At 40.7% G+C, this 68,131-nt stretch overlaps 9 protein-coding genes across 15 annotated transcripts; 3 read left to right on the forward strand and 6 right to left on the reverse strand.

Annotated features, from left to right (window-relative positions):
- The first annotated feature begins 641 nt into the window (after window positions 1–641).
- On the forward strand, window positions 642–2,281 carry LOC115805705 (high choriolytic enzyme 1). 2 transcript variants are annotated; one of them, XM_030766371.1, is made up of 7 exons: window positions 642–762; window positions 841–922; window positions 1,009–1,149; window positions 1,264–1,381; window positions 1,534–1,712; window positions 1,849–1,930; window positions 2,050–2,281. In XM_030766371.1, the coding sequence occupies exons 1-7, from the start codon at window positions 694–696 to the stop codon at window positions 2,183–2,185; spliced, it is 807 nt and encodes a 268-aa protein (XP_030622231.1). In that variant the 5' UTR covers window positions 642–693; the 3' UTR covers window positions 2,186–2,281. The 2 variants fall into 2 exon arrangements, with proteins under 2 accessions (XP_030622231.1, XP_030622232.1); XM_030766372.1 differs by having other exon boundaries at window positions 694–756; window positions 2,050–2,185.
- A 1,608-nt stretch (window positions 2,282–3,889) lies between these two features.
- Window positions 3,890–6,786, reverse strand: kcnk4a (potassium channel, subfamily K, member 4a). The gene is made up of 7 exons (XM_030765484.1): window positions 6,598–6,786; window positions 6,165–6,282; window positions 5,712–5,872; window positions 5,286–5,472; window positions 5,020–5,156; window positions 4,449–4,726; window positions 3,890–4,412 (listed from the first exon to the last, which is right to left on the reverse strand). Exons 1-7 carry the CDS (start codon window positions 6,784–6,786, stop codon window positions 3,890–3,892), a joined length of 1,593 nt encoding a protein of 530 aa, XP_030621344.1.
- Window positions 6,787–11,119: 4,333 nt separating this feature from the next.
- LOC115805260 (centromere protein F-like) lies at window positions 11,120–15,180 on the reverse strand. Its single transcript, XM_030765796.1, has 6 exons — window positions 14,282–15,180; window positions 13,840–14,048; window positions 13,471–13,600; window positions 12,077–13,025; window positions 11,514–11,668; window positions 11,120–11,207 (listed from the first exon to the last, which is right to left on the reverse strand). Exons 1-5 carry the CDS (start codon window positions 15,077–15,079, stop codon window positions 11,538–11,540), a joined length of 2,217 nt encoding a protein of 738 aa, XP_030621656.1. The 5' UTR covers window positions 15,080–15,180; the 3' UTR covers window positions 11,120–11,207; window positions 11,514–11,537.
- On the reverse strand, window positions 15,090–26,568 carry LOC115805000 (centromere protein F). Its single transcript, XM_030765486.1, has 13 exons — window positions 26,502–26,568; window positions 25,147–25,386; window positions 24,037–24,233; window positions 23,444–23,544; window positions 23,095–23,159; window positions 22,712–22,979; window positions 21,102–21,292; window positions 20,493–20,618; window positions 20,233–20,361; window positions 17,974–18,096; window positions 17,233–17,368; window positions 15,138–16,896; window positions 15,090–15,096 (listed from the first exon to the last, which is right to left on the reverse strand). Exons 2-13 carry the CDS (start codon window positions 25,306–25,308, stop codon window positions 15,090–15,092), a joined length of 3,264 nt encoding a protein of 1,087 aa, XP_030621346.1. The 5' UTR covers window positions 25,309–25,386; window positions 26,502–26,568.
- A 2,356-nt stretch (window positions 26,569–28,924) lies between these two features.
- LOC115806167 (protein RD3) lies at window positions 28,925–29,881 on the forward strand. The gene is made up of 2 exons (XM_030766918.1): window positions 28,925–29,241; window positions 29,518–29,881. Exons 1-2 carry the CDS (start codon window positions 28,937–28,939, stop codon window positions 29,879–29,881), a joined length of 669 nt encoding a protein of 222 aa, XP_030622778.1. The 5' UTR covers window positions 28,925–28,936.
- Window positions 29,882–32,040: 2,159 nt separating this feature from the next.
- stx5a (syntaxin 5A) lies at window positions 32,041–36,265 on the reverse strand. Of its 2 annotated transcripts, none has more exons than XM_030766160.1 (11): window positions 36,183–36,265; window positions 35,008–35,256; window positions 34,533–34,603; window positions 34,358–34,413; window positions 34,148–34,218; window positions 33,720–33,836; window positions 33,398–33,454; window positions 33,104–33,188; window positions 32,856–32,962; window positions 32,562–32,683; window positions 32,041–32,266 (listed from the first exon to the last, which is right to left on the reverse strand). In XM_030766160.1, the coding sequence occupies exons 2-11, from the start codon at window positions 35,074–35,076 to the stop codon at window positions 32,107–32,109; spliced, it is 915 nt and encodes a 304-aa protein (XP_030622020.1). In that variant the 5' UTR covers window positions 35,077–35,256; window positions 36,183–36,265; the 3' UTR covers window positions 32,041–32,106. The 2 variants fall into 2 exon arrangements, with proteins under 2 accessions (XP_030622020.1, XP_030622021.1); XM_030766161.1 differs by having other exon boundaries at window positions 35,008–35,131; window positions 36,183–36,261.
- Window positions 36,266–40,681: 4,416 nt separating this feature from the next.
- On the reverse strand, window positions 40,682–50,366 carry vegfba (vascular endothelial growth factor Ba). Of its 2 annotated transcripts, XM_030764832.1 has the most exons (9): window positions 49,323–50,366; window positions 46,990–47,032; window positions 46,572–46,768; window positions 46,025–46,098; window positions 45,233–45,265; window positions 44,285–44,368; window positions 43,633–43,731; window positions 42,719–42,925; window positions 40,682–42,084 (listed from the first exon to the last, which is right to left on the reverse strand). In XM_030764832.1, exons 1-9 carry the CDS (start codon window positions 49,404–49,406, stop codon window positions 42,063–42,065), a joined length of 843 nt encoding a protein of 280 aa, XP_030620692.1. In that variant the 5' UTR covers window positions 49,407–50,366; the 3' UTR covers window positions 40,682–42,062. The 2 variants fall into 2 exon arrangements, with proteins under 2 accessions (XP_030620692.1, XP_030620694.1); XM_030764834.1 differs by lacking the exon at window positions 43,633–43,731.
- A 1,418-nt stretch (window positions 50,367–51,784) lies between these two features.
- dnajc4 (DnaJ (Hsp40) homolog, subfamily C, member 4) lies at window positions 51,785–57,533 on the reverse strand. 2 transcript variants are annotated; one of them, XM_030765690.1, is made up of 8 exons: window positions 57,504–57,533; window positions 56,685–56,779; window positions 56,339–56,506; window positions 56,029–56,119; window positions 54,786–54,964; window positions 54,174–54,335; window positions 53,385–53,471; window positions 51,785–52,723 (listed from the first exon to the last, which is right to left on the reverse strand). In XM_030765690.1, exons 3-8 carry the CDS (start codon window positions 56,428–56,430, stop codon window positions 52,627–52,629), a joined length of 708 nt encoding a protein of 235 aa, XP_030621550.1. In that variant the 5' UTR covers window positions 56,431–56,506; window positions 56,685–56,779; window positions 57,504–57,533; the 3' UTR covers window positions 51,785–52,626. The 2 variants fall into 2 exon arrangements, with proteins under 2 accessions (XP_030621550.1, XP_030621551.1); XM_030765691.1 differs by having other exon boundaries at window positions 56,339–56,462; window positions 57,504–57,527.
- Window positions 57,534–59,067: 1,534 nt separating this feature from the next.
- Window positions 59,068–65,002, forward strand: slc25a51b (solute carrier family 25 member 51b). Of its 3 annotated transcripts, none has more exons than XM_030766066.1 (2): window positions 59,068–59,196; window positions 61,433–65,002. In XM_030766066.1, exon 2 carries the CDS (start codon window positions 61,505–61,507, stop codon window positions 62,429–62,431), a length of 927 nt encoding a protein of 308 aa, XP_030621926.1. In that variant the 5' UTR covers window positions 59,068–59,196; window positions 61,433–61,504; the 3' UTR covers window positions 62,432–65,002. The 3 variants fall into 3 exon arrangements, with proteins under 3 accessions (XP_030621926.1, XP_030621927.1, XP_030621929.1); XM_030766067.1 differs by having other exon boundaries at window positions 59,068–59,143; XM_030766069.1 differs by lacking the exon at window positions 59,068–59,196 and adding an exon at window positions 60,588–60,616.
- Window positions 65,003–68,131: the final 3,129 nt, after the last annotated feature.

Genomic DNA, 68,131 nt, shown 5'->3' on the forward strand with positions numbered 1-68,131 from the left:
AATAAAATTCAGATCCTACAATACATTCAGGTAAAAAGAATTCAAATGTTAAAAGTTTCTCTTTTCAGGTTCTATTTTTAAAAATGTCCTAAGTTAAAATCACAGCAATTCAAAGCAACAATGGAAACTCTGGATATCCAGGGCATTTAAGAGATTATTTATATTTATAAATAATTAAATTGATAAGAAATTGAATATAGTTTATGTGTGGGGCACCAATATTAAGGGTCTGTAGGTCCTTTGCCAAATACCCAAAATTTGTAAAATTGTTTCAGTGGCTTGTAGATTTCACACCTGCATTTGGGATTACTTACAATCAATCATTTTAAAGTAACTTGATGGTAAATATTCTCTAAAGAAAACTTTAAATTATGCTAATTTTCTTTGGATAGCTGATGTAACCTTACCAATGTAATAGTTTTGAAATGGATTGCAAGGTGAGGACTTCTTCCATTTCTGAGGATAAAGCAAGTACAAATATACCCAACATTCATTTAATGTATGACATTTGGGCAGGATTGCCTGATCCTGTCTTTTAACAGATTACTTTGGGCTAAAACTAAAGGCACCCACCCTTAATCCCCTCTGTGAAAAAACCTGTGTAGAGTAGTATAAAAGCTTAAAAACAAAAGCTCTCAGACATCAAGCTACAGAGAAGGAGTCATTTCAAGCATCTCCACAGAGTGAAACAGCATGAATCTCAGAGCTTCCCTGTCTCTTCTAGTGCTGCTGCTAGGCCTCTCTCAGGCCATTCCTGTCATGGTAAGAGTTCTACTCAACATCCCAAAGTTATTTTTTAATATCGAGATAACAGACAGTTTTAACTTTTAACTTACCCAGGAAAATGAGATAGAAGACAATTTTCTTCCAGAAGAAGAAGAAACTGTGGACATGACAGCAAGGATCCTGGACTCAAACAAAAGTAAGTTTAAGTTCAAAATACTTCTAACTCTTACACTCTTACACTCAGTACATTCTTAAGGGATAAAAATTATTTTGTCTTAAAAGGATACAGTGAAGTGTTGGTGGAGGGTGATCTGGTTGTACCAAAAACCAGGACTGCTGTGAACTGTTGGAACAACCACTGCTTGTGGAAGAAATCTTCTAATGGACTGGTGGAGGTGCCTTACACATTGAGTAGTGACTTCTGTAAGTGACAAAAATGAAGTATTTTCTCTGAAATTCTAGCAAAAACGATCACTTCAATTTTAATGTGCAATGAAACTTTTTATTAAATCAATGCTTTGTTCTTTTGCCTCACAGCCTATTATGAGAAAATGAAATTAGAATATGCCTTAGCTACGTTCCACAGAAAAACCTGCGTTCGCTTTGTTCCCCGTTCATCTCAGAATGACTACGTCAGCATTGAGAACAGAAATGGGTGAGCACACCCTCATCATAACATTGACATTGTCATTTAGCCTTTTTACTTTACCATGTATGACATTCTGGCTTTTGTGTCAGTATGTAAATTGAGTTTAAAATGCATTATTTTTTAATTTAACTCAAGCACTCTCTCATGTCTCCTCTCAGGTGCTTCTCATCTCTAGGCAGATCAGGAGGGAAACAGGTGGTATCTCTTAACAAGTATGGCTGTCTTCACAATGGCATCATTCAGCATGAGCTCAGCCACGCTCTGGGTTTCTACCATGAGCAAACCAGGAGCGACCGTGACCAGTATGTCAGGATCAACTGGGAATACATCTCACCTTGTGAGTGCAAGAATCATAGAATGATTAGTGATTTAAAACGCAACCACAACATTTTTCATATTAGATGACTCTGATGTTAGTTTGAAATATGGAACTGAAAGATCATGTTTTAAAATGTTGTCCTTTCCTTTCACAGCCGTGGCTTACAACTTCTATGTACAAAACACCAATAATCTAGATACACCATATGACTACTCCTCTGTAATGCATTATGGAAGGTAAGAAAAGGGTTTGATTTGACCTCAACTACCATATCATTCACCAAAGGTTTTCAGTCTATGATAGCAAGATTGGATTTTGTGTGTTCTGATGTTCTATTTAAAATCTTTTCTCCCAGAACTGCCTTTTCCAATCAGTATGGGAAGGAAACTATCACTCCTATTCCGGATGAATCTGTGCAAATCGGGCAATCACAAGGTCTGTCAGACATTGACATCCTGAGGATTAACAAACTGTATGACTGCAACATGTGAAGTGCTTTTAATGTACAACTTCTGTTAGTCACCAGAGATTAAATATGGTTTACTTGTCAATGAATTTCAATAAAACATTGAGTTATGATAATGTTATTTATGACTTTTGTCATTTGATGATGTACAATGTGTGGTGTTTCTGCATCTACTGGTTTTGATCCAAACCCTTTTGCTTTTTACACAGTTTTACACAAAAAACTTTGGAGGCCTCATTTTTCTTTGGTTCACACTAAATTGAAGGAAATGAAAGGTTTTCTTCATTCTTCTCTTAAATGGTCTGAAAAAGGCTTGCATTTTGGTGAGACCAGAGTTCCCTCTCTAGTTTGGACAACTTGTACAGACAGAGGAAGAGAAAAAAAAAAAGTCATTGATTGAAAAAAAAGACTGAGTCCAGGCATAGACAGCTTAGATCCCAGGGCTGTTAGGTGGGGCAGGGCAGCACTGCACCCGAGGTAGAAATTAGGGGAGCTGTGCTGGGACTGTGGCCAGGTTCCCCAGTAAACTGTGACCATGTGTTTGTCCTCTTCCCTCTAAATACCGCTTTCTCTCTGTGCAACCGGCACTTATCCCCACAGTCATGCTTTTCAGAGCATTACGCATGCCATTCCTGGATATGTCTCACACAGCCGGAGCGTTCCGCCCCCCCCCCCCTACACACACACACACACACTCACAAAGGGCATTTAAAATCTCATCTCAAACCCAGCTGCACACAATTGCTTCAATTTGTTTGGGCTTTTCCGTAAACAAGCATTTTGGTAGCTATATTGGTGCTTGTATACAATGCGAATACACTGTTTGAAAATGCATATATTCTAGGAAAGTGAGTGCTATCTGAAAACACAAATGAATGTGTTTTAGTTACCGAGTTACTCTGATCAAGGACTCAGGAGTAAATACATTCAGTATATTTTTACCTATCTGATTGTTATGATATTTTAAGTGTTAAATAAACAGTGCCTACGCTAATCAGACTATTTAGAGAGAAGCATAATTTTGCCAAAAAATGGCTGAACTGACCCAAATTAGCTGGAAGGTAATGATGAACTTCACTTAATGTCCACAGGAGGGCATCATTTTGCCTTACAGACAACTCTCAAAGCCTTAGAAATGAGTTAACTGAATATTCTATAGTACTATATTATATAGTACTAAGGTGTTTAAAAAACATTGTCAGTGAAAAAAATCTTAAGATAAGGTCATAAAAAGAGGAGCATACAAAAGGTTCAAGTCATTCTGTATATCCAAGATCAGATAAAAATGATTTCTTTTCTGTGAGGTCAGTGTCAAACCATTTAATAGTGAAGGTTAAATAAGTGGAAGAGACTTACAAAAACCCAACAAGCAAGGGAAAAAAAACACTTGGCCTATAATCATACAGAAAAACCTTTTGAAGGTTAAAACAGTGGAAGCCTGCAATTCTTTTTTTTTAATTTAAAGAAATGGATTGGGTTCCCATTTCTTTCTTTGGTTAAATGGCTCTCATGTTAAAGCACCAACTGTATGACTTGTCCAGGATGCTGCTTCATAGGTCCATGGATATTGTCTCTTTTTTCTCAGATACATTTTTATCTTACTTGAGATTATATCATAATGTCTGTTTCTTCTTTGACAAAACATGTGTTTGATGGTCATCTGGATGGTAAATGCTAAGCATGAGAAATGCTTACAGTTTCCCTGATGTTCCTTGATGTTTTTTTAGATTCAGGGTGGTGTTAAAGGAGGAGGAGGGGTTGGAGGGTATGATGGGGGTTGAAGGTCACCACTTTGTACCCTCTCAAGTCCTCCGTGGATGCTGTACGGAAGCCGTCTCCCCGGGCTTTTCTTCTTGTGTTTTCGAGGATGGTTTACTCCAGCCCCGGCTTGTTTTGCCCAGTCATTTAATGTGTCCGATGATTCATCGATGTACGCAAGGTTCTCGCCAAAAAAGTCCAAGAGAGTGGGACGTGGAGGTGTAGTAGCGACTGAGACGTCCCTCTCACTCTCGTGCTTGCACTCGGCGCCATCCAAACTTGAGCAAGACTCACCTGAGATGTGAGAATTAGACTCTGATTCGGACCACGATTCTGATGGTGTTTCAGACTCGGAAGCTGCTTCCGAAGCAGCCTTAACCTCAGGTCTAGCCTCAGGTCCAGATACCATTCTCAGATCAGACTTTGAGATAGGTCTTGAACTGCCTCTGGAACTCAATCTAGATCCACGCCTTACATCTAATATAACATCTAGTCTGGACATGGACCTGGCATCTAGTCTTGGCAGGGACCTGGTCACTGGTCGTGCCTCAAACCCTGCCTCTGGCCAGCCAACAACCAGGTGACCATTTTCCCTGATTCTCTCCACCTCTGTAGAGACCCTGCGTGCGGATCCATCCAGGACCACCCTGTGATGGTGATGGCAGGCTTTTCGATGACGCTTCCTTTTACGGCGACGCTGGAGCTGAAAGGGGTCATTCAAGTCCAGAGGAACCGGGATGCGGAAGTCCATGGACATGTTCTGGATGTTCTGAGTCCAGTCAGTTGCATGAGCTCTGAGCTCCTCCATCTTAGAGAGAAAGAGAGAGAGAGAGAGAGGAGATGGTGCAGTATAAGAGTTAAAGTGATGGAGATAAATGTTTCTTTTGTGTGTTCTTTCCAGAGATGGAGGTGCCAATAATAACGATGACATCTAAGCAGATAATACATATAGAGATACAAATTCTTATATTCACCAAATGCTTATATTCACCAAACTTCATTTCCCTTAATAACATTATGACTTTTTTCCAGAGATCTCTTCTCAGAGCAGAGATTATGACCTAATCCAGAGATCTCCTCCCTGCTCTCTCTCACACTTACCTCTGCGCGAGTCTTCTTAGAGAGAACTCTGAGCCAGTTTCCTATCATAGTGAGAATAGAGGCAAAGTAGGCCAGGCCAAACACAATCCACAGCCACACCAATGGCTTGTACATGGGAACGCCATCCCTTCGGTCATCTGCAAGAGAGAAATGGGTAAAAGTAGTGAAAGATAGAAAGAAAAATCAAAGGGAGTCAAGAAACATCTCTGATAGTATTGTGTTATTAGTTCTGTTGGGTGCAACAATAAATGTAAATTTTTGGGCACCTGTAACATAGTCCCCAAAGCCTACAGTTGTGAGAGTGATAACCACAAAGTATCCTGCCTCTAACAGACTCCAATTCTCCACTTCCTGAAATACCAAGGTTGGCACGGCAATGAAGATTAGACAGCCGATCAGGATGGAGAAGACTGCAGATAAAATTCGGACACTGGTGGGACTCACTCTTCTCTGCTGTTGTTCAGAACAATCAAGACATTTGTAAATTAGAGTGTTAAAATTGCCAAAAATCAAATTGCCAATTACATTAACATGTGCTATCAACCTGGTCTTCTTAGTTAAATTAAAATTCTATCATCTTGTGATTTTTATGTGTGGTCAACAGGAGGTGATAGGATACAAATTTTGTGAGTTATGGGCAAGTGCTAAAAATTCAACACACAAGAAACAAATCATACTTGTGAGATACTGACCAGGAACAGGGTTTCAATCTTCCCCACAGCCCTCCTGAGCATGGTACCCAGATGGTCTCCTACTCCGGCTAGCAAGATCCCAAACATCGGGATGCCCACAAGAGCATAGAAAATACAGAACAGCTGTCCTCCTTCTGACTTTGGAGAGAGATGACCAAAACCTAGAGGAAGGTCAGATTTGACCAAGCTTATAATAAATATATTTTTTGTTTACTATTAAACATATAATAGCTCAAGTCCTCAGTCTAAAATAGTACCAATGGGAATGGTAAGGGCAATTTTAAATGCATGTAACACATGGTTTCCAAAACAGAGGACATCATGTATAGGCATTCCAACAGAAAGCGTAACCATCTGTCAGTTTAAAAATTGTGAGTTGATCATACATCCACACAAGGACTCATTGTCATAGAGTATAAGTGAAGAGGAGAAAAGTCGGTGATTTGGACACACCAATGGTAGTGATTATAGTCCCACAGAAGAAGAAGGCACTGGAGAGATCCCATCTGCTGGTGAAGTTAGGGAAGTAGCTGTTTGTATCTACACCTGCCTCGATGGCGTTAACGACATCCTAAGGAGCAGAGAGGAACCAGACAGAGGAGATGAAAGTGGATGTCAACTCTCTTCATTTTTCTGTTTGTGTTTGTATGTGTCACTCTTCATAGCAGTAACAGTGGTTAAATTTTGCTCAGAAATTATCTTTGTGTTTGACTTCTGAGTTTGATCTGTCTTACATATCTGCTTCTATGTCACTGTAATCACTGATACTTTCACATAATTTCATTCTTCATACATGTTCTACAATTTATATCAATACATAGTAATATCCATTCTAGCCAGTCTCTCTGACTGCATCTGTTTACGGAAATATACAGTGTGCATTTACCTGGATGAAATCCTTAAGGTGGTTAGTGGTGACACAGTTATGGTTCTCCAAAAAGGTGTTTTGAGCATCAATCAGTTTCTTGTAGGCTTTTTCCTCTTTGGGGATCTCAAGTGTGCGGAAGACCAGAGCCCCCATCACCAGGTAGAGCAGGACAACTGTCAGAATGGTCAGCAGTGTAGAGCACCGCATGATGACGCGTCTCTGGTCCTTCAGCTTCAGTTAAACAAGTCTGCGTACTTCCAAGGTGCTAGGGGAAGCGACAAAATTACAATTTAAAGTTAATACACAAACAGCAGGCATCTGCAGAAACGAACTGTAGAATATGTGCCAAGCAAGAAAAGAAGGCAGGGCAAGAACCAAACCTGAAGGTCACCTTGAAGACTTTATTATGATGTCCAAATAAAAGTCCTCTCATTTTCCTCCATCACACAGGCTTTGGACTCTCTCTCTCTCCCTCTCTCCACTTTCCCTGCTCGGCTTCGTTTATGAGAGAAGACGATAGTCTGTAGAACATAATGCCCCCCCCCCCCCCCCCGCAGCCAAAAAAAAAGAAAAAGAGAAAAAAACAAAACAAAACAAACAGGCTTTGATGAACTCTGAGATCAGAGGAACTATTGGCTTTAGAAGAACTGACTTAGTCCAGACATAAGATAAAATGTTATATGCACAGCAGTTCAGAAAACAACAAATGACGGCACAGAAACAGAGTCCCTGGTAGTCTACTGTGTAAACATGAAATGGCCATCGTGTTCCAAGCCACAACGACAGAGCTTTGATGGAAACCAGAGGTTTCTGCATGACTGCCAACATTCTCACGTAACAAAGTGCATGGAATGTGTATGTACTATAAAATCACCTTTAATGAAGCATGACATGATCATCTATGCGTTCAAAAACACTGTGGAATACCTTTACGATAGCAATTTGTAGACATTATGCAGTAATCAAGTCAGTTAATGTCATTTTATAGTAATGCCTGTAAACTGGGAGTGAAAGAAAGAAAAAAACAAAACAAAACAAACATACTTCTCAAGGGTGAAGAGGTTATCAGAATCTATTAAGCTGTAGAGCACTAAGAGAACATAACATCAAAAAAGAACAACATTCAAGTGAATCATACCACAAGATTTGAACATTTTTTGTAGGATTAGAATGCTGTTCACTGATCACATGAAGGAAAGAGAAGCACTGCCTCTTTTAAAACAGTACAACACACAAACAAATCAAGGATCTTAACAGAAGTAATAGAGAGATAACCGGTAATAGCAAAACAGTTCTGATCAGTGCAGCGAATACATTTAAACGGTCAATAGCTGTGCATATGCTCTCTTACCTAGTGGTAAAAGACGCAGTAAAAATCCTTGCTGCTTGTCTGAGTGGGGTTCCCTTTTACTAGTAAATGTTCATGAGTGAGGACATGTGCTTGAAGGGTGTTTCCCCATTCCCAAGCCTCTATATCAACCTGCCAAAAGCACAGAGAGCAGAATCGGAGAGGTAGATCACAGGATGGATGGATGGAGAGAGAGCACAGATCCCAGAAAGGAGGGGAAAAGCAGAGAGAGCAAGAGAAAGCTTGTGAGCGAGAGAGAGAGAGAGGGAGTGAGACAGAGAGAGAGAGCAAGAGAAAGAGAGAATGCATGATAAAAGGGCAATGATTCAGGAAGAGCAAGACATAAACCAGGCTGCTGTCCTCTTCATTCTTTATTTTCTTCTTGTGAAAATTCTCTCTCGTTTTTCTTTTTCTAAACCCACTTAATCCTCACTTCGTCCTTCCAATCTCCTCTTTGCAATGGGTTGATTTTTACACTTGTTTAAAATATAGTAAGCCCTCTGGAAGATTCATCAAGACCAAGTCCTTATTTGGCACATTCTGACTTCCCAAACCTGTCACTGTTTTCTCTGTTTCTATGGACTCAATAAACAGTAGTTCTGTCATGAAGACATATTAGAAAGCGCTTGTGATCTTTCCTTTCTTTGAACTGCTGAACTATCTACAAAACATTTTTTTCCTGGAATATTTATTACTGGTTTATATCCATTGCTTTTTTTTTTTTTTGGCTTTTGTATTACTCAGTTATCTTGACTGTAGCAGGTACATAAGGATGCAAGCTGAGGGACGAATAGTGCATTTCATTCATGGATGATGAAGTACCATGTGTGGGAGTGGGCCTGTATGAATCTTAACATTATCAGCATATTCTGCCTGTATTAACATCAAGAGTCAGATGCCAAAAATCCATAAACACATACATTAAAAAAAAAGAGTCAAATGCCTCTCCTTCCACTTAGAAAAGGGTTTAAACTAGCACAAATTAGTGGAGCGTGTTACACTAGATGAGTGAAGCTAAGAAGAAAAACACATTGGCAGGCTCTGAGTGTTTTGATCGGTTGTTAAGCAAGCTAAGGCAAATGTATTTCAATGTAGACTTTTTTCCTTTTTAATAAAAAATGAAACTTTTTTAATATATGTATTTTATGCCATTTTGTATATCATTTGTGCTTATGACTTGAAGTGCTAAAATTATTCTTTGGTCAAAGCATTCCAATGTGTAATTTTATTTTTCCATCAGCATATTTTTATGGGAAGTCTCTGCAAATGTACACATCGCTATTCTGACCAGGTCTACTTTGAAAAAGAGATAATCTCAATCAGATCAATTTGTTCATTTTAAAATCTGCTTAATTTGTATATTCAGGTAAAATTAAGCCATGTTACAACATGGAACATTAAAAATATTTCAGCGTGCCCCGGATTTTGTATCCACGAAGCTATAGTTTGTGCCGAGCCATATAGCCACTTTTTTTTCTGGAGTCTCGGTGCTTTGATAATGCTGACCAGACGGTCACACTGATGAACAAAACAGACTCAAATGCTTAACAGACGCTGTTTCAAAAAACAAGTCTGTGTTATGTTATAAAGGTGTAGTAATATTTCACAGTACGTAATACAATTACTGCCACCACTACTAAATACTGCGACTGCTTACAGCTTAGGAATGCCTTGTGGATGAGTCTCTCGCTCTGCATGAAACACTGAGCATGTTTTAGTACAAGGGCATACAGGACACATGACTCAACTTCATCGATTCATATTCTCACTACTTTGAGATACCGAGACAACAAAAACAAAGCAGTAAAGAGTAACATTTTAATTTAATCTACACACTCTCAGAGAAAATCAAACCGACACAAATACATACACATAAAACCAGACACGGTGGACAAGGGAAAATATTCACATCTGACAAATGTGTTGACTCAAAAGACAAGGCAGCTTGGCAACAAAAATGACAGACTGGTCAAACAATTACATAAAAATGATAAGGTCAAATTACAAACAATTTAGAGTTTATGTGCCGAGGTATTTTATTTAGCTCTCCCCTTCAGTACACGCGGAATAACAGATTAAAATTTTATACACAGACTATATGTCCTTAGGCATCATTCGCCGTGTAACAGTAATTTCTTAACAGAATAAAAAGTGTGTGAGGTGGTTGTCTTTATTTTCCATAGAGAAGGGCTGACTTGTACATATATGTTGTATGTCATTCACTCTGCTCGCCTGTGATTGGCTGTAAACCATGCGGAGACACGTTTGTTTGGAGTTCTTATAAACTGCACAGAAACTTTGCAGTCACCAATATGACAGCTATAGCTTAACCTCTCTGAAAGATCGACTTCAAATATCTCCTTAAAGAAACCGAATCAAAGATAAAAGATTTCATGTCAAGCTTCAATAGTTTGTGAGCTCTCCAGGGAAAAAACAAAACAAAACAAAAACAAACTCTTAAATAAATCGTACAATGCCCTAAGAGAAGTAACTCAAATTGGCTTTATGGAGTTTCCCTGCCTTTTTGAGGTTGCAAAAAATGAAAACCACAGGCAAATTTAAGAAATCGGACTGATGGAATATATTAATCTAATCAAAAAAATAAAGAGCTATTCAAAACGTTCTAAACTGTACATAACACTAGAGCAGAATCCTACATTCACATCTTGACAGTGTCCTGAATGTCTGAATGTCCTGAATGACAGACAGAGAAAGAAGAGATGGATGGGTAGAATAAGGAAAGAACAAGTGTGTGAGCAAGAGAGAGAGAGAGAGAGAGAGAGAGTGAAAGAGAAAGAAAGACAGACAGACTCAACAGCAACTAACCATACAAGGAGTGGAAAAAGTTTCAGGTTGATTGTAGTGAGTAATACAAACACACTCTCTCTCTCACACACACACCCACACCCACACACACACACACACACCCCGATGGCAGTGCAAAAAAGAAATCTAAGAAGAAAATTTATGAATAAGGCAATGCACACAAGGCTTTTTTTTCAAGTTTTTAGAATAGAAGCATAAACCTAGAGCATAAAGCAAAAGAAAAATTCAAAATGTAAACTCATTTTCATTAAGCATAAAATAAGAACAGGTTTAGAGTCATTTCTACATCTGACAGTTCAAGTCTCACAACCCTTTAAAAAGAAGGGACATGCTCTAAGAAAAGCTAGCAGGCACAATAGAGTCTGTCCTGGCAAAGTGATGATGGTGCTGATAGTCACGGTTCAGCCAAACAGGCACCCCACAATTGGGTTCCCCATAGATCTTCAGGCAGAAACTGATAACAGAAACGAACAGTTAAGAACAATTACTGAGCAGGATTTACATGACACCAGGTAGAAAAACAGCTTTACTTCACAAGTCTCCATGAAAACACCAGAATCAGAGTTGTACAAGTGTGATGTGTGCTTGGGAGGTTATTTCAACTGCGTGTGTACGCTGAGAGTTGTAGAGTGCTCTTGTCTGGTATGTAGTAGTTTACTGTATGCATTAAGTATGTGTGGGGCTAAGTGTATTTATCTCCTGAGTGGTTTTCCAACGAGTATTTCTGGAGTGTGTGAGAAAGGGCTGAGTGCACCATTACCTGTAGCAGCACTTGAGGTGTGTGTTAGGGGTCTTGCTCTTTCTCCTCCTCCTCCTCTTTTTGTTCTCGGAGAGGGAGGGGTACTGCTTCGGTACCCAGAAGCCCTCTTCTGAGGACATATGGGCAAGCAGGACCGCTGGGAATATCTGCAAACCCTGGAATGAGAGGGAAGCATTTCATGAGACCAGTCTCTGCCAGTAGAGCTCCGCACACAAACATACCATAATTTACAGACTAAGGAGGACCGGTCAGGTTTGGGATACATACAAGAACTAACTTACAGTATATAAAGGTACAGTGTCCGAAACATAAACAAAGGGGAGCGGGCTGCACAAACATACATGAAGTTTCCATGTCAGTTAGACTGATCATGCCGCTCAGTCTGGGAACTCAGTGTTAAACTAAGGTGATTTACAACATTTACAACTTACACTCCACAGTGTCAGATGTCTGTACTCGTGAGCTACTGTAAGAAATGCCACGTGACTAAAATGGGAGTATAAGATAAACAGATGAAACAAGGACAGAAACAAAGGAGCATCATAAACATTCCCGGTCCTCACCTTTCATGACAACCTCAGGCAGTCCGTAAGGCTCGTACTCTGTGTCGTCGTAGGCTGCGGACATGCGCGTGCGACTGCGTCGGATTCGCTCGGCGAGGTGAACGGGGTCGGCGGGAATGGGGAACGATCCGGAAAACAAGAGCTTCTCGGCGTCCGTTACCAGCGCAGGAGACAGGGGCGGAGAGTCTGCAGCCTCTTCCTCGCCGTCCTCCTCTTCCTCCTCCTGTCGTGGCTTCTCTGGATCCTCTGCTTCTGTCTGAGTGCTGACATGGAGGAGCGTTTGACCTTCTCTAGGGATGTGAGAGCTTCCACGGTTTTCTCCCTCCCACTCCTCTGTCTGTGTACCCAGACTTCTCATCTCTCTCAAGTCCTTGCCCTCCAGACATCTTCCTCCAGGAGATTCCAAGACCTCTGCACTCTGGACTGGAGCCCAGTTCCGGTCGCCCTCAGCTGGCACGAAACTCTCTCCTTTGTTAACCTTGGCAGTGTCATTTTGGAGAGGAGTAGTTTTTTCCCCATCATCTCTGTCTTGGGCCAAGTCAGCTGTTCCCTTCCATTCCGGTTCCTGACCGGAAAGGTCCGACTTTTGGGGATCATCAGTCTCTGACAAGACATTATTTTGATTGGCATCGATTACTTTGGCCTTGCGTTCGGTTGCCCCTGACACATTCTGTGAAGTATCCTGCTGGTTATTTTGTCTGCTGTCAGCGTTTGCTTTGGTCTCAGGTTCAGGAATGACCAAAGCGGTCTGCAGTTCATCTTTGTCAGCCTGCTCTGTTGATTTGGTCTTAAGTTGTGAGTCTCTAAAACTGTTTTCACTGTTACCTCCAGCTACATCTGTGTCCAGGACTCCAGGTTGGGCGTCATTGTTATTGTTAACTGTCATGGTGTCTATCTTAGGGGAAATATTGACTTTGGTTGTCTTGCAGCTATCCTGTGCCACCACCTCCTGAAATGGAAAGGCTGGATTACATACTGCAAACCAACAAAGTATTTAAATGAACTCTGGTTAATCTAGGAAATTATTAAACTCACTATTTACACTCTATTCTCCATCCAAATGAGTTAGGGGAACCCACTTATGGATTTGCCATTAAACACTGGGAAATATGACCCTCAAATTGTTTCTGCTCTCATCCATTTTTGTATTACTTTGGTTTCTTCTAGTTTTCAAGAACAGACCAACGTGAATGTTAACACTTTCACTGAAACGGAATTTGAAATGAAGCACATAAAAAATGGGGAGGAGGGGTGGTGCACTGAAAATTACTTGAAGTTTGAACATTTAAATGATGACATTTCAAAGCTGTCCCTGCAGACTACTGAAGGTCTGTTTTTTTTTGTTTTTTTTTTAAGTTATAGAAATCCCCATGTTTAAGGAGATGCTAAATTACCTGAGTAGACCCTGATGATTTATTGGAGTGGCCACAGGCGCCACAGAGCTTCTGCTGGTCATCTGGGACAGGCTGCGTAGAGGACAGGTGGTTTGGCTCAGTGGGGCCAGACTGATGTATGACCATGGTCCTGGACAGCGAGAGAGTAATGGTAAGGGCAGGACCGCAAACTTACCGCTAAACACCATGTAAACACCATCATCTACGTATCAATGTTTAGGTTCTCTTCACGAGTCGTTTTTGACGAAAAGTGTAACAAGTCATTTTAAGTGTCTCTTCAAGACATTTGCTTAATACAGAAAGGGCATCACTTGAACTGTAATCGTGTATTAATTCACAACAAATGCCAGTCAGTGCCTTGAGCTCTACCTTGTGTCTCGGTTCTGTGCCAAAATCCTGTTAGAGCTGCAGGAGAGGAGTAGCTGATCCTCTCTCACTAGCACTATGGTACCACTGTCACCATGGTGATCCACAGTTTCCCCCGGAGACAGATCTGTTTGCCTCCAGAACTCCAGCTCTTCAACCTGTCTCTTGTTCTCCTCAGCGAGACTCTGGATCTGAGCCTGCATTGACTGGACCTGAGAGAGACACAGTGCAGTAATGCGCATCAATCAGACACTTCGGTCCTGCTGCAAAGCAGACACACACCAAAGTACTTAGGAAGAATGTTCTGGGCCTAACAACATAATCGCATACAAATTTAACCTAACAGGTCAAACAAGGGCATGTTCACATAATTAGCATAATGACCGACTGGTTTTGACCAGTTAGATTCAGTGAATTTGTTTTTTGAAGATCTCAGCGTACGAACCTGCTCCTGGAGACAGTGAATCTGTGCACTGGAGAAACTCTCATGTTGGACTTCTGGAGTTGATTTATCAGGGTCGCTCTCTGGAGCTGTTTGTAACTCCTCTCGTCCTAGAGTGGCGCCGTCACGGTTATCATCAGGTTTTATACTTGATGGATCCTCATATTCAGGTGTTAAATGAGAGGAAACGCTGTTCTCTGTAGGTACTGGCTCTTGAACTGGGTGAGATTCTGTCTCCATGGCCTTCAGTTTTGATTTCAACAGTTCGTTTTCCTGTCTGACTGACTGCAGTTCCTCTTCACACATCTCATTCAGCTTCAAAGTCAGCTTCTCATTTTCAGTTCTCAACACTATGAGCTCATTCTGGGCTTCCAGCAGCTCCTCCGTTACCCTCTTCAAGGCAATGGCGTCAGGAGAAATCAAGTTTTCTGGTGGAACGTGCTGAAATTCCTTGACGTCAGGTTGCTCCACATGCTTGTCGGTATTTGCATCCGAGGAGGTCCCTGATATCTGCTCAGCGGTGTTGTCTGTCACTTTACCAGTGCTTTGCTGAATGGTTACACATGACCGAACCAGGTCCTTTGCTGTAGTGTTTTCAACAGGCAGCGCGTCACGTGTTCCTAAAGCCTCCGAGGAGGTAACTGATTTATGTTCGTTGCTAACACATGAGTCTGGGTCTGAGTTTTGTACTGTATCATCATTAGTGTTTTTATGTTCATCTTGGCCTTTAGAGGAGGTCGAGGAGAGCATTAGTTGGTCAGTATGTTGCAATCCATCTGTCACAGTCCGTGCTGTCTGCATCTGAAACTTTTCACATACTTGGACAGAAGAGTTTGCCTCGACAATATCACAACTTGACCTTTCTGAGACATCTACAGACTGTTCTGGGTTCACTGAAGCTGTTACATTCAACTCCTTTTGCCATAATTGCTTCTCAGCTTTAAGACTGGCAATTTCTTCTCGACAGAGGTCCAATTCTTTATTTTGTTTTAGCAAGGCACTCTCTCTTTCTTGAAGCTCTGTCAGCAGGTTCTGAATATGCTTGGTCTGGCTCTCGAAGGCTTGAGTCAGCTGCTTGGTCTGACTCGTAACCTGCTTTTGTAATGCTTCCAGTTTTTTCTGGGTATTTCTGGCCGCCTCAGCCTCCCCTTCTTTCTCCATCCTTACACGCTCCAACTCCTTGAGCAAAAATGCAGTCTTATCCAAATCTGAGAGTGTTTTTATATTTGGCGGACTTCCCTCTTTGTCTTCTACAGAGCTCACGCTGTGCGTAATTTTTCCGGCATATTCTGTAAAATCCGTAATCAGGTCTGATGTCATTACCTCCTGGGAAACTATGGCGTTCTGTTGATTGACAGATTCACAGAAGGCCATGTGAGCGTCAGGTGATGGAATGATGCCTTCAGAGATGACTGTCGCGTTGTTTTTGGTGTCCAGATCTCCAAGCTGTAGGTATGTCAGAGGAGCATTGTCTTTTAAGTCTTTTTCCTTTGAATGACTAGACTCCCGTAGCTTGTCCAGCTCCGCTTGGAGCTCTTGTATTTTTGCTCTCAAATCTAGTTCTGCCTTCAGCTCCTCTTTTTGAGGTTGTTTCCTTTCTAAATCCCTCTCCTTCTCTCTCTCCTCTCGTACCTGAGCGAGCTCTGACTGAAGCGCTTCCAGATCCCTCTTTAACTGACCACTTTCCTCCTCCATTTCAAGCTGTTTTCTTTCCATGTCAGCTAAGGCCTGTTCAAGCCTGCTTCTCTCCTTTTCCTCATTTTCATCATCTCTTTCCTTTATCCTCTCTTTCTCTTCCTTTAATGTTTGGAGTTCTTTCTCCAGCAAAGCTAGTGTCTGTCTGAGTTTTCCACCCTCCTTCCTTTCCTCCTCTAGCTGGGCCTCCAGTTTTCCTGCAGCTTCACGGAGCTCCTGGGCTTTGGTCCGGTGCTGCTCTGCCTGGTTTGAGTGTTTTCTGCTCAGTTGTTTCAGTTTGGTCCTGGCTTCTGCTTCTGCTCTCCTCTGGGTCTCCAGGTCATCCAGTCGCCGCTGAAGCTCTTGCTTAACATCCTGGAGTTCATCCCGGAGAGCAGTATTCTCTCTTTTTAAGTTATCTGGCGAAGAGGAGTTATTTTTTTGCCCTGAACCAGGATGAGAGGATATATTTTTACTTGAATCCTGATCACCACCCGTTCGCGAACCGCAGATATAATCCCCATCAGGCTTATGTGCTGTGTCACTAGTGGAGTCAGACATGTAGGACTCTGTGTCTGTATCCTCTATACCAGTGTCTTGCTCAGTTAGGGACGTTTCCATGTCAGTTTCACTTTGTCTTCCAGGTTCACATTGGCTCTTCTTGTTTCCTCTGATCTTTTGGTCTTTTGAGTCCTCAGACCCAAACTCAGCGATGTGTTCTGAGTCAATACCTTCTCCGGGCTCTCGGTTGGACGGGTACTTCATTCTCTCCTGTCCCTCTTCTCTCGCTCGCTCCGTTTTATGAAGTTTTTTCCTCTGGGTGCAGGGGCGGTGAGGTGGAGAGCGCTCCTGGATGATCGTTACGGCGGGACAGAAACTCTCGGCAGCAGCGGTTGCGTGAAGAGGAGCTGCTGCAGCTGCTGCAGCAGAGGCTGCAAGCTTGTCTGAAAGACAGTGAAAACGAGTGTCAACAAAATAAAGAGAAAAATATATGAATTCATTCTCATAAAATCATTTAAATATTAAATAGGACTGATCGCTAAATCTTGACTTAAACGTCATGTTGTTTATCTGCCTTTTTTATCCAGCATTTCCCCTTTCGTTTGTATAACAAAAGACTTTATTTTAGACAGCAGAGGGCAGTAATGTCATGCAAAGCAGACACTGAGGACAGTGAATATGTTGAAGCTTAATGTACAAGTGGCAGTTACACTGTAGCGTCATGTGGCAGATGCATGAAGAGCACATGGCAAGCAAAGACTCTTTATTGGGTCCCTCACCCTGGAGTTCTTTAATGAGTCTCAAAGCTTCCGCCAGCTCCTCCGTCAGCCTCTTCACCTCTTCTTCTAGGTTTTTCTCTTTCTTTTTCAGCTGTTCCAGACGCACACTCAGCCCCTCATTCTCCCGCTGCGCCTCCTACAGGTAAACAATTGGAAAAGCAACAAAACATGTTGGCTCGGAAGGCGATCAAGGATTTGTAAATAATTAAAAAGTCTACTATACATGTGCTGCAGTGGGCATAAATACTTAACAAGCATGTCTGGTACACAGAGTAGCAAAAGGCTGAGAACAGCAAGAACATCTACTCAAATGCAGAATCAAGGAAAAGGAATTAAACAAGAGGGAGGTTAAAAACCTCAGTGTCTGAATGCAGAAGGTGAGGCAGGTCCTTCTGATGTTACACACTTGAACTCACAAACAAAGGCATGAAAGTGAGTGAGCTTTGCATTGTGATCTGTCTGCAGGAATCAGCTCAACACAATGACATGCTGCTCTGCAACTTCGCCCTCACTGTGCATTGTTACAATGTGCATCCTGACACAAACCACAAAACAGAGTTTTGTACTTCTAATCCAAGCACTCTCTCTCTCAGTCTGTGAGAAAGGCGTTTGTAACACTGTGAAGGAGAGTGCCAGTTTATAACAGCAGTCAATGAGAGATAATAGCAGCGTATCTGTGGATTCGGGTTTTTTTTTTTTGCTGAGTCATCAAGGGCTGTTGGACAGGGTGGAGTGTCTTACTGTGAGTTTGGCCTGGGTCTGAGCCTCTCTCTTCCGTGTCTCTGACAGATCAGTCTCAACACCTTTCAGTTTTCCCTTCGCCGTCTCCAGGTCTCTCTCTACAGCCTGCTTCTGTAGGGACAGCTGCGGAGAGAGGGAGGAGACGGCGACGTGAATGAGATTCAGACTGAGGAAAAGAGTGACGTGAAAAGAGACTGGGGGAAGAGTGATGTGAAAAGAGACTGGGGGAAGAGTGAGAGACGGAGGGAAGGAAAGGGCTGGAGAGAAGGGGGTTCAAAAAAAATGACAAGCTGTCGGAGGGGAAAAGATCGAAAAGAAAGATATCAGAAGAGATGATAGAATTACAGAAAGAGGGTGAGATAAAAAGCTGAGCTCTGAGGAGGTAAAAACAGCCCAAAGGAAAAAAAAAAAGAGAGAGGGAAGAAGGGAGATAGGGGTGTGAAGAGTTGGAGGAGGAAAGACGCTTATGTCGGTGGGTGTCTCTACCAATAGATATTTGAAAAAACAAAAAGAAAACAAAAAACACCTGGAGAAATGTGGTTATGAGCGATATGAACCTCATGCAATAAATTCATCAGTGTTCCCGCTTAAATAATGGCAAGGTCTTCCATGCAGACAGTTAATAGACGACTCCAAACTTAAGGCAGGTTGAGATATGAATGAGCCTGATCCAATGATGCAAGTCATCAGGTATGAAACACACAGCACAGAAACACTCAGTCACCTTCAAACGCTCCACAAAGAGACACAACCATCCAATCGAACAGTCTTAACACCTCATGCTTTGTTAAAGAAAACAAAACAAAATGTATCAACAGTGAAAAAAGAGAAAGAAAAAACCTGGCTGGGCCAGTGAACATTCCTTAGTAGAAAACACAAGTGATGCCCTTGAGTGTCCTGACACTGAGGAACATGCAGAAACAATACTGTTTCCACGTCAGCAATTCAATATACTACTTTTAGGTCATTCCCTCAATACTGTAATACCGACTGCCACGACTGAAATGACTTTTTTTGATCCTGCAGTACTTTCCTAGTTTGTATTGTTTGTACTGACTGATGTATATAACAATAATGAAAAATAAAGCCCTTTTTCAGTATTGCAAGTGTGGTGCCAATTCAGCAGCAGTGAATATGCTGTGCGTACTGTGGAGTCGGACAGGGAGAGATTAAACAGGTAAAATGAGATTAGACGTTCCTGTATACCCGGACAGCTGAAGGGCAGACTTTGTTTAACTGCACGCTGGAATATTTCCTGATATCAAATACGGAGATGTGGTACTGATAATAACTTCGCAGGCTCCTGATACAGTGAACACAGTGAGTAGAACACATAAAATGTCTCTTGCTGACTACCACCACTTCAGATTTTCTCATCATTTTTCTCCCTCCCCTGAACACTGACACTGAGATAACAAAGCTCATCTGTCTTTTCCCATGACAGTAACTTCCCTGTTATACACACCAAACCGTATAACACACGGCACACCACACACACACACATGCTCGTTACGTCTCTGCCCTACCTTAGATCTAACACCTGGCCTCTGTGACTACCCTGCTGCTGGTGAATGCTGACAAGCAGAGAACTACAGATGAAACTGAGTTTCAAATTACTACAGAGAGGAGGGGCGGGGGAGGCAGGGAGAGAGAGAGAGAGAGAGAGAGAGGGGGAGAGAGAGAGAGGGAGAGGGAGGGGGAGGGGGACAGAGAGAAAGAGAGAGAGAGAGAGAGAATGAGAGAGAGAGAGACAGAGAGAGATTTGAAAAACAAACACAGAGATTACCACACACTGACCTTCTCAACTCAGATGTTCTCTGTGAGAAACCAAATGGAAGAGGAAAAAGAGAAAAAGAGGGGAAAGAGAAAAGTGTGAGAAAGCAAGGGATGGACGAAAGCCACACACAGAGAGAGAGGGGGAAAAGTGACATTAGTGCATTGACCTGTGGAGTACAGACTGTAACTCTCTTTTGAGAGACAGATGGAGAAAACAGGGAAACAGAAAGAGAGACAGAATAAGCAAGGGGAGACACCGAATGAAAAATACAGGCAAAATTTTTTTCCCAAATAAAGCGTTCAAATTATGGCTAGTACAGTACTTTCTTATCTAAACAGTGGTCAAGAAGGATGTTTATATGCGTGTCACTATTTTTTATTTATGTGTAAATAAAGTGTATTTGCCAAGAATTTCATGGTGAGCTCTGTCAAGTCGGTTGTGCAGAGATCTTGTGTTAAAAGCAGGGCTCTGTGTGTGTTTACCTTGTCGTATTGACTCTGCAGTGTATTGTGTTGTGCTCTAGCTTGCTGGATCTCCTGGTTGAGTTTATTGCTTTCCTGCTGGTGTTGTCTCTCCGAAGCTTGCCTCTCTTTCTGTAGCTCCAGCAGCTCCTGTAATACAAAAGCACAGATCAGATACAACGCAATTACATTATAATAATTACGAATTATCACATGTTCAAATGCCCACTTTCTCTCTCTCTCTCTCCCTCAGACACACACACACACACACAAACACTTACTTTATTGTGTTCTCTCTCCATCTCTTTCCTCCGTTGTTCGGCATTGCAGCGGCTGGTCTCAGCGTTCTGCCTCTGACATTTCAGCTCTTCCTGGAGCTGCTTGACACGCTGCTCTGCTGCCTCAGCCTGAAAAGCCCACAGATATAACTCACATGTCCATGTCATATCTCATAATTCATATGTCTATGTCACACAGGCAGTGTGGAATATTTGCTTTTTTATCTCTGCATTCATATATGCCTTCATTTATCAGTGTATATCTACTGAAGACAGAGCACGTACAAATAGAGAACAGTGTAAGCAGAGTTATCCAACATATATGATATCCAACAGCTTAAGAAACAGGGTAGAGGGTGTTATGTGCCTATGTATGTACACAGTATTTTTCCATACACTTTGTCTGTGCCTATATTGCTCATTGCCTACCTCACAGCCAATGCTTATGTGTATGTTCATCCAGTGTGTGTGTGTGTGTTTGTGCACACTCAACCTGTCCATTACCTGGACACTGCGTGGATGCGTGTCTATGTATGCGTGAGTCTAGACCACTTTGCCCCACACTTGGGTAGTTTGGGTTTGAGTGGGGTGTGTGTGTGTGTGTATGCTCACCCGGTCGCCCTCCTGTGCGATACGCGTTTGTGCTCGGCTCAGTTCGTCTCTGGAGCGGGTCAGACTCTGCTCTTTGGTGTTGACCTCTCGTTTGACCTCGGCCAGACGGGCCTCGCACTCCTTACAGCGCTGTTTCTCTGCCCGCAGCTCCCCCTCCAGAGACTCCGCCCACTTACGCAGCTCCTGCACAGCTGACATACACAGGCCAAATTTGAATGACGTTTTTAATGAAGCACTCCATGGACTAAACGATCAGGCGGATTTGGGACAATTGTGCTCAGAGAATTCCTGTGCCAGAGACTGGTATATTTGCCCCCTCTTATGTCTCAGAGTAAGTCCTTTGGTTAATTATCGACATAATTCTTACAGGTTATCCTGCTAAAAATATAGTATAATGCAGTAAATTGTTGTGTGTCTAATTTGCAAGATCGCTCATCTTCCACCTAAAATCCTTTTCAGACAAACGACAGGGACCAGAGGGCAATGACAAAGGCACATTACCTCAGCAATAAACCAACAGGCATCACAATGGAGCTTATTCATGAGTCAACCAGTACTAAACAAACAGCTCTCTTTATTTCCCTCACCCTCTAACACATACCACTGTCTACTTACACACACACAGCCACTCACCCTCTAACACATACCACTGTCTACATACACACACACACACACACACACACACACACACACACACACACAGCCACTCAGAAACACATCCGGCAGATGGACAGACTCTGTTGCATCACAACGAGGTTACACAGTGGCAGTGAATTAAATATGTTATTCATATAAAACAGCTCTAGAACAAGATATTAAGTAGGCAGAATTCTACCAAGGGTTTGGAGTGCTTGAGTGGACGGCACTGTAGCCAGTGGGTTTATAATCAGTTGGTCAGGCTTTCTCTGAGCTTCATACTGACAAGGACAGGAAGCTCTCACACCGTTAGTGCCAACTATAAAACCAGTGCTGGGAAACCAAGCCCTGATAAACACTGCAGTGTGGAAACAAAGCAATGACAGCTGTTATTCGAAGACATCATCTGCAGCAGCTGTCCAAAAAAATAAAAACGTACACATACTTTATGTGTCAAATATGTCATATGCTGTGTCCGGTTAGACAAACCCATTACAAACACAGGAAAACAAAATGTCACGCATAGAACACGTTCACGCTAACCTGCATGTGTACAGAAAACCAACATTTTCACGTTTATCTTTGGCCCGAAGACTGACTTGGTAAATAAAACTTTAAAAAAAACAAACTAGATTTTTATTCTTTCTTATGCTTATAAGAAAACAGGTTTGTAACAAGTCATATATGTACAGCTCTGATTCAGTTGTTACTACAGGTTATTTAAAAAAAAAAAAAAAAAGTAAATAAGGAAATCAACCTGCTTTGCCTGTAAGAAAACCTCCTGCCACAACCAATTTGCAAGTAAGTCTCACTGCATGCACAGTGACAGCCATGGTAACCCGAGGGAAAACAGACTTTGGACTAAAGGAGAAGTGTTATCATGGTGTTGTTTACCGGACACTATGGGGATAGGCTATTTAGCACTGTGAGGAATACTTGGAATTTTTATTATGACTCCCGGACCAGACACTTACTATCTCTCTCTTTTCTCAGTGCCTCTTCCATCCCATAATCCCCAGAGTCGCTGCCCCTGACGATGACATTGCAAGAGGGGCCTGAGGACGTTACTCTTCCTTTGGGAGCAGACACTGAGTTGTCCCGTTCCCACGGAAACACACCAGAAGGGGTCTCTGATTGGCGTACATGGCGAGTTAGAGGCGGGGTTTTGTGCGGTTGCTGTGGAAGCGGGGAAGAGGTGCTGCCCACTGAGGACTTGGGACTGAGGTCTCCGAACTGAAGCTGCTGCTAAGAGCAAACAAAACAACACACATTAAATAGATTCTAACATCTGAATCTCATATTTGACAGTCTGTGTCATGAACTTTGAAAGTGTGAACTGATACTGATTTAGACTCACTCTGACACTATGAGCTTTCATGTCGCCATCTCCTCTTAAGCCAGGCCTTTCATCTGGTCTGGAGCCTGCAGAGTTCAAACACGGGGAGAAAAAACTGTGATACACATCACAGAGGGCTCTTTGGTATTGATCAAATATTGACGACTTCCGCACTTGTTTTTTCAGCGGAGAGTCAATACTCAGATCACGAGTGGTAAAATATTTTAGATACAAGATGGTAAAATAGGTCCACTCATCAAAAACAACCAATATGTAAACGAATAGAGTTATGACAGATAAATGTAACAATAGAGAGTAGGACTAAAGAAACAGAAAGACAAGGAGGCAGATAGAAGCAGTGGAATGATACCATTGTCCCAGGGTGAGGTCATGTTCCAGCAGGGAGTGGAAAACAACACGGAGTCCCCTGAGCCATTTCCCTTCTGTAACTTCTCTAGCTCTGCTTCAAGACTGTCGGTTCAGAGAGAGGAGAAAGGACAGAGCGAGAGAGAAGTGAGGGAGAGAGACATAGAGAGAGAGAGGTGAGGGAGAGAGGAGACATGGAATGGGAAAACAGAGATAGAGAATATGGGGGTGTCCAGATCAAGTCAGCATCAACCTATTTTGTTCTCTACAGTTTCAATCTAAACCATTTGATATTCAATATACACTGTTACATATGTTTTTTGATTCAGTCATGGTCAATATTATTACAGTGGAAAGGGAGCCCTTTACAGAATCATGCCACTCTCCTGATATGTGACGCGACCCTTCTGATGATGATAAAATATGCTTTAAAACACTTAGGTGGTCGAGTTTGAGTGAGAACTGTTTTGGATCAGTATATGACTTCCAATACGAGGGCCAGTGTTTGTGTGTGTTAATGTGTGTGTATCAGCATGGGTACCCGTTCTCACCGTTTGACCTCCTGAGTCAGGCGGTGCATGTCAGTTAGTGACTCACCGTTTGATCTCTTGTGTGAGGGTTTGGGTGAGGGTCCGTGCAGAATCGAGCTGTCCCTCCAGTCCACACACCTGGGCCTGCTTCATCTGAAGTTCCTGAGTCAGACGCTCCCTCGCTCTCACCTCCCCCTGTGCCTGCTCCTGCACCGCCACCAGCTCCCTCTGCACTGCCACCAGGTCCACACGCAGCTCCTCATTCTACAGAAGACAAACAAACGAACTCACTGTTCTTTCAGTCTACATGAAAATGGTTTCACAAACAATAAATCGTCAGGTCATGTTTACTCAGCAAGTTGAACATGACTTTCAGGTCTTCAAAGTGAGACGGAAGTTGCGTGAACGGCTTAATGTGGGAGGGCTCAAGCACATTATCATGCAAACTGGAATGTTTCCGCTTGATTGCAAAGAGATGGGATACAATTCAAAGAAATTCATTTAACTGGGAAAAGCAGTCCACTACAACTGAAAACGATTTTGTGAAAGGTATCTGTGTAATTATTTGTGATTGGGGAGCCAGTCTTTACGCTGCTGTCGCAACAGTAAATAGAAGACATCTGCAGTAGAACCATATGCTCAGGACAGGTATGCTTCTAATCCTCAAGGCAGAAAAAAAGTGATTCCCAATTATAGTTTGCCTAGTGGTAAATTTGTAACAATTGTTCAATGAATTATTTTTGTTCTTACTGCATAAATCTGCCACTGATACATACACTTTTCTGTAATTTTATAATCCTGGGACTCTGCACTTTGCAGTCTAATAGACACTTGTTCAGATATCAGTTTTCACCCACTCCACTTGCATTTGTTGACATTATGGAGTTACAAACCTTGAGTGCAACACAAACTCTTCACATTTCTGTAAATTCTCTCACTTTATCATTATTAAACATTGTGTAAGCATAATCATAAATCACAACGTATAAATCTTTGATCGTGTATATAAACCATTTATTTACAGACATCTAGTTTATGCTTTTTGTACAAATCACCATGGGCGATATACAATGAATGATTTGAATTTTGGTAAACTCCTCACTCCAGCTGGATTGACACTGTGCTGATCCATGTTCTGTGTTTAGTAAATCATCGTCTGCAAAAACACATTCAGTACCTTGAGTTTCTGCTTATGCAGTGCAGCTTCCACATTGTCCAGCTGGAGCTGTTTTTGCTGTTTCTCCCGGTTAAGTCTTTCCTGCTGAGCCTGGAGCTCCTGAACCTTCTGCAGGACATGGCCCGAAAGGCCTGAAGTCCAGTCGTCCGCAGCCCAGCTCATTCTGATCGGACCAGAACCTACGAGATCTACTGTGGGGTTACAGATCTCCTCTGAGACCTGGGAAGGACATCTTCTTCTCTGAAAACAGGTCAAGATGTAATACAGGGTAATGATGTGAGTTCAGGTTTCAAAGTGTGTTATACTTCAGAGCAGTAGCTGAAACATTCAGGTGCAAAATGTCATTATAAATGAATCCTACAGTCTATTTCTGCCCCAGGCAGACGCAGTTCTGCTGTCTGGACTTGCTCTAGACAAAAAAATTTGCCATAATATTCTCTAAAAAGTGTGGCTGGTCAAAGGACGAACACATGAGCATGTTTTCCCTGTGATTGTTCACTCTGGAAAAAAAAATGACTGCAATGGAAAACTCAGTTCGCCAGAAAAATTAGAGCCACTATACACGCCTACACAGTGGGACCAGGGATTCAAACATGTTGCATAGAAATCGACTACAATCTAAGGTTTCAGTGGTTCTAACACTAACACTAAAGAAGAGAGTTAAATTAATTGTGTTTTTACGTTTGATTGAACTACCGTCAATAGACTACGTCAGCAACATTAGATAAACAAATGGAACAGCCACCGCACTAAAGAAGAATGAAGAAAATCCGGATCATGAACTCAAACATTTTAACCTTACTTCATATCCAGATCAAGCCTCTGTACGTAAGACATGAACTTCAGGCTAATGTTAGAGAAAAAACAACTTACAGGAAGGGGGATTCGGTTACCGAAATAAATAACAGCTACAGAACGCTTTCGCTTACATTACCAAAAGGAAAATTTGCCGTACATGGATATAGACACAGTAAACATAGTATACACCTGCAGGAACTGAATATGATTTGCACAGCATGATAGTCTGAAAATTGAGGTACATGTTTTATCATTTTTCTGATTAACTTCGGTTAATTTCACGCGGGTTCCACTAACATTAATCGGACTTGACAGCATCAAAAGACTAATGTTTAACATGGTGAGACATAAATGGACCACTGTGTGCCATGTGAATTCAACTTATTGATAATTTAATCGGCACATAAAGTGAAGCAAACGAACTGCAAAATTGCTCTAAACTCTAAGAAAAACATCATCGACAACAACAAACACAAAAATTTCATTTGAAAACCTCTAGCATCGAACAGCTCGCTAACGCTCATTAGCTGCTTTAGCCGGTTTGGCATCTCACTCACCTCAGCTTTTGTTTGTTGCTGTTTTATTCCGATATTCCAGATGTTCGAACCGTCCCTTTTCACTGTGAGGCAGTGATTTACTGTAAGCTATCCAACGTAACCAATAATTTCTTCTGAGAGTTCCCTTTTTGCTCGACTGGCAAACTGGCTTAGCACATTTAATAAATATTTAGACAACAGGCTAACTAAACGCCTCTGCCTTGTCTCGTGGAGCTTGACAGTCAGCCCTCCAAAACTCGATTTGACACGAGGCGGGGGTCAGTGACGTAAAGACGTGCGAGGGGTGGGGCAGGGTCAGGGCATCTTTATGCATTTTGACCACAAGAGGGCAATAGAGTATTTCAGTTATAGAGTTGTTTCAGTTATGAAGGTAACTGAGAATCTAGAATAGTTAATTGAGTTAATGTTAATGTGTGTGTGTGTGTGTGTGTGTGTGTGTGTGTGTGTGTGTGTGTGTGTGAGTGTGTGTGTCAGTCAGGGTGGGAAATGAGCACCAGCCACATGCTGGTAAAATATGAAAGCAGCGGGTAAATTTCAGAGAGAAAATAATGATTTACTACGGAGTGGCTGGTGAGTTCGAACATTTATCTGTCAGTGGCTGGTAGATGTTCACATTTTAAAAAGTTCATTTCCCACCCTGGTCTCTGTGTGTGCACCTGCAATCTCCTGTATTTATGCTCTTGAAATTGCTAAATATAGTATTACAATTTCTCAGAATTATGACTTTATGAACAAAATGTTTACATCTGAAACATTAGAGCTAAGTTGAGTGTTTGTAAAATGTAGAATGATCCACTTTTAGTTGTTCATTGGTTCTGTCAGAATGAAACAGTCAAGCTATGCTGCAATCATGTAATCATTTTTGCAGTCCCATGGTATCCATTGCAAATGTGTGAAACAGATGATTTTTCATTGGTGAATTTACAGGAACTTTCTGAGATTTCTTAAAAGGGCTCCCATCATGTATTTATTTGCAGACAATCATTATCACTAAAAAAGCAGAGCTGACATCTTGTTGAGCTGAGTTTCCTACCTTGAATAAGATTTTAATGCAGTGATTTGTACCAGTACAAGTACTACTACTACTACTACTACTAGCAACAACAACAACAATAATAATAATGAAAAAAGAAAACGTAAACACAATAACAACAGCAGCAGTTCTGTCCGCCCCTTTCCCAACTCTAACAATAGCAGCTCTGACATAATCAGATTATCCCCAAGATTACAACGCTGGCTTTTGCTGCACCTCACTTCCAGGTACTGGGAGTAGTAATGGATATGTAATCCTTCATAATGCAAGCAATGTAAATGTAAAGCCTATTTAGTGCTGAGAACTATGGAAACTGTATGGAACCCAGGAGGGACTCTCTGACAGGCAAAATTGTTATGAAGAAGTGTCTGGTGGTAAAAGGGGTGGAACAGGTGTAGTAATCATTATAATGTCAATGTCATGTCATGTCATCCAGATTGTGGTCTCAAGGAAATTTATTAATTTATTTACTCCTAAATATAAAGTTTATTTTGCTCTTAGTTGTCTTTGAGATTACATTTTCATTACATTCATTCATTTTGTAGATGCTTTTATACAATGTAACTTCCAGGTGAGGCAACATGAAACCATCTTCTTTTATCACAAAGCTCTAGTCCACCTACAAATAGGTTAATATGGGAAACAACTGGTCACTATTTCTGTGAAATAATAACATTTGGTTTAAACATACAGCGGAAATAAAAAATACTGAAAAATTGAAGTCTCAGAAAGGCTTGATATGACTTAAACTTACTATGCTAAGGAGTCGATATCAGCGTAGCAGTGTTCAAGTACTTCAGTACTGCATAACAGGGTTACTCACTGGAACATGTGCAGGCCTGTTAATCAGGCTAGTAAGATGTGTCAATCACTATATATTTAAAGGAGATTATAATCTCACTCAGTGTCTACTACAGAACTGCAATCCTGTCTGGCTCGGAATCCTCGAAGGTGCCAACCTCATTTCACAGTTGGATTATTTCTTCATTTTCAGTTCATTTTCATATTTACTTCACACTTGTGTGCAGGGACGCGTTTTCCTAATTATTCATTTGATTTACTTCATCAATCTGCTTCGCACATTAACCGAAAGGTAAGTTAAAATACACAATTATGCTAAGATTTATGCACCTCCACGGACGTCTAAATAGTGAGCTTCTTTGCAGTGTGAGCCCATGTCTTTGATCAATTATTCAATTATTGCACATTTAGGTGCACTGTGTACAGAAGTACTGTCCTATGCATACTAATGATTTGGAAAAAGAGAAAAACAACAATAACTCTTATGCTCACATTCCTTATTCCACTCTCCGTCCATTCTTGGGACATACACTCTCTTTCAGCCACACCTGTCTCTAAATATTCCTCTTACTCTCTTTTTCTCCTTCACCTGCTCTCTCAGATGTTTCCGTGGTTGGCTGTGTTTTCCCTGGAGCCAAAGGTTCCTGGGCAGCGCACTCCGGAGGAGCTGGTGACTAACACTCTGATGCTGGAGCTTGGTGCCATGGTGAAGCGGACAGAGCGCATCCGCTTGGAGAGAGAAGCAGAGTTGCGCCGGCGTCGGAGCTCCACCTCAAACGTAGACTACAGCTGGCTGGCTGGACCCCAGGCCCACGCACCCTACGAGCTCACCCCGGGAGAAGTGCTGGAACTGCAGGATCTCTGTGCTCAAATCCCCCCTCCACAGTGCGGACCGGTCATAGTTAGGTGAGAGCTTAGTGAGGTATACACAGTTGTGAGCATTCCTTAACTGCCAACAGAGACCTCGATCTAATTTTCATTAAATTGATAAATTCAAGCAATATAGTGAAACATGACTCAATATGATGCAAAAAAAAAAAAAAATCAGAGCAAATGCATTTGAATGATTTGCCTCAGTTGATGGAATCACTGTTTTTACATCAAATGTTCATGACTTATATGTAACTGTAAACTGAAAATATTATACCCTGAAAAGTCACACATAATCTGAATGAACACCAGGTTCCGGAAGCTGGTGAGCGAGTTTGAGCCAGAGGTTCACGAGGTTTCGCGGCTGTTCCGCTCGGTTGTGCAGAACTGTCTGGATGAGCTTGCTGGAGATGAGGAGCTGAAGGCCAGAGCATCCCGCTGGGACAAACAGCGCAGCAAAAGCCTCTCCTTCGTCAGCTTCCGCTCCAAGTTCCGCACCTTCAGCCGTGGGCGCGGGGGGCTGTCAGGTTCCCGTGGCAACCTGCCGGAAGAGAGCGGTTGGTCCGACGAGGATGAGGAGGCAGGAGAGCAGGTGGCGGCCGTGAAGAGAACACACAGGGTGCGGAGCAGAAGCATGCCAGAGATCACCCCTATAGAACAGGCAGCACAAAGCTGAAAACCAGGAGTAAGGGATGAGATGGAGGGATAGAATTTGAGGGATAGAAAGAGGAAAGAAATGAGGGGGGGGGGGGGGCTCAGGAGACATGTGAAAGCACAAAAAGTGATGTTTCATAAGTGGATTAAGACAAGAGACAGAGGGACAAAGATGTGAGGAGGTAAAGTGATGTTTGAGGAGCAATAACAGTGGTGCAGAATGGGTTTATGTTGAAAACATGCTCTTAATGTATTTTTCTGTCGTCCTCAGAAGCATAGAGAATCAACAGACTTAGAGGTTTTTATGCCTTATGGTTCGCATGTAAATATTTTACATATAATGCACAATGATCACCTTTGGCAACAATGCAATAATAAAAATGTATGTATTTTCAGAAAATATTTTCAGTGTGTTATCACAGAAGGGATTATGTTCATTTGAATTATTAAGGTTTTTTTTGTTTTTTTTGGACGGAGCAAGTGACGTGCAGTGCATATAGTGTTAACCATTTACTATTAACATGAAAAGTACTTCTGTTTTGACACTTAAATAATTTCAAACAGTGTGAAAGAAGAACACACACACAAGAGCATTGACTTCAGTTTGGGTTTTAATACACGTTTCCCTTTCCGACACATCTTCACCATTTTCAATGTATACAAGAGAGGCAAGGCATTTGACTAAAAAAGTGAGGAAAGGTAGGAGTCTTAATAAAAGATGCTCGTCATTAAATAATAAACTGTACATTAATGCATGTAGCTCCCGAAACAGAGGGGGAGAGAGAGAGAGAGAGAAAGACGGCGATTTGAGCCGTAGTTTGCCCGAGAAGCATGGGTTAGATAAGAGAGCCGGCCCAGCGACCGCAGAGCCCAATCACGTCACTCCGAAATTCTAAAACGGAGACCCGCTCTTCACGAGAGACGCAAAACGTCGGCTTTTGGGAGTTCGAGTACTCTTCCAGTCTTCATAAAAGGTCAGTACAAGTGAAGATAAGGATGCACAAAATAAAGGAGGTTTGTCCATTATGCTGGGGCTTGGGGTTCGGAGTCCGCTGACGATAATGGCGAGACCACGAGCAGAGACTCCATTTTCACAGCGCCGTTGATGCGTTACGGGCGCCACCGACTTCAGCCACGGTTCAAGTAATAAACCTGTTGATTATTTCTGAATGCTGATAAGTTGATAAAAGTCTATGTCAGGCCTGTGATAACTGCACACCAAGTACACACAGTCCTTCTACGCATCAGCTGGGCAGTTCACACATCTTATTTGTACAATGTCGCACGTTAATGTACTGCTGAGAAAATACAGCCTTTGCATCCAACCTCGTAACTGGGTGACATTTTGAGAAAGATAATAAAAACCAAAAGGTCACCTGTATCGGACGTTTAACAAGACTCTGCGTGACAGACGTGTGATGTAATAAAACCCCTGTTTTCATTTCAACCACTTCCTCTTAACCCTAAGGTCATCTCTCATTGCATCTGAACTACATCCATTTTTGGCAAATCACATTTTTAAGGAAACAAAAAAAAGAAGAAGGAGAAAAAAAAAAAAAAAAAGAAATCTCTCCATGGCCTGTAACTACAGCCATTATTATTATTATCACCGTCAAAGAAACCGAAGCTCCTTCGGCAAAAAAAAAAGGGCGATCGAGGGGCAGAGAGATAAACAGCTTATTATTTAAAGAGTAAAACTATACAGTCTTTCCAATTAATTTACTGTCAAAATACGAGAAGCCAATCCAGTTATCACTGATTGTTGATAACAATGTCAGAGAAAAATCAACCTAGGCCAGTTTGCAGAATCAAACCACTCGGAAAAATAAGCCTTCTGTTTTAAATATACGCGATAATAGTTGAAGGCTCGCTGTTAATAATGGAGATTAAGTTTGAGGGTAACAGAGAGGAGGAGGAGTGAACTTTCAAACATCTCGTATTCCTCTCTAAAAACCAGCACTCCGTCAGGGCTGCCGTCATCATCTCCGTAGAAAGAGACCTCAGTCGGGCAGGCAACAGTCTGTCTACCGTTAAACTGATTTTAGTCCATCTGATTAAAATCGTTAAATTCTCCCAAAATCATATTACTTTTATCAACTCTCCCCACCCCTATGCTTTAGTCCTGCAGTTTCAAGTCCATTTCTAGTTTGCACCCTTGCCCCCCCCAACAGTTCAATTCTTCTTTTTTTTTGTACCCCAGTTCTCTTATTCCTCTTCTTTCTTCGAATCTTGTGTGTCTTCTTAGTATCAAGCGAGGAAGACCACAAATATAATGAAGAAAACGATGAGGACGAGGAATATTTTCATCATGAGCCAGCGATTGGAGGAGACCGACTGGAAGTATTTGAGGATTTCTGTGTGAGCCATTTCCACGTTAAGCTGTGTGTCCTCCACGTTAGCGTCAATCCTACCGGACACAAACATAAGACAAAAGAAGATTTCAGCCAGAGCTAATGACATCTTACTCAGAGTCTACTTTCACTTATTTACCAAGCCATTTGCCCCACCCCTAACTATCGCATTGGTTATGCCTAAAACCTGTTCCCGTCGGCTCATCCCAGATCTGGTCTCTCTGGAGAAAGCACTGTAACTCTATCTTGACCGTAGATACACATGCTTCGTTTGAAATCATTCTCAATCTCCAATTCCCACACCTTTTGTGAACAGTTTTGAACTTAACGTCCTCTAGAAACCCCTCTCACCTCTGTATAGTCTCCTCTTGCTCTTTGACCATGTGGGCAAGCTGCTGAAAGATGGAGCCCAGCTCCACTATAGTGCTCTCGATGTTCTGCATGGTGTCTGCTCGGCTCTGGATGTACGAGTCCTTCAAAAACACAGACGCGCACCACGTGAAAAACATGAAGTAGGCAGAATTGCACCATAAACAATTGCAAAAACCCTCTTTAACAATCTGCGTGAAGATACGACAAAGGGTGTTTATGCTCTGCCTTAAATAGAGACTGACACATATGTTTTACAAAGCTCCAGAAGAGTACCTGCTCATCAATGAGCTGGAGCTGAAGAGGATTGGCTCTTGATTCCATATCGATGGCAACATCACTCCCCAAACTTCTTGATTCATCCTGCATCAGCACAGAACTACCTAAAAGAGGAGAGGAGTGGTTTATATTTAATATCTTGGTGATACAAGAGACTACAGTGTCCAACTTTTTCTTCCCGGTTTACTGCCGCTGTAATAGTTAAATGACATTAAACTGTCATACATAATCAGCGCTGAACTTACTGAAGTTATTAGCGAGTAGAGGGGAAGAGGCAGAGACTGGAGCCTGAGAGAACTGTTCCCTGCGGCTACGCTGCTGCTTCAAATTCTAATGGGAAAAAAGAAAGAGACAGAGACGATATTAGCCACTAACACCTCAAACCCAGAAAATGTCTGAGTTGACTCACAACTTGTATTTTGTACACAGAGAAGCAGTTGAGACACTCAAAAGAAAGTCCAAAAAGAACGTGTAAGATATCATTCTGAATGAAATGAAGCAATATCAGTCAGGTTAAAAGCCACGTGGACAACTCTTACCTCTGTTCTCACTTCCAATACAGATTTGAAGTCATTAGACATTGATGCCAGTTTTGACTGAAAAACAAATAAAGTTGTTTAGACAGTGATTCAGAGTGGGATTCAACATCCATATTTAGTTAGCACAGGCTAGTGCTCTGTAAACAGTTGTAAAATATGTGAAGAGTTTGGCAAATGTAGCATAGAGCGGAAATCACTCTCCACAGGCGAGTTTCTCTGCAATCATGCAGGCTAACTGCCAGCGCACGCTTTCAGTCTGCTTTTGTTGGAAAGAGAGAAAAATTTGGTTCAAAAGTTTTGGTAACGTCATATGAAATCTCACCTGAAGAGAGACAACAATGGTGTTGGAATGTGTCTGAATGTGGCGGCCATTTTGTCCTTTCCTGGAGCGGAGCAGTTCCTGGAGCTGTGCAATCTGCTTGTTCAGACTGTTGATATCCTGGGAGAAAAAGACACAACATCATATTTTTTCAACGGGAAAAAATCTTTACAAACACTACCCAGTGCCACCCAGACCAAGGGCAGACAAGAGTCTGTCTACACAAAAATAAATCAACATTTCTGGCCTGGTATCTTTCACTGGGACATAATCCTTTACTCTCTGTTCTACTGACTTACAACAGCAATAATGCTTTAAGAAGATGCCCATGCCTCTAGTCTGCACTAAGTTTTCTCAACAGGCCATTCACCTGGGAAATTGGGCTGGCAGCCAACAGTCATTCAAAGAAGAGATCTCTCGCTCTCTCTCACCTGCTTTATAATGTAGGTAAGCTCCTCAATCTCCACAGCTTTGTCATCAAACAGAGATTTCCTTTTGGCCACTGGAAAGAGAATAAGATTATAACCTATGTTGTATTTAGCCCTTTCCAACGTGAACCTTTTTACTGGAGTTAACCAACTTCTTATTACTATTAATAGTAAAAAGAATGTTGTTCCATGACAAGAACGTGTGATGCTTACAGATTGTGAGCTTTTCCAATTTGGCAAAAGTGTTACTCAAGTCTTTCCCAATTCTCCTGTGAGAACACAAAAAGAGAAAAGGACAGTATTAAGTAATGACAAATTGATGTTACCAAATACATTTACAGAAATATAATTCAGGACACAAAGGAACCCAGTGTTGTAGGAATCTTACTTTGCCATGACAGTGAAATCACTGCGCTGTTTAAGGGCACTGAGGTCAGGTTTACTGGTCTGACCACCATTCTGCAGGGGGAGGGAAGAACACAATGACAAGAGATGTCCCTGATTACAACACTATAAATGTATGTAAATTTCTCACACACAACAATGACAACAGAAAATTTTCAGGTACTTATATACAGAGATTATAACTGAAAATGTTTAACATAATACAGATATAGAGAACAGATGAAGAGGAAATGACTTGGGGGAACTTAGGGGAAATCTGGTGATGATCAAAACAAAAAAAAACCCACTCAAATATAGATAACAGAATGACAGCATACACATTTAACGTGTACCCCTGGATAGATGTGATAATTTACGTGGCTACAATGTGAACATTTAGCAATGAATAATCTCAGCAAAGCCTTTTTTTTTTTAAAGATCAAGCACAAAAGTGCACTGAACCTGTAACTCTTCCATACCTGTATCTGTCTTCCCTGTAAACTCTTGCAGGCAGACTGAAACTCTAGAGTGCGGTCACGGCAGGTCATGATGGATGCAGCTGTCCGCTTGCCCTCCGAGGGGGGTGTGGTTTGGAGTCAGGTACTACTAACAGGTGAGCCCGGCTGAGAATATGTATTTCTCTTTCTGATATCTGAATGCGTACACGCTACTGATTGCCTCTAAGACAGAGGTGGTGACGAAGTGTCACTGACCATCCAAGACGTCATCTAAAATACATAAAGTTATAATGAATCAGTCGATGGATGTCAATATTTTTCTCTTTCCGTTCTTTTAACTGAATATATACTCAGTTATAAAACTCATATACACTTAAAGAACTACGCAATCAGAAGCAAAGACACGCAAAATATCAAAACGAACTAAGATCACTACTTTAAATAAGACTAAGAACTACTAGTACTACTGCTAACCGAGAAAACTAAAACAAATACATATTGATAACATTAACTTCTCCACAGCGAGAGATGGGGTTTCAAAATAAAATGTTCAAAGTGTTACAACAAAATAGGATATGTACTGTATCCAAGCCAAAATACCGCGAAACCCGCCGGCTGCTCACATCAAGCAAAAAAAATGAGTTAGCCTACTACGACATGTATATTGAACAACTCGGCCACACTACATCTGGCTCGTTGGATGTTCATAGACTTAATGATTAGCAAGAAATATATTACCAAACAAGAGTTTAGAAACGCCAGCAACAACGTGCTCTTACGTAAACAATAAATATGATCGGATTAGGCCTCCTGGAACCTTCTGATTGATGCAAGCACTTAAATGGAACCTCTACCTCTACCCAGCTGGCTAAATTACGTGAGTTTTTCCTCACCTCATATTAAGAACTGAATACTTCATGGCGTCATGACAGTTATAATTCCAGTATTCTTTAATTTACCTGTTTTAAACAACCTCGATATGACATCGTTACTTTTAACAGACTGACGCTATCTATAGTCGCCAGTCAGTCTTAACCACATAATACGTAGCTGGTTAGCCAGTCAGCTGGTTAGCTTAGCTTATCTTCCTAGTCGATTACAATCGAAATTCCACTTGCTTATGACCAGTTGTACGATGAAATTGGTTTTACTTTCAAGTACACATTTATTCGTTACATAAAACCAGTAGTACTCACTGTTAAAAGAAGTATATCTTCCAATTTAAATTACTCCGGTGTCTGTCGGTCTTGTCGAAGCCGTGTATTTCACTTTTGGTCCGGGCCGCTTCCGGAGTGAAACGTCATTGCCACGTCCACCTTTGCGCATGTTCCCTACATCCCTGAGCGAGACTGATGACGACTGCTGGGGATATTAGAATTTACACTACCCACAAGACGGCTCGCAGGTTTTTCATGTATTAAGGTATTTAAAAAACTTTCAAAAACGATTGCGCAATCAACTTCATAAATCACACTACATAAACCCAAATCTGAAAAGAAAAGGTGGCTCAAAAAGACAGACCGCACCACCAGAGGTCGCCAGATTTGTATGTTTTCGTATAATCCAATGTGGGATAGCTAGGTAGGTTACTGTTCAGTTTAATGGAATAAGTCAAATAATGAGATGTGAATGAATTCTTCGAGACCTTGACTAATCATTTTGTTGGTACACACACTCCCAAATCGCCAACAGAGATACAGCACTATGGATAAATACTAATTTGATGTGAAGATGGGTAAAGGTACAAAGAATAAAGAATAGAGAAAAAAAAGAATAAAGAATAGGCTGTTGTGGTAGGTTAGAAAGGTATTTCAAGATAACATTTTCGACCTGTCATCTGTCATCTGTTATGACACACATGCTTGCACCCGCATTATGGGACTCAGCAAGAAGCAGCATGTTTAAAGTTACAGTTTTGTCCTTTCCTCTCCCTCTAAAAGAGATTCAGTCGGCCCATGAAAGACTGTCGACCGTCAGGTTGGCTCGTCTCGTCTCTAGCCAAAACCATAAATCCATTTCTTACCTCACTATGCGCAGAAGTAGAAAGTGGAATACAACAGAATGCACGTTTAGGTGAAAGATAAATCATTTTGTTTTTTCAATTGCTCTTTCTTGACATCACAGATAGAATTTAATAACATTTATCTTCCTCTGAGAGTGAGACTGCTGTCACAAAGCACTGCCTATCACTCTCACACACACACATTTTCTTTTTCTTCGCAAACGCATGCACACACACACAACAACACACACACACACACACACCCCATCTCCATGAGATACCATCAACATACACACAGACACACACACACACACACACACACAAGCGCGCGCACACACACACAGACAGACACACAGCCATGCTGTTCAGATACCATCCAGAACCTGCTTCAACACAGCTGCTTCAACAAAAGGACATAGGATAAACATGCCTGTCGTTTTATCATTAGTGGAACAGTACAGCTCTTCAGAGCACTGGAAAAAACATGAGACTGTGTTTATACATGGAAATGAACAGAGTGAGAGAGAGAGAGAGAGAGGGCGAGAGAGAGGAAGAGAGAACCCCTGGGGAGAAAAGAAGAGAAAACTGATAAAAGAGACCCAGACTGTTTTGGGAAAGAGAGAGGATCAGTTCTCAAATGAAAAAAAGAGACCTTAGTGTGTGACACATTTTACATATGCTTTTTCAAAAAGAGGACAGAGAGCGAGAGAGAAAGAAAAAGAGAGAAAGAGCACACCAGATAGCATGAAAATGTATTCTTGCTTTCTGATGGATGACTCATGCTCTCTCTCCATTTTTCTGTCTCTTTCTTTCTCTCTCTCACTCCTTTTTTCCGTAATCTTGCGCAGGCTGCTATATTTAGTCTGGGCAGAATGCCCTGACAGACAGGTAGGGCGGCATCTGCCTCCAAGGCTCTCAGTGCAACAGACTCCTCTCAGACACAAAAAAAAACTTTAACCATTATCATCCTCAGTATTGAGAGTGCTGAAAAGACGGTGACCTCATATTAATTTTAGCCAATCAGGATTCACCAACACAAAGATGACGATGCAATGACAGCGATGCAGTGGAAATGTACCCGAAATCTGATGTCTGTCTCTCCCTCTATTTAATACCTTATTCCTACACGAGAGAAATCACCGTGTTGTAAAGGGCATTAAACTTGCGACTCCAAAGCTTGATAGTGAAATGAAAACTGAGATTTATAATAAAATAATAATACATCATTAGCCTTTGTCCTGTTACCGTAATCCTGTCTCTCGGGATGCATGCACAGGAAGAAGTGAGTATGTCAATAAACATTTGATATCTGTGAGGCAGCTGTTTTCACATGAGGGATTTGACAGTGGACAGAGCCACTGTCACGCAGTGAGTCTGTCAGAGGGTGACTTGTGTTCCTGACTCAGCAGCAGTGAGACAGGAGGAGACAGCGAAATAATATTATTTTTCACATCGTGATTCTGCTCACACCTCTGTGCCCGAGCCTCCCAGCGCAGCGCAGTAATTACCAGGCTGTTTGTTTTTCATTACCACTAAAAGAGGATAAAAAGACAGGGAGGACAGCAAATAAGGGGGGTAGAATTAAGAGATGAAGAGGAGAAAATGAAAAGGAGATGAAAGACATAAGTGTGTGTGTGTGGGCGCGTCTGTGTCTGTAAAACTATCAATAAAAACCAACCATTCTCAAAAATAAGACATTTCATTTTAATAATACATTGACCGTTGCATTATGGCTGTTGCCGATTGTTTAAGTATCTTCAACTGTATATTTGTTTATATGCACATTATAGACATGAAGCTGATTAAGGATTCAGACCCCCGTAATGTAACACAGACTCAGTATTTACACTTTGTTTTACATGTAGGAGAAGTAGGGCACAAATGGTGTAGCAGCAGTAATATATTATCATCATCATCATCATATTCATCATCATCATCATCACAAATACAGAGATTACACCGAGCACTTTGTAATAGTAAAAAGACTGGTGACTACATGAGTAAGAATGTTGTTAATACCACTTTTGTTTTGACTTCAAAAAGTCAGGTACAACTCCAACACAGTATGCACATCAGAAACAGACTCAGCCAGTGGATTCTTAATATGTACAGCAGTGAACGGGTGTGGCAACATAGAAAACAGTCAGTACATTCATAATGTATAATTGTTCTTTTACCCAATATATTTTTTTCTGTATGCTGTTTCTAGAAAGGGAGACCTTGACTTAGACGCACAAAGAGGTAGCTGATATACAATGCAGTCAGGAGAGGACATGATGTCATCAAAGTTTCACATTGGAGTTGGACTACTGATTAAAACCAGGAATTTTGCACTAGAGGGTCAAGCTTGACAGGGCAAAAATGAGACAGCACAGTGTCTGGTCCACACGTTAAAGACAATAACAGTATATTTTAGAACGGGCATAATATTTGAATTAACCTATCACAGTTTTTTTTTCTTCTTTTTATTTTCAATGCACATCTGTCAATAATGTCTTTTGATATTGAAGAGAAACATCATAGGAAATGTTTATTCACATTATTGCCAATAACCAGTGATGGATTTGAACACGAGTATGATCACATAAGTACTCCTTGTCTGATGCTTTACCTTATACAATGATTCCTTTTTTGACGTTGCGACATATAACATAGAAAGCCAGAGGGGCCACTGAGTGATGAAGCTACAGCTATGGCTAAAACACTGCTTTAGAAAAACCTTGGAGAAGCAGAGGGATTTTACAGCACCTACGGCTTTTAATTATTCAAGACTAAGAAGTAGAAAAGATCTGCTACTACACTGTAAGATGAGCCAGTGAACCTGTATCTTAGTTTATCTTAACACATGCAGTAAATATACCGGGTTTCCCATTGGAGAATTATGGTCTTTGATTTGTCTTCAGAGGTATAACTAAAGAAAATGACTCAACTATCATAATCTAGGAAAAGCACAGTAAATAATCTAATCCACAAAACACAGAATTCAAAAAATAAACGATAATGAAAAGATCAATATAAAATGCAAATGTCCATATAAAAAATAAATATGTTATTATCCAGATACTGTACAGCCCAGAGACAGTGTCTTATACTAAAAAAAAAAAAAAAAAAAAGATGAACTTTTTTTCTCTCCTCGCTGCACATTTGTGAAAATACTTGGATTTAAAGTAATGTTTGCTCAATACACAGTATGGTTATCTCTCACTATTTCAGCCCGCGCTCTGACGATAAGTTTGTTTAGATACAACAGAAACAAAGACGAATGTTTGGTTGCCAAATCATACATAGCAGGCTACCAAGAAAAAGCCTAGAAGATGGATGAACAAAAAAAAAAAACAACAAGAAAACTACTTGAGATAGAATATTTTCTTTTCAATAAAATGAGACTGAAACAATATTATAACTTTAAAAACATGAAAAAATCATAAAAATATGAAACACATTTAGATATCTTATCTCAATACTAAGAAAGCTTATGTTTACCTGCTTGAATACAATACTTGTGTGGATGCTGTGTGTGAAGGTTTGTGCGTGTGTGAGAAAGAAAAAGAGAAACTAAGGCAAGAAACTGAGTGTGTGTGTGTGAAAAAGAAAGACTGAAATGAAGAGAGTAAAGGAAATGTGTGTGTGCATGGGAGAGACAGAGAGAGAGAGAGCAAGAGAGAGAGCGAGAGAGGGAGAAAGAGAGAGAGAGAGGGAGAAAGAGAAAGAGAGAGAGGGAGAAAGAGAGAGAGAGAGGGAGAGAGAGAGAGAACACCAATGGAATATGGCCAGGTCTCCTTATTATTGACATTCCCCTCACTGCCCAGCTGAAGTGAAAAGTTCTTTCACTCCAAAAAGAAGCTGGCCAGACAAAGACTAAACCAAATACAAAAACACTCATTGATACAGTCTGTGCAGTCACACGATAGACTCGTAGAGGAAAAAATAAATGGGAACAGATATTTATCATTCAGTGTGTGTGGACCACACAGACCTCAGTCAATCCATCCATCCATTTCCAACAGACAGACAGTTTAATCCATTACCACAGTAAAACAAGCCCCATTATACGTGGCTGAGGTGACAGATTTGTAGGCTCTTTGTAATCAGATGTCACCATAATAGGACATAAGTAAGACATCTGAATGTCTCTCTTTTTCTCCGTTAGAAATAAACACACATGGCTCTGTCAACTTTAACAGTCTGTCAGAACAGTAGTCCCTGAAATCATACTCACACTCACCATCTGTCACTCAAACATAACCCTTTACTAACGTTTGCACTTGCCCATTGTCCCTAGATTGAGACAACAGCGGGACATCCTCCTTTCCTTATAGTAGTTATCATCATTATGATCTCTTCTGGCATTTTATTTATATGATAATATAATATTCAACCTAGATAAAAAATCTAGTGAAGATCAGTTAAAGCTGCTCTAGCCCAAAACATATCATTGTTTGACATAAGAACCATGATCAAATGAATCAAAGAGCGATTACAGTCTCGTTATCGAGGAGCAGACGTTTTACTTTTACAGAACACAGTCCGTCCTCTTAAGTTGGAAAGCTAAGTAGGTTTACTTCAGTGGTGTATAACTCACAGATCAGAGATGTACAATGCATTGTTCAGTGCCGATTTCTAAAAAGGCAGATATTCCCTTTTATTCCCAGACCCACTCTCTGTGTCTGTATTGGCCTCATTAGTTTCCTGTGTGGGACCAGGGGAACACACTTGGTGGATTTGAATTTTTTTTTTTTTTTTTTTTTTAGCAGCAAGATGCTTTAGAAGCTTATGTGGATGAGATTTGAAGAGATATTGTACACGTACACGCACTGGTGCGGCTATACAGATACAAACAGATCTGAATATATGCATCTAAGACTGTGTTAAATGTCTTTGAGAGGGAGCAAAAGTTCTGTGGGGTGGGGGGGTGGGGTGGTACAAACTCCCTTCCCAAATCCACACCATCTTTAGAGGTTAACCCCATGTCCTAGACTCCATAATAACGCACTCAAGAACAGCAGTACTCCCCTCACCTCCTGGAGTCTACAGTGTGTGTCTGACACACCAGGAAAGAGAGGGACCTTTCATCTTATTCTCGTGTCAGCTCACATCTGAAAGACAAACAGGACATAGGGCAGTTAAACGCCTGATGCTGTGAGGGTTTTTTTTTTTTTTTCGGGCTCTAAATACACATGTTGTTGGACACAGTTATAAAGCAAAGAACATGTTTTCACGCAGTCAAGAGACTCTGTATGACTATGTATGGATGAATACAAGTAATAAGTTCAATTGAGGATCATATTGTCTGCAAACAGCAATGGCTTTAACAACGGCTTTAAGATATCAAGTTGACAACAGTTCTCTTGGGAATGTCAAACATCAATAAAACATACCGTTATAAACGTTTTTCAAATGGTTCTGTTTGAATTAGGGCATCTGGTCTTATTAAGAATTCCACTGGTGAATAATCTGTGTGCTTACACTATACACTATGGTGTTCGCACAATATTGGGGTTTTTTTTGCCTTTGGTCTGATGACCATGGTGCAGATGAATATGTAGTTAGCATTAATTATGATTTATGTCATGAATTTAAGAAAACAATAACTTGTTTGATATCAAAACCGTTGTTCTTTTTGGGACTAACAGGTCATAGATTGTGATTTGGTATGGTAAAGTTCTATTTTGAAATGGTGTTTTGATACAGTCATTGTGTGTTAGTGTAAAATGTGGTGTTTGAATTCACCTGCAGCTGTGCTGGTTCAGTCTCTTCCCTCTGCGTGTGCAGCTAACCTCTCTCAGGCTGCACTGGCATTCACAGGACGGGGGGTGTGACGTCATCCTCCGCCCAGGGCAGGGCTCACACTGCACCTCAGCAGGAGGAGGTGGGTTGCTGGGGACAGGTGTGGGTGGGGGTGGGGGCTGGGGAGGAGAGGGGGTGGATGCTGCAGTCCTAAGGAAAGAAAGAAGAAAGTAGTTAAGTATCAGACCCATACCCACCATAAGGTAAAAGTTCTAACTAATACACAACTACTCCATTTAAATCAGTTCATCATAAATGCATGCAGAGAATTTGGATGAATTAAATGAAAGATACAGTGACACACAGTCCTAAGGAAAGAAAGAAAAAAGTAGTTAAGTATCAGATCCATACCCATAATAATGAAAAAGCTCTAACTAATACACACCACTCCATTTAAATCAGTTCATCATAAATGCATACAGAGAATTTGGATGAATTAAATGAAAGATACAGTGACATATAGTAACTGATTCGGTCCATCTGCGATCACTTCAACTGTCATTGCTCAAATGCTCAGCCAGAACAGCTTTTTCTCCAGTAGGGAAGAGCTGGAGACAAAGAAGAGTAAGGCTTAAAAGACTGGGACATTGAGAGGTCCAGTGTATTTGCGGCTTTGAAGCGCAATCTGAAACGACCTTAATTTGGTGGCTGGCCCATGAAGCTGCCATTCTCCCTGAGTTAACTAAACCAAAAGAGAGAAGAGGAAATATACAGCCGAGTGAATTAATTAAGGGGGGGGGGGGGGGGGGGGGGGGGAGGAATCAATCATTGTCCCAGGCTAAGAGGCTCTTGCGTCGGCTGGCGGGGAGAGGGAGAGGGAGGTTTTTTTTGGAGCACAAATTAGCCTGATTTCACACCTGCCACCGTCTCTATCCAGGGAGGGGTGAATGATGGATGGCAGTGAAGGAGACACTGTCCAAAACGAGCACCCTCTGCTCTCTGCCGCCACACATGAGCTGTGAAAGAACGATAGAATGAAAGGAAAGAAAAAAAAAACTCAGCCTTCAGGGGAGAGGCTAGAATAATCTGTATCTTTGTATAAGGGAATATGGCATGTGCGTACGCTCAGCGTCGCACGTACACAAGCGCAGCACGCACGTAGGCCGTTAAAAGATTCTGGAATATCTCATTAAAACAGTGTTTTACAGGACTTCACAGGGCAACACCTCAATCGCATATCGAAGATTGAAAGAGAAAGATCGAAAGCCGTTGAGGGTACGTTCAGCGGAGCACGTTTACAAGCATAGTTTCCGAGGCTGAGATGATTCTCAGATTTACAGGGCTTGACAGTGAGACCTTTTTTTTTCCACGTACAAAATACGTGTTTGAAATATTCCTTTGCTGACTCACAGGCATGCATAATGATATGGGGAGTAAAAGAATTCAGAGAAATTTGATAAATTCCATGCCTGTTTGCCAACACAACTAAATGTATAAATGTGACCAGCGTGGATGTAGAATATTGAAGGGGTAGACGAAAGTAGACGAAAGTAAGCAGAAGGGACATACACAGATTTTATTTTCACGTTTTTCTTCCGTTTTGGTTTTTCTCTGCCCCTCTTTCTCCCTTTCTTTGCTGGCCTTGAGTCCTGCCTAGGAGACAAAGACAACTCATTACGTTCAGTACCAGGTGCACTTTAAACAATAATTCACAACTGAAGTTGTTTCAGCGACCCTCTTCAGAGTTAAACCATGTTGGTGATCAGTACGGAAATGTCATTATAAGAAATTTTGGTGTCATATAACTTTATTCTCAATTCTCGCAATTCCTTGACCAGCTCCTCAGAACCCCTAAGAGGCCACTGGCCTAATTAAGCAATAAAATGAATGTTCTCTTTCTCAATGCAGGAGGTTTCTGACTCTTATCCAACTACATTAGACAGCAGCCAGCTGGACAGACTGCCAATGGGCCAGAGTAAGGCTCTTAGCTTAGTAACAAAGCAGAAATCTATAAAAATGTTCCCTGTCTACTATTAGATTTAGATCTGTACCGGACAAATCTGTGCAGTGAATGTGATAATTAGGGGGAAGTGTGTTGATTAGAGAGGGAGAGAGAGAGAGAGAGAGAGAGGGAGAGAGAGAGAGAGAGAGAGAGAGATGAGAAATAAGAAGAGAACAGACTGAACAGAAAGCTGGGTTGCTGGTACTCTCTCACACTCAATTAACTCAGCGAAGAGAACCAGACAGCAGCCATCTCCATGGAGTCACAAATGTGTGTGTGTGTGTGTGTGTGTGGATGCTGTGTAATGGGGCCTTGGCTTTTGGGAAGACAAACAACATGACATAGTGAATACCCAGTTCAATGTCACAAACCAGAATAACAACACAACTTACGCACAGATGCTCGCTCTTTCTCTCTCTCTCTCTCTCTCTCTCTCTCTCTCTCTCTCTCTCTCTCTCTCTCACACACACACATACACACACACACACACAAACAGACATTTATATACACACTACCTGGTAGGGGTTGTGTGAAGGTCTAGTTTTGGTCTGCAGAGAGAAACAAATGATCACACTAAGATAAGAAGCAAATGAAAACACCTAGATGATACAACAGATTAAAGGTTAGAAATACCAAAACCAGTTACCATTTGTTTATGGAGACAATATTACTCACCATTTCTACTGAGTGTTTCTTAATGCCAAGTTTACATTGGGACCAGAGCTTACACAAGGACTAAACACTTATTAAGCTTTGAGAAAAATTAACCTTATGGTTAAAGCAACTGACAGAAACACTACTTCTGAGAGATGGTAATCATAAAAGTCATACATAAAAGGTTTCAGCTACACGAAAGTGAAAATAAAGTACTATGAAAAGTGTTCTAAAGTACACTCAATCAATATACTGTGCATGACAAGAACAGAGTTTGTTCTGTCCCAGTGTATACTTTGCATATCAAGTCTAAATGTTCATACCCAAAATTCAACTCTGACCCTAATCCTAACCCTCAATCCCTGAAAGAGCTTTTGAGACTTACTCCACAATGACCAGATAAAGAGCACTCGGCTGGATGCCAAAGAAAACGTTTTTTGGGGGTGACGCTTTTTTGATGGCGCACAAAAAAGTGTTCCATTGGGAGAGGGTCATTATGCAGTTGTACATAGATCTAATCCTCCAGGCATGCATGTGTAAGAATGCTTGGGTGAGCATGTTTGAGACAAAGACTGAGAGAGTTTCTGTGTATGTGTATGTGTATGAGTTTGTGTGTGTGTCTTTGCGTGTGTGTGTGTGATGTCTGTGCTCACCTGCACTCACACTGACTATGTTCTATGAAGGTTAAGTGGACCAGTTCATGTTTCATGTATGTAGTCTTCATCAGCTGGAGGGATTGAACAAGAACACCATGGTCACAAATCACCAGCAGTGAAACACACAGTGGTATGCATAGCAATGATCCCATCTTTTCTTCAGCAACCTCTCTATACAGTACGTGACGGGAGTCCGAGCCCTATCCATTACACTGGAGTCCTGATTCCCTCCTCCCCAGACAAATCTGAATATTTATGAAGTATTTATGCTTTGTGTGTCCATGTCTTTCTTCTTAACCTTGCATTTTTCCAGCGTTGCAATGTGTGACTGTCGGTATGTGTATATACATACTACTAACCAACGAACTAACCAACCAACTACATAATTTAACATTTTCTGTGCATTATTGGTATGTATTTGCATATACACACCATGCTTTTGAGTATATGAGGATTGCATCACAATTGTTGTAATATACCTGCTATTAGGGGGCATCTGTCTATTGGAGGTGTGTGCCTGTGTGTGTGTATGTGCGTCGCTTACTTCCATGGTGAGCGTGTCTGTGTGTGTGGGCACACACTCCAGGGCTTCATCTGAGCAGCAGCCGCCACAACGACGCAGAGAAACGCAGGATGGCAGGAAGAGGTGCTGCGTCTCCCATGGAAACTCCCGCCACACCTCCACTAGAGTCTCTCTGGGCTGACAGCCGCTCTTCTGGTACACCTCCAACCACTTCACCACTGAGAAAAAGAGAGAGAGAGAGAGACAGAAGGGAAGGAAGTAACAAAGAATGGGAAAGAGATGACATCATCATGATGCTGCTTGTATTTGGGTTTCATACTCCATTTTTCTTAATATTCAATTTAGCACCTCATTCATAGTAAAAGAAGACAGGAGTCTTCTCTTCCTCTCTTGTTCTCTAATCATCATATGTTTGTCATGCCTACATGCAGATCAGTACCTTCTCCAGATCTGTGACTCTCTGTGGGCTGCCAGTGAGAAAGCTAGAGGGGGAGAAAACAGAACATATGTGACACACGACAAAAAATAATCCAAGAAAATAGAAGGATGCCCACACACTCTCAATATCTGGCTGTTTGACAGCGCTTCATCTTGTGGGCTGTGTCTACAACACTTGAAAAAAAAATGTGTTACCTCTCAGCAAAATGACCAAATGCTTCAAGTATTTTCATCGCTATCTTGTTCTCTGAATTCTGGACATTTCCACCTATTTCATGCAGCCAACAGCAGTGTAGTTAGATAAGACTTCAAACCAGCACATATTCACATGAACACGCCCCTCACCATGCTGTCAAGTCCAGTCTTGGAACAAGGTCACTGCCGAGAGAATGTAGACTTTGCTCTTGCTCCCGCCAAACACACACACACACACACATACACACACACACACACACACGCACAAACACACACACACACACACACACACACCCATCTGCCTCAGCCCAGGTTTGTGTTTGTAAGAGAAAAACCGGATAGTTTTTCCTGTGCTAATCATGAAATGGTTTATTTTGTCTGTTTTATAGACATGCTGTTCCTATATTTCATAATAGTGCTGGCAAAATGAGGCAGTAAAACTGTTTGCTACTGTACTTGTGTGTTTAGGATTCACAGATGATTGTTAAAGTGTATCCACAGTGTTACACAGTATCTTAATTGATGTTTGCTGCCATAAAGTTATTGAGGAAAACAATAAATACTTCTGTCAAAACTAAGACTGACAAAGAGAGGAGCCTTTGCATCTTTTAGATAGAGTCAGATGAAAAGACCATTATCTAAACAAGAGTAAGGTGTATAGCTCAGCTATCACTGGTGGACAGTAGTTAAATCTAGTGTTGCAATGTGAGTCAGTTAATTTCTCATCTCCTTTCTGGTCTCTGAGCCATTGTGAAATACACTAAGCAATGCCAAGGAGGCTGGCAATGCCACACACACACACACACACACACTGGCAGCGCTTGCAGCAGCAGTGGCTTCATTTCAGCTGTGCAGCGTCATTTTTAAACCCTCCTTCATAGCCTTTGAGACCAGTGGCAGGCCGCTCACTGAGCCAAGCAGCTCCTCTAAAGCCACTGTTAATCAACACACATGACAGCAGAGTGGTCTGGGGACAGGCTGTGCTCTCAGAGCAAGAGAGAGGGAGAGAGAGAGAGAGAGAGAGAGAGAGAGAGGGAGAGAGGGCATCTAAGTCTGCTGAGCAGTCTTTCAGTCAAATGACAGAGAGAGAATAATGATCAATCAAAATGTAAAAAGTGACACTATGGGTTTGCCAGTGTCAGTGTTGTCATAGTTATGATTCCTCACAGATAGTGACATAGTCACCCTCGCCATGTCCTCAGTGGAGAGACAGACAAACAGCCAGCCAGCCAGCCACACACACACACACACACGCAGGTGACAGCACTGTGATAACACCCTTGAGTTGGGTGTCTGCTTCCGTAGCTGGGGGGGGGCCAGGGTATGGAGTGCCTTTGCGGTGAAAACTAAAGCTCATTATACTGGACGCAGAACAGGAGGGTCCAGTCGGGTGAGAGGTGCAGAAAGATACAGAAATCTCTGAACACCACATTTATGAGTTCAACTCAACGTCTCTTAAGCGGAGAACCATGTTGTTATATGCTTTACAAAGGTCTTAGTCTAAACGCACATACAGAATATCAAATATGATGTCATTTCTTACTGTTAAAGTGAAGCTAATGCCTTCATAAAGTGGCTGTTTCAACAGAGACATGCAAATTTGGATAAACATGACAGCCATACATACCTTTCAAATACTATTTAATAAGGTTACGTTCTGACAGGGTCAGAACAGTGTACGCGTCATTTTAGAAAACGAAAATAATTATTGTCAGCTGCATATACTGACATTACAATATCGATTTCCGGAGGGCCTTTTCATCCGCCTATTGCTCCAGAGCTCTGCTTGTTCTTAAAACATTTGTTCGTAGTAACAGCATTGTTTCATTCATACACTAAAATTTAGCTATTACAATGCGCCATACCATGCAGCTATTACAAAGTAATGGGTTATGGGCTCCAGAGTGTGACGTTTCTCTAAAAACGATAAACCTTTGAAATGCCAAACGTCAATGACCGTTAGGTTACAAAAACAATATTGTAAATGGTTTTAAAAAGGTGTGCCTTAACACGGCTCAATTTATGACCACAATGTCAACAATATTTTAGTAAAATAAGGAAAGGCGACTAATCTAACGAGTACAATTAAGGAATTGATCATAAGGGGCAAAAGACAACCCAAATTAAATATGGACTTACCGGTGCTTTGGCACAGTATGTTGGCATTCTAGTTAGCGAGACAAACTGAAACATTCCGAGAAGAATCTGTAGCTTGGTCCCCATGACTAATTTTTTTTCCCAGAGACAAAATAGTTCTGATACGACCGGTCTGATGTCCAGTCTTTTCCTTCTTGCTCGTAACCACCTAAAAGGAGCAACTCTTCACTTCCAAGGCTGTCAAATCCAATCTCACGTAGCGACTGAAAAGTCGAATCCATTTGAGAATAACATTTTCAGAAAACAGGGCAGTCGTTGCCCCTGTCATTGCTTTGAATTCACACGCACAAAATAATGGTATAATTAATAGGCTATTAGTTAACTTCCAGGGCCACTCACATTACCGAATTCAATCAACGTGTGAACTGGCGCTCAATCTAACACACCAATCAGCGCTTTAAACCCTGGTACTTGTAATTCAATTTCGCTGTTAAAGTTGCGCTGATTTCCCCATGCGACCCCAGTCAGAATGTGTCGGAAAAATCCGTAGCTGAATAAAACGACCAACACCTAATCATTCGCTTAATTATAGACGAGTTTTGGAGCCAAGAACCGGAGCCAGTATAATTCCATGGGTTGTACTGACCGGCTAATAATTTGTGTAAATATTAAACCCGTTACAAGATCCTTGAGAATGCGACCGGAGACATTAAACTGGTAAAATACGAATCCATACACTCCCAGGACAGTTGATCGGTGACCCGATTATATCCAAAACACTGAAAGACGATTCCGGTACCTCCTGGTAAATCTCACACGTCGTATTTTTCTGATCCGCTTCGAGCGACACATCTACTGATACCGTAGGTCACAACTGAAATCGTGTGTGCCCCGCTCCCCAACTTAAGCTCATGACGTCTGCCCGTGGTAGATGCGCATGTAATTTCTCAATTTATTTCACTATAATAATTTTTAAAATATATTATTAGGATGTTCAGTACCACACTAATAGTAGGCTGAGAAAAAGGCGAAAATCTGATCCTTTATTTGTTGTAGTCGTTTGCCTCATTTCCTTTGCCCTTCAGGACTCCAGTAAAGGCAACTCCAGGATTGTGCGTAACCGTTGCACAGGCAACTTTTTTTTTTTTTTTTTTTTTTTTTTTACGTGGAACAGTGCTCGTGCGCATAGCTGTACAGGTGTAATGCTCGTCACACGGCTTGCAAATAATTAACTTTTACTGCGTCTTTACCCCGAATATTTTTATTTATCACTTCATTAATAAAAAGATGTAGATCATTCGAGCACTCGACCAGAGATTCCATCTTTAATAAAGGATTTAATCACCTGCTCCAGTTTATTTTTCACATCTCTGAAAATATGTGTTTAAAGGAACACAATATTATTTCAACACATTACAAACAACAGCTGAAGATGCACTCTCCTTATTTGTGGAATTGAGGTCTTTCATTTTACAAACCCATAGCAGAGTAAGATGAACCATCTCAGCCTTGCTTGCTTGTGAAGACCCACAACGTCACACTTAAGCATGTTTGGGTTATGTGGGGCACAAACCGCATGAGGGATCAAGAAATGCGGGTTCTCTTATCTTCTGCCCCGCGGTTTGCAGTATTGGGTTTGAAAGCACAAGTTGGGTCTGAAAAACATTAACCTATTAAACTCCTTTGCATCTTGTGTGTTATTCTTGACAGACTAACAACTCCAGCTCTTGTCAAATCACATAAACATCCAGGGCCAGAATAACAATTACTTGTTCTTGATATTTTTCCCAGATCCTGATGAGCCGGTCGTTATTCTTCTCCGAAGACTGTCAGTTCAAGGACCTCAGTATGTTCATATCGCTCTCAAAGAAGCACAAACCTCAGTGAGACAAGCTGAGGAAAAAATCAAATTCAGTCATTCTAAACGGTCTTTCTCCATTGACTCATAACTTCAGGCTCGTATCTCTCTCATCAAGTAAAGAGGCAGCACCTGCATATGGGGCCTCTGTGTTATCTGTGTACTAAAGCTCACAGAGTCCTGGTTTGCAGAGTCACTGGGGGGAAAGCCCAGATCATCAACATCCGTGCTGCACATTCCTGTAACTCCATTTCAGCTGAGGTAGTCTGGCTGCTTTGGGTTCCATGGTGGCGTTAATGAAGTTAGTAGCTAAGCCACCCATATATCAAGGAGTTTTGAGTCCTTTGAGAAGAACAGTTGATTATATAACAACGCAGTGACTGATGGGCCAAAAAGTCGTAGGACTCTGATACTGTGATTAAAACTGTACTTTGTACTTATTCTTTTCTGATATTATAATACATATCAAGGGCTGTAAAATATGTAGAAACCAATTAAATTCGATTGACATTAAAGCAACCACCAATGTCAAGACATCTACAAAGACCCTCCCATAGCAAGCGTCAAGAAGACATTAAGCCAGTGCACAGAGAGATACATGACATCAGTTGAGATAATCAATGAAATATTTAATTATTTACTGTGAGGAACAACGACACTGGCGATCATTAAGGCGATCATTAAAACAGCTTCACAAAGAGTCTTAGTTTTCTTTACAGCTGAAGGCATTGTGGTACAAAGGAATTCCTGGAAAGTGTCTGACGACACGTTACTGTTAATATTTACAGATTTGATGTATATCATACATCATGATCTTCTAGACATATCCCTTTCTTCCAGATTTTTGCACTGGGAAGAAATGCTACAGTAAAAAATATTATGTCCAAACAAATATCCTCTCCTGGGAACTGGGAACTAACCCCCTATATTGCACTGTACTTGGTGTTGACAAATTGGGGTGCCTTCAGTATACCGAGTTCACGCAATGACAGCTCTATTCTGCCCATCCCATGTCCTTGTGCTATATACAGTGTGAAACTGTAAAAGGAGCTACATATACAGAGTGTTTAACAGTGTTTACATATGGAACATTATGTTTCTGTGGTGCTACACGCACCAAGCAAAAATAAGTCTTGCCCAGAACATCTGAGCAAACTTAACCAACAGGGTTTTGGACACCTGATCAAGAGCAGGTACAATATCACATTCGATTGGCTCAGGTAATACTGTGACCTACATTGGTCTGTGGGTGTGAGATCTGTACCAATGCATGTTCATGAAACTGTATGGTTATATTACAAACCGAGAGTATTCACCCCCTGAAGGCAACACAGTGTGACTTAAGTTCTGTCATGAAGTCCAAATGTGTGACCTTCAAAAATGTTTAAAAACTACCCTACATAACATTAACATTCATTCCAAAAAACTTCTATGACTAAACACCCAAGTTCTCTTTTGTATATAATTTCTTCTGTGTTCCAGACTCTTCTACTTGTCTTCTCCGTTGTTGCGAATCTTGTATTTCTCAAGAAACTCAGCGTGTTTTTGTCTTAAGATCTCCTGCTGTTTTTTGAAGCCATTCACCCTGTAAATCACAAAATCAAAACCATGTTCATGACAATTCATCACGGACCACCCTTGTTCTACCACTGATTTATCTCCTCAGACTTAGAACTATGCATACACAGTGAACACACACACGCACACTTCAACATGTTAAAAATGCAAGATGACTGGAAACAAGCCAAGACCTAAAATCATCCTAATAATGTGTTTCTGAAGCGAAAAAGAGCGCTCCAAGCTTGCACAAGGAAAAATATTCTCAATAGTGTAGATATTAATCCACAAAAATATTCTTAACACAGGAAACCATAGTAGAGACTTGCCCAAGAACATGACAGCCAGGACACAGCATACCCAAAGCAGAGAGAAGAAACAAATTTGTCACAAAAGTTGTACTTTGTCTGTTAAATGTACTTTAAAATTGAGTGCTCTGGCCCTCCTGTTTTTGGCTTCACCTCAGACTCTCAGTCCTAGTAGTGTTACTGTGTAATCTACTAATTGTTTTATAGTTTACATTCCACCTCACAAATCTTTGACATTCTCTTGCGTGTTAATCTCTAACACACAGGAGCGTGAAAAAGATTTTTTCCCTCACTTGGTAGACATAACTATATGAGTGAGAGCAGGTGAAGGTATTTGTGGTCCAGAATTTCATACGTGGTTATGGATGAGTCATAACACACCTGGCTCTCTCTTTAGTCTCATTGTATATTTCAGTGATGATTCGGTCCTTTTCATCCATGAAGTTAGTATGAACTTCTTCCAGCTTCCTGAAGATGGGGCATAAATGTGTAAAGGTGTAAAAAGCTACAAGAAAAAATTCAGATATTTTCAAAGCTGTAATAACATATTAATACACATTCAGTTCAGGTCTGGACCTGAGCGGTCAGAGTCCTGTTGTTTTTGGATCTCGCGACATAATCACTGGCTGATTTAATCCTGTGCACATGCACACAGACACACACATACATATATATACAGGGCTTTAAATGTACTTTGGCCTGAGGATGCATTTAGGGTCTGAATAATATAGGACACTGTAGAGCTATGTGACGAGATGCTTAGGTGTGTTACTCTACCTATGACATTGAACTCTAGCAGTATAAACACAATGTGTAAAAACATTTAAGAGATGATTATGAAAACCACTGAAAACAATGTAGGGCCATGGGAACGTTTGTGACCACATGTTGTTGAGATTTGTCTGGGCCCTGTGACAGTGCTGTTACATTTTAAAAACATAAGCTTATTAGAGATTAAAGCTATCACTTTTCTATCAGATACTGATGCATGAACATGGAAAAAAACCATGCTTACAGAAAAACAATGTTTCTCTAGGGACAAATGGCTGTGTAAGCCCCCCCCCCCCCAAAACCCTGAATGTTGCGAAATCACTTCATCAAAAGTCAGCAATGCATTTTATGTAATGGCCTAGAATAGCAAAGACGTTATTACTGTATGGTTTCTTTTACCTGAATCCCGCATAATGGACACAGATACTGATTATCATGCCTAATACACAGTAGCCCACTAAACGCTTGTTGCGTTTCTTCCTCTGCTCCATGTCCTCTGCTGTGTTTTCCTGGGCATGTCTGAACTGATCCCAGTACCGCATTCGTTCAGCTGCCTCAGCACTGACAAACAGGCAGACAAAGAAAGAGGGAGAGCAGATTTTCAGATTTATTTATGACACCTTTCAAGAGGGAAAAAAGCATTTTATGACTAAATTAAGATATAAGTGTAAGCACTTCAGTCCATCCGAGCTCAATTCCTTATACGGAAAACTAAAGATAAAAGAAAGCGGTGAGCAGAATGAGTTTTGTACCAGAAAAGAAAAATGTTCACAATATAAAGATTGCTGTGGTGTTCATAACTTTCACTGACAGTGTGAAAGACAAAATTCTCAACATCTGATGGATTCTGTGTGTGATTTTACATACATTTCAAGACAACCATAAAGTCTTATCAGTCAACTTTCAGGTCTTAGGTATTAGAAACTATCTTTCTCTATCTTTCTCTTACCTGAAACTGGAATAGAAGGTGACTGTCTATCTGTCTTATCTGAGGTTGAAACAATAACTTACCTGGGGCTGTAGGAGTAGCTGGATGTTTGTCTGAAGGCCTGCCCTCCAGAGAAAGAGTTACGCAAACGCAAGTCATAGTCTCTCCTGGTGACCTCTCTGCTAAGGACTGTGTAGGCCTCATTCAGCTGCACAAATTGGCTGTGAAGGCTTGGGTTTGATGGGTCACTGTCTGGATGGAGCTAACAGAGGAGAAAAGAAAGAGAGAGAAATTAAGACAGTCAGCCTCTAGACTAGTCACAGTATTTGTATTAGTAGACAGCATAAGACTATGTCTGGGGTATTATTAACGTAGTGCTGGAAAACTATTACATTTATTACAAACCACCCCCCCCCCCTCCACCAAAGCACTAAATATTAAATGATTCTAATGAGATAATGCGAGATATGCAACAGATAAATATAATATTGTTAATGCACGATGGTACTGTTTATAATCTATGAATTGTGTTTTAAATATATTATGTTTTTTCTTATAATGATTTTACGGAAATTAAATCTAAATGAGCCCTTTCTATTCCAGCCATTTCACTCCTTTTTAAGCCCCATCTGTGTGATCTATCAAAGAGCTTTCATCTCTGTTCTTTTCAGGAACAAGGCACCCCTATCCATCCAGCCAAGCCCCATGCCACAGAGCATGTACACACACACACACACACACACACACACACACTTACTTCATGTTAATGTCAAGTAAACAAACATAAAAATAACAAATGTTAATTCTCAAATACATTTACACAAACACATGAACTGACAATTATTCAGAACAGAACATCATGGACCCTAAGAAGGACTGATGGATATCACAGGCCAATAGTGCCCTCCAGGGGAAGCAAGGCTCAACAACCATAAACACACACTTTCTTCAAAGCCAGATGCTTGTCTTCCCACAATGCATTACTGCCACTATGAGTAGTCAAGCATGACAGCATGAATCTCAACAGTTGATGAAACACACCTTGATAACTCCCTTTTATATCTGATGATAGTACAACTTATTCAACCCACAATTTCTTCAAATGTGCCGAAACTATTCTTGCCAAGTGTCTTGCAGTTCAGAGAGAATATGTTTGGGATGAAGCATGCTATATGAATTGTTACCACGCAGTTAATAACTGAATGATTAATATTTGTGCTAGTTCGGAAACTGACATGTTTTGCGCCCATATTGTAAGTGGGGTAATTTGATATTAGAAACCAACTCTTAAATAACGTTTAAAGAAAGAAAGTGGAGATACTGAACCTTTTTGGACTTGTCAAAAAATGCATTCTTTATTTGTTCCAACGAAGCATCAGGTTTCACTCCTAAAAGATCGTAGTAATTTGCTGACGACCTACAAAGAGAACAAGGGGTGCAATCAAAACAAGTTAAAAGGAATTTCTTGGTTTTGTGTTAATACACAAAAGACAATTCTGTCCATTATTAAAAGACATATTTTCCCTGCTAAACCTGACACCTACATCACTGATACAGGCAAACGTTGTTCTGTAACAAATAAAACATTCACGGAAAACAAAGCAGTAATAAAAACCCCACATTTTTTCCCCCATACCTGTGTGAGGCTGAGTGAGATATAAGCCGCTGTGTGGCTCTGTAAAACCACATACAGTTCTGGCAAAGTCTAAGCTGTGCTTCCAGCTGCATGGTGAAACTGTTTCCTCTGAGCAGAAATGTTTCTAAAGACAAAGGGCCAAAATGGATAAAGTCTGCACGAGAACCTCTGAAAAAGAAACCAGCCAAGCTTGACATACAGGATATTTCAGTCTAGCTCGATTTAAAATCAGTTAAAAACCTTATCGATTATATGCTTTTTACAGATCTGTATGCACAGTAAATATGAGCGCAATTAGTGCTAAAACACCGTTCATATGTTCTTTCTGCATTTAGGCAGGACCTACCGTTCAGTAGGATGCCATTGGAATGCTCAGAGTCAGCACAGCAAAGGCACACAATGTTCACGTGCCCTATGTTCTCGTGCTGCCACACCGTGGAGCTACAAATACACACAAGGACTTTCACTGGCATGTCAACATGTAAAACACCTTCTAAAGACATAACATAAACATACCGATACTGACACTGCAAAGAGCAGTAACCGTTTAGCATCTGAACCACACAACGTCCGTCAAAGTTAACGGACACATTTTGCGATATTGTTTCCCTGGGGGATTATTAATATGTGCCATCACGTCGATGTCAAGTAGGAGAGTTCAAATGAAACAAGAAAATAAAAACTATTGAAACGTCAATCCGCTGTTATTTTAAGATTTGGGAGGTAATGTCACTCCTGGCATAGTATTAACCAAACAATCACAATGCAACATGATTTCTTTAGGTTGGTTTCATAACAAAATTCACAGACGCTATTGCATAACTGTCCCTATGAACAAGTCAGGAGGTTAACCGCATACAGAATCCAAAAATCGCCCTTTGTAGCTTGTTTCCTCAATTTGAAGTTAATCACCAACAAATGTTAAATATAATTTACCGTGAATCATAACCGGACAGTAAATTATACAAATTTCCACGTCAAGCATGTTAACAAAGTTGGCTAGCTAAACAAAGAAAGCAAAACTAACACTATTTGGAGAGTGATGCGAAGCGAGCAACTCCACCAGTCAAAGTGATAACTGAATACTACATCTGAATCTTATTTTTAAAATATTGCAATTACATTTTCATAACATAAGTGTTCAAAAATATGGAACATATTGTACCTTTGCAGTCTCTGTATCAACACATCCAAGCTGTGAATCCAGCAACGATAATAACGTTTACGAAAGAGCCCCCGTGATGAATGTTCTTTTAGAATAAAAGTCCATAGACGGGCCGCAAGACTTTGCCCTCGATTCCACAGACCTGGTAAGCAGCAACTTTTGCGACGGCAGCGTTATTTAGTAAACAAAGTAATTTCTTTATTTTCAAACTTTGGAAAGCTCGCTCTTGAGCGTCTTGGATAATATCACTGCAATAAGAAAACCTTCTGTCAGTTAACGTTCTGGATATTAGTGTATATTTTTTCTCTTTTGACGTCAGAATGGAGTGGATTGAAATGAAGAAGCTCGAAAAACAGACACAGTCTCACATTTTCTACTTTGTCCAGGTACTCTGGAGCGACCCTGTTATTTTAAAATATGTGTTTTTGTCTTATGTATTATTGTGAATAAAAAGTGCAAATTTAAACAATGCTACTGCGATAAACATATGTAGTAAATCACACAACTGCATAATTTGATCTCCCAACAGCATAGGATGGGCCAAGGGTCAATCAAATCGTTTTTAAGACAGCTAGAGAGCGCTTCTTACAGGGTCAAACTAGTTTTTATTAGGATATGCAAACACGGCAAAACTAAACACATTTTTGAAGAAATTAACGTTCTGAAGATAAATTAAAACTGATTCTTAGGCTGATTCTTATTTTTTTAAAAGACTGTAACTATCATAAAGCATGAATACAATACCTATTCAAATTGACAAAAGACAGTATAACTGAATGTGCAGAGCTTTCGAAATGATTGTAAACAGTATGCAGGAATGTACTGCTATTAGATTATAGCTTATTGGTATCAGATTTATGATAACTGGCCCTGGTTTTGTCTGCAGAATAAATACAAGTCACATTTTTCTTGCACGTTTCAGTCCACACTTAACTGGGGTGTGCTGTTCAAACACAAATAACTCGATGCCTTCTGGCTTGTAGAATGAGCGTCAAAATAAGAGTACTACTTAACGCTTAACAGTACGGTGGCATAGTAAAATTATGACAAATAATAACTTTAGCCACGAAATCTGTTATTTGTTCAGGGTTTTTTTTTAGCAATATTTTTATTTTGTTATATTTGTATTTTATATATATACAAAAATAATTTATATAATATATATATTTTATTTTCTGCCGGATCTTCTCTGAGGAGTTTTGTACATGGAACCAGAGGTGTCTTTGAATTAATTTTACAAGATTTTATATTTATATAAAGCCTTACAGAGTATTTGACAAGCGAACGCGTCAAGTTCACGTGAATACCATACTATTAATGAGATGCGGAGCGAGGAAAATCTCTAATCAACAAACACAAACAACTATAAAACTGAAACAGTTAACATAATAAAGTATAAAGTAACTACAAAAGAGAATCATTTTGAAGAAATGTTCTTTCAAATGAGTTCGCCGACTGGGGCCAACGATTTCAAAACCGTCTATGCAACGAAATCGTTCCCCGTGCCAGGAACTGTGTGTTTGACATTTGCTGTTCTATCTCCAGTAGGAGTGATTAAGGTGTGACTGACAGAAAAACCAATCCGCAGTCTGTCTTCACGAGCTGACCGACCTTTTCAGAACTTCAGCAAGTTAAGCTAGGTAATGCAGCAAGTAGACGTTTTAAATAATGACTATGTGGACATACGAATAGCGTGAGTACTACCGAACTTAAACGTTTTTCTTATATAGAGGTTGTCCTCAGTCATTCATTTCGCGGACCATGTTAGCAAATGTTATTTGAAGCTATGCTAAGCCATTATATGAATATTCTGCCTACCCTAGGTTAACGTCGACGTGCTAGCACGGTAGCTAGTCGCATGCCCTCTTGACAGATCCAAGTTTGCTTTATCAGGGGTTTTACCTGCTGTGGCTAAATACATGCAAGAATTATCTTTGGTGACGTTTTGCGAATTTACATTATTGTGGCTGCTGGTAACTGGTAATTTAAAATTACACGGGTACTGTAAGCAAATTGCTAATACTTGCCATGGCTGTTGTAGCCAGCTAACAGCATATCTACGTCTGTCAACTCCAGTAATTTATCCTTTTGCATAAACAGGTGATGCAGTTGTAAAAGAATGACCATCATGCAATCAAAGGGATTTTGCAAGTCAAGGAAGTAATTGTTGGTACATCAATGTTTAGTTAAACGGGAGCTAAGGCCCTTCATTTAACTGTTAAGAAAGAAAACACGATTTTCTACGACTAGCTACCGATGTTAAGGTGAATTCTTTGAATAAGGATAGTTATTTGGATAGATACGATGTCTAAGAGGTTTACCGAGTGGATTTGGAGCACTGGCGTAATCGTTACTTATTTACGAATTTTCCTCCATCATGGTCTACGTACCTAATGACTCGCAGTTTAATCTCTATGTTGAATATCTGAATTTGCTTTATAGACACCCAGGGATTAATTAACAGAGGTAGGTAACATATTTTAAGACAAGCATACATGTAATTATTGCGGGTAGCTACACGAGATGTGGTTACTCTTGCACAACATGCATTGCCAGTTAAAACAAAAATTGGAAATTATGCAATGAACGTAAATTCTAGTCACCAGAGTAATGAATACTTTGTTCCCTGATTTAAATGACATTCCATTGTCATTTTGTGATATGTATGGCTGGCAGGGAGAGGTCAGCATGAAATATTGAGTGCTGTTTAATACAGATGTGTTAAACAAATGTTGTTTTATAAGTTTTCTTTTTAGTAGCTCGTACAAATTAGCATGCTAACATACCAACGAAATCGTAGTTAGGCCTACTTAAAAAGGGTCAAGATTTTTGAGACGACGAAGTCCAAGTAAGTCATTGATTCCGCATGGATTCCATGTAACGCTTGGGAGACGACGTGGTATCAATGAAAGTTAACTGAAAATAATAAAAAGGTGTTTCCCAGTTAAGCTTTGTGGCTAGCAGTGTAGTGCAGTCTGCTATTCCACATGAGAAGATTGAGTATAACCCAGTGACCTCTAATGACCTTTTGTCACTGTTACGGTTTCAGCCACTGCTAGTGGGGGCTACGCTCATCTATTTTCAGAACGTGAACAAGGACAGAGTAGTCTTTTGTAAGTCCTCTTTTAATGTTGCCTCTAAAGCATTTTTAAATAATTAAAGAATTTAAGGTTTTGAAATTCTGTAGCCCAATTATTTTCTACACCATACCATTGGTATAGCATTCTACTCCAACTGCTCCTCGGGCATGGTATTGTGGCTGCCCACTGCTCCTGCTCCCAGTGTGTGTGTGCTCGCTGTTCCAAGTGTGTGCATGTGTGTCTATAGGATGGGTCAAATACAGAGGTTGAATTTCACTGCTCACTGTTCTTAGTGTGTGTGTGATCAGTAAATAACTTAACTAATTAGAGATGCATTTATTTAATTGATTAGACATTGTCATTAAAATCTATTAATTATTAACTGTTTAATATACCACAGTGCTTGCTGTTTTGTTGATCTTGAAGATTTGTTAATTTCTCTCTTCCTGTACGTTTGCCCTGGAGTTATGTAACAGTTCTTATCGCTGTATTGAATGACGCACTTTATCATGGTTACAAAAGATGGTGTGTCAATATTACCACCTGCTCACTACAGTAAAATGATAATGCTAAATGAAGAATAAGGAAGGAAACACTTTTAATGACATGTATTTGTGTAACTTGTTAAAACGTATTGAAAAGTCCACTCAATACAACTTTGTGGTATATATTTCACGGTCTGGCACCATGAACCCATTATTTCAAAATTTAGAATAGGCTTTGTTATAAAAATGACCATTAAATGTGAAAGTAGTGTTTTATTAGATGGTTCTTTCAGTTACAGTACAAGTGAGTTTATGAGTTTTCGGCATTTCCTAGATCTCATCTTTTTTTTTTGTTTTAAAACAGGATAAGCTGATGTCTGGTGTTCATAAGGATGTGATGTTTACCTCTCCAAACCAGACGAGTGTCTGATCTCTCATGGGGGCGATCACTACTATGGACCCAGAGTCACCCCGGCAACCCCAGGTCTTGCCTCAGCAGCAGGGGAAGCTCGGTAAAGGTGGACTTGCCCTGGGGGCGGTGTTAGGGCATCAAGGGAAACACTATGTGTGTGGCTCTGTCGCTGCCTTCACCAATATCATCGTCACCTTCCCCATCCAGAAAGTTCTCTTCCGCCAGCAGCTGCACGGCGTGCGGGCAGGCGAGGCTGTCCGGCAGCTTCAGCGGGAGGGCATAAGGAACCTGTACCGCGGGCTTCTCCCTCCACTCTTGCAGAAGACCACCACCATTGCCATAATGTTCGGACTGTACAAGGACTTCTGCCGTTTGCTCCAGCGCCACGCGCGGGGAACCCCCGAGATCGTCACGCGGAGCATCTCCGCGGCGCTGGCCGGCACGGCAGAGGCTGTCCTCATGCCCTTTGAGCGAGTGCAGACCCTCCTGCAGGACCACCGGCACAACGGCCGATTCCATAACACGGCGCACACCTTCAGGACTCTTCTGCGGGACTATGGTGTGAAGGAGTGTTACCGGGGGCTGGTGCCCGTGCTCCTGAGGAACGGGCCCAGCAACGTGTTGTTCTTCGGCCTCCGGGGGCCAATCAAGCAGCGTCTGCCCGAGGCCCAGAACAGGATAGGGCATTTGGTAAATGACTTTGTGTGCGGTGGGTTGCTGGGCGCAGGCTTGGGCATCATGTTCTACCCACTGAATGTGGTGAAGTCACGGGCACAGGCTCAGGTAGGCGGGGCGTTTGTACCCTGCTGGCAGGTTTTGATGACAGTGTGGAGAGAAAGAGGCGGCAGCATAGTGCTGCTGTTTCGCGGAGCCACTCTGAACTACCACCGTTCCCTACTATCCTGGGGCATCATCAACGCCACTTATGAGCTGCTTCTCAAAGTCATGTAACCTAAGAAAAGGGAGGAGAGGAAGACAAGTAAAGGGTGTGGTCTGAATTCGTCAGTTTAGTTGGAAAAAAAAAAGAAAAAAAATCTCCTCCAGTAAAATACTGTTTACTCCTTTTTTGGAGCTGTGAAATCCTGCCACGTTCTCTGTGTTGATTCTCAGATCTGAATTGAACAGCAGCCATGTCAAATGAGATCTGAATGGATGGGAACCATTTGTGCTTTTGATGCTGAATGTTTATTCTATCTATATAGTTCTGCATTTTTTTTTAAATGCAGAACTTACTTTAATATGCCCAAACTGGCTATATTGTTGTGTTAGTTTGGGAATCTGCCTATATTTGTGAAAGTTGGAGGTAAAGAAGAACAAGTGTTGCACTACTGAACACATATTTTTCCTCAGCGAATGAGAGAGGTAGTCTGTTTGTTGTGGTACAAATTCTAACTATGGCCTGGACGCACAAATTGTGGCCTGGACCAAAACAGACTATTGGTTTGTTGGTCCATCAGTGGTTTTGTAATTTTGTCATTGTCAAGTTAGTGCCAGTAGGGTTGTGTGTTGGTGCAACTGAGAATGAGAATGAGAAGGAGAGAGATGAGTGGCGAGCCTTACTTGTGGACCATCTAAGAAGAAGTTGAAATAACCTATTAATTTATATTTGGTAATTGGATGAAATCAGATTGTGACATGCTCAGAATGTTTCTAGCTCTACTGAAGTTCTGTATTGTAGTGTGTCTCATATTATGAGTGTAAGATTCTCACGTCATTGTAAGTGAAAAGTAAAACGAATAATTCCTAAATCTGTAATGGTCTGATCCTTAAATCAAATATTATTCAAACCTATTAAACTCTGCAGCCATACTCATTCACCCTCTTGAATTACCTGTAAAGATATTTCCTGTGCAGAGACAGCAGATAGTTCTTTAAATTCGGCGTCTGTTGGCAGAATTTCTGCCTCACAGTAAGTTACCTACGTGACCAACATGATATGACCTGTTTGAAGTTTAACCCAGGTACAGTGATAATAGAATGTGTAAAAAGCTCTAACTGTGGCTGTAGTGTCATGCATACACCTCTGTGTCAGTCCTGTTTTTCAAATTGCGTTTAAAACCCTGCTAGCCCAGCATCCAGCATATGTATGCAACTGGTCACACATAATCAGTCAGCACTATAGGGTATACAAATAGTAAAAGAATTTCAGACAGGCAAATTGAACAAGCCATATTTAAACACGCAGAACCTCTATAAGCAGAAAGAAACAGAATGCATTGGAAGTGTTTCAAAACTGAAAGTGAAGACGAGTTCAAACAAGGATATTTGTGCTCCTTTTTCTTTTTTTTTTTTGTTTGTAATGGAAACAGTCCTGGAAATCTGCCCTTCTTACGTGTGAACTGTCCCCCTTCCACTGCTCTTCTTTGCTCTCTCTCTCTGTTCCTCGAACATGGCTGTAGTCACACGCTCTTTCAACTCTCCCTCCGTAACCTCTCCTGACATAATGGGCTCAATTTTTGAGCTTGAGTAGAGACACGCTACCGTATTTCCCTGGTTCTGCCGGGATGGATACGCCAGAGAACGGATGGAGGGACGAGTAAAAGAGAAAGACACAGTGACCCTGAAGCAGAAACAGAAAGAGGACTGCAGTGCTTCACACAGAACGTTCATTTCACAAGATTCACAAGACTGTGTTTAGCGTAGCCTCTCGCTGTTGTATTCTATTACAGATGTATCCCAGGATGGAGAAATGTAAACAGCACGGTATGCGCTGTACAAACCTATCACAGCACAGTAAGGACACACATAGAACAGCGGGCTGTGTATATTTAGAGTCCGATTAGTTGGATTAAACCAAAGTGAGATCAAAAGACTTAACATTGGAAAAAGACAATCTGATGTTCTCATTGGTTTTAATTGACTTGTCAGACGTGGAGGAAATTGTGAAAAACTTTTAGGTGCATATTCTTTTTTTTCGTTTACATGTTATTCAGGTGGCCACTCAGTCTTAATGCAGACTTCATAATATGTGTCCTATGTCATATATATCAATCAATATCTTGACTGCCGCAAATCTGTGTATGTTGTAAGGAAACTGCTTCAGTTTTAAATAGCATGACACATTTTTACTCCACTGAGTTTGTCTCATAAAACCGCTTCTCTACCTATATTTTCCTTAATATCTCTATATTATGGGTAATTCCGTTTTCCTGGTTAAGTATTTCATACATTTCAAATTTTAATAATTTTTAGCTTTAAAACCTGGTTGCTGGGCTTTTCTAAGAGAAGTTTTATATTTGGAGATGATGGTGGATTATTTACACCTTCCAGTCAAGTTGTGTTGTATTACAGTAATTGCCAATTGTGGATAATAGAAACCATTAATGTACCGGAACAACACTTCAGTATGAATTCTGTGATAGTAAGAATGAGCAAAAAGAGCAGGCTAGTATTTGTCTGCAGTTTTCATGCAAATGATAAAAGAATTCCCCTAAATTATGTTAAATAATATATCAAAAATTGATAATTTCATAAAGTTCTCTATTTTTGTAAGAGCATACCCATACAATGTATAAAGATGATGTAATCAATAAATCTTTTGTTTGTTTGTTTATTTGGGGGCAGTTTGTTTGTTTGTTTGGCAGTTTCATAATACGGTTCTCTGCCTCTCTTACACAAAAATAGCTCTCTAATCCATTGTAATCCACATGCATGTTTGTATGTGAAGAAATCTTTAAAACTACAACTGAAAAGATAGTCAGTGCAGACTAAATGATTGAGATATTTTCAGTAGACCTATATCGACACTTTATTATTCACACAGCAATGAATGACAGTAGGAGCTCATGCTTGATTGCCCTAATTAAGTACCCCGATTACCTAAACTAAATGCCAGACCCATAACTAGCTATTGTGGTTTCGGGGCAGTTACTGTAGGGTGGATACTGTAGATATATTGATAGATATTCTTCATTGTGAGGATACTTGGAAAAAGTAACAGGACCTCACACTACTATTACCAAATTTCACACATCACGTCAAATATCGACTCTGGCTTCACCGGTACACTGTCAGTGCGCCATCGTTACGCTTCTTGCTCGTCTCTGCCCTCTGCTCTTTGTGGCCAAAATTCAACATCAAATCTGATCATTCCACAATTTTTAGCCATGTTTTGGACAAAAGCGGTGACTTAACAGAAGGCTCAAATTATCCCAGTGGTTGACTCTCTAATTTTTGATGTTGACAAAATGTTCTAGGTGCTACTGTTTCACGCTCGATTTGAGTGGTGTAACTTGTGCATAATTGAGTTTATTGGTAACTCAATTGTTAACATATAGGATTCCTTTTCTGCTATACTCGGACTACTTGGATGAGAGCGTGAATTAGTTCCTACCTTTTCTTCTCTCAGACAGCTCTGTTCCAAGGCACAAGTAACAGCAAGTGCACCATATTGTAGTCATTCAGACCCCATTTTAGAAACTGTTTCTGTTTGAAATGACTGCTGCTAACACTCGAATAATTAATTTGAAAAACCCACATTGAAACCCTATTCTTATCTCAGATAAGTGTATGCTTCTCTCTTTGTAAATAGCGAAGATTACTCAGGGCATTGCTGCAGCTGGACTGGCGGTTCCACAACAATCTAATCGTTTGGTCAGTTTGAACGCTTAAGAATTTGGCAACATTTAATCCTAACCTCAATCTGTAATCTCTTGGAAAACACTTGTACACAAGAGCAGAGGAAATCACAAGAAATGATCTATGAAAGATAGGACTCTGAAATACCATGAAATGCATTTCAGTGCTTAATTTCACATTTTATCAAAAATGAAAAAAAAAAAAAAGCACTTGGAATAAAGCAAAACGTCAACCACTGCTTTCGTTCAAAATCAGCTTTTAATTATTGATACGGCTGAAGGAATGCAGAACATTTTAAAGGTAGTACGTTCCTCTTTTTATGTAACACTTTTCCTCGAATCAGATATAGCCTTAGCTCTTTAATTCAGATTCCCTTCATACATTGCATTTATCCAGACACAACTACTTTCATACATTTTTTATCTTTAACCTCCTAAAAATTTGGAAAGAAGTGTCTCTTCATCAGGAGTTGATAAGGTAAGCACAACAGGAATAGGAATTTGTCCAAGTCTTTCTTGGGCAAAGTGTCTGTCCAGAGTCAGCTAGATTTGTATGAAAAATCAGTGTAGTTCTGTAGTAAATTGTGCTGACAAGTTAATAAAATTTTCAAACATTAACAAATCACTTCAACAAAATTACCTTAAATTGTGGTTGGTCAACTCTGTATTTGAATCCACCTGTTTATTTCTCTCTTCCTCTTTTTCCCTCCCTCTGATTTTATATTTTCTGTAAACATCACGATGTAACCTCTGACAAAGTTGGAAACCACATTCTTGTGTGTGTGTGTGTGTGTGTGTGTGTGTGAGTTACTTTTTTGTAGCCATCTGGAAGCTCTTTGCTAATGTAATAGACTCAGTTAAAGGCTTTAGTGTGGTGATGTCATACTAAATCAATAAGTGTTAGAGATCTCAAGTCATCTGAGTGGTTTTGAGATGTTGGAATCTGCCCTGAAGACATTAGACATGATCCAAGGCTCTTAACAGGTTCGTATAAACAGCACAATTTTCTATGATGTTTTGTACAATTCAGTGCTGCATAGACTTGTACAAATACTAGTTTTATGTTAGACAAGTAGCTTAAAAATGATATTTTCCCAAGAATTAAGAGAGGACAAAAATGGGATAAATATGCATGTTGGGACTGCATACCGATTTACCTATTTGATCTTGATTTTCAGCATCTTCATTAAGATCCCACTGGATCAATAAGGCTTGGGTTTGTTAGGGAAGCCCTCATATCTCATTAAAATTAAATATCATCAGTGATCAATAACAGTTATTGATAACAGAAATCAGAATGATACATGGCAAACTACAAATATAAACTTATGACACTTGCATAGTCAAAAATTAGGGATGAGAGGAAATGTTGAAGTCTGAACTATATTAATTCCAATCGGTGGTTTTTGTGAATGATGAAGATCTCACTGAGAAACAGCACCCTTTTGTGCTACTCTGTCTTTGGATCACACTGATCACTAAGGTTAACAGTCAACTAATTTGCCAATATAAAACCAAGAATAACCAATCATATTGAGAGACACATAAAAACAAAACCCTTGCCATTTTCTCGGACTCCCATTCTTATTTCCTTTCATCCCTCCCTCAGACAAACAAACAATAAACAACTTTGGATAGTTTGTTGATACATTACTGTTTGAACATTTAGGTTACTGGTAGTTCTGTCAGTCAGTTAGTCAATCCTAACCTCTACGTACACTTGCAGTCAGAAGGAAAAGAGGAAGGAACTTAGGTTGGGCAAACATATAGAGTTGCATCTTAATATTCTTAAGAGCAGCACAAGAAAACAACCAAACAACAATAAAGACAATATGATAATACTGTCAATTTCATCCATAGTTATTGAAGGAGGAGGTAGGAAATAACATACATCAAAACAAAAAAACAGGTTAAGAGGTTAGAAACCATGGTACACGCATATTGCATGTAAAAATAAATACATACATAAATACATACTGTACATACTTTGTGAAATAAAGTACAATGTTAGAAAATAGCTATCTATGAATGCATAATCCAAGTAAGTTCACAGGGAGACTCAGCTTTGATGTTC

The sequence above is a fragment of the Chanos chanos genome, chromosome 2, assembly GCF_902362185.1.
Source record: "Chanos chanos chromosome 2, fChaCha1.1, whole genome shotgun sequence".
Lineage (NCBI taxonomy): Eukaryota > Metazoa > Chordata > Actinopteri > Gonorynchiformes > Chanidae > Chanos > Chanos chanos.

Bases quoted from the DNA above. Each gene is read 5' to 3' on its own strand.
- LOC115805705 (XM_030766371.1), top strand. From the start codon at position 694: ATGAATCTCAGAGCTTCCCTGTCTCTTCTAGTGCTGCTGCTAGGCCTC. The intron at 763-840 runs GTAAGAGTTCTA...TAACTTACCCAG, and splicing joins CTCAGGCCATTCCTGTCATG to GAAAATGAGATAGAAGACAA. The intron at 1,382-1,533 runs GTGAGCACACCC...GTCTCCTCTCAG, and splicing joins AGCATTGAGAACAGAAATGG to GTGCTTCTCATCTCTAGGCA.
- kcnk4a (XM_030765484.1), bottom strand. From the start codon at position 6,786: ATGCGGTGCTCTACACTGCTGACCATTCTGACAGTTGTCCTGCTCTAC. The intron at 5,873-6,164 runs GTGTGTCCAAAT...ACCTTCCTCTAG, and splicing joins GACTATAATCACTACCATTG to GTTTTGGTCATCTCTCTCCA. The intron at 4,727-5,019 runs GTAAGTGTGAGA...TTTCTCTCTAAG, and splicing joins CTAAGAAGACTCGCGCAGAG to ATGGAGGAGCTCAGAGCTCA.
- LOC115805260 (XM_030765796.1), bottom strand. From the start codon at position 15,079: ATGCAGACAGCACGGACTGTGACAGATGGATTGCAACATACTGACCAA. The intron at 13,601-13,839 runs GTAGAGCTCAAG...CTCGCTGTCCAG, and splicing joins GCACAGAACCGAGACACAAG to GACCATGGTCATACATCAGT. The intron at 13,026-13,470 runs GTAATTTAGCAT...TTTCCATTTCAG, and splicing joins AATCATCAGGGTCTACTCAG to GAGGTGGTGGCACAGGATAG.
- LOC115805000 (XM_030765486.1), bottom strand. From the start codon at position 25,308: ATGAGCTGGGCTGCGGACGACTGGACTTCAGGCCTTTCGGGCCATGTC. The intron at 23,545-24,036 runs GTGAGTCACTAA...CTGAACCGACAG, and splicing joins CTCACACAAGAGATCAAACG to TCTTGAAGCAGAGCTAGAGA. The intron at 18,097-20,232 runs GTAAACACACAC...CTCTCTCCGCAG, and splicing joins TGCAGAGTCAATACGACAAG to CTGTCCCTACAGAAGCAGGC.
- LOC115806167 (XM_030766918.1), top strand. From the start codon at position 28,937: ATGTTTCCGTGGTTGGCTGTGTTTTCCCTGGAGCCAAAGGTTCCTGGG. The intron at 29,242-29,517 runs GTGAGAGCTTAG...AATGAACACCAG, and splicing joins TGCGGACCGGTCATAGTTAG to GTTCCGGAAGCTGGTGAGCG.
- stx5a (XM_030766160.1), bottom strand. From the start codon at position 35,076: ATGACCTGCCGTGACCGCACTCTAGAGTTTCAGTCTGCCTGCAAGAGT. The intron at 34,414-34,532 runs GTAAGATTCCTA...GTGTTCTCACAG, and splicing joins GATTTCACTGTCATGGCAAA to GAGAATTGGGAAAGACTTGA. The intron at 32,963-33,103 runs GTAAGTTCAGCG...CTCCTCTTTTAG, and splicing joins TCTACTCGCTAATAACTTCA to GTAGTTCTGTGCTGATGCAG.
- vegfba (XM_030764832.1), bottom strand. From the start codon at position 49,406: ATGGGGACCAAGCTACAGATTCTTCTCGGAATGTTTCAGTTTGTCTCG. The intron at 45,266-46,024 runs GTGAGCACAGAC...TTCTCTCTGCAG, and splicing joins CATAGTCAGTGTGAGTGCAG to ACCAAAACTAGACCTTCACA. The intron at 42,085-42,718 runs GTGAATTCAAAC...TTTGTCTTTCAG, and splicing joins CTGAACCAGCACAGCTGCAG to ATGTGAGCTGACACGAGAAT.
- dnajc4 (XM_030765690.1), bottom strand. From the start codon at position 56,430: ATGCAGCTGGAAGCACAGCTTAGACTTTGCCAGAACTGTATGTGGTTT. The intron at 54,336-54,785 runs GTAAGTTATTGT...CCTGTTTGTCAG, and splicing joins AGCTACTCCTACAGCCCCAG to TGCTGAGGCAGCTGAACGAA. The intron at 53,472-54,173 runs GTAAAAGAAACC...CCCCATCTTCAG, and splicing joins GTCCATTATGCGGGATTCAG to GAAGCTGGAAGAAGTTCATA.
- slc25a51b (XM_030766066.1), top strand. From the start codon at position 61,505: ATGGGGGCGATCACTACTATGGACCCAGAGTCACCCCGGCAACCCCAG.